Source organism: Macrotis lagotis, chromosome 5, assembly GCF_037893015.1.
Source record: "Macrotis lagotis isolate mMagLag1 chromosome 5, bilby.v1.9.chrom.fasta, whole genome shotgun sequence".
Taxonomy (NCBI): Eukaryota; Metazoa; Chordata; class Mammalia; order Peramelemorphia; family Peramelidae; genus Macrotis; species Macrotis lagotis.
Window position 1 is genome coordinate 7705107 of NC_133662.1, and position 69123 is coordinate 7774229.

At 37.5% G+C, this 69123-nt stretch overlaps 1 long non-coding RNA gene across 1 annotated transcript; it reads left to right on the plus strand.

Moving 5' to 3' along the window:
* Window positions 1-21703: 21703 nt before the first annotated feature.
* Window positions 21704-27324, plus strand: LOC141523441 (uncharacterized). Its single transcript, XR_012478488.1, has 3 exons — window positions 21704-21931; window positions 25330-25457; window positions 26128-27324. It is a non-coding gene; the product is annotated as an uncharacterized LOC141523441 (long non-coding RNA).
* Window positions 27325-69123: the final 41799 nt, after the last annotated feature.

Sequence of the window (69123 nt, forward strand, 5' to 3'; positions counted from 1 at the left end):
GGTATGAATTATTCTCATATGGATGTACCCTAACTACACAAATTCCCACAATTGCACTGCTGTCACATGTTCTCCATGTTCACAATTTCCCCTCCACATGTGTTCTCAATTTGTATGCTTTCTTTGCATTAGTTCTACTTATCTTGTGGGAAAGTGAGCAAAATTTATGAGGTAAATATCCTTTTGTCGCTTTTCTTATGATACCATCTGATTAAATACCTGTCCTTTGGTCTTCTTGAGTTGTCTGCTTTCTATTAGATCAACCACTCACTCAGATACTAACTTAAGGGATATAGCTCCAAAGAACATATAAAATTTAGAGGAATCATCCATTAGGGAGACTAATAATATAAGTTGTTACTTGTCTCCAAGTACAAATCTCTTTAATGAATAAACTGTTTTTCCAACATCAAGAAACTTGCTAGGCTACTGAGGAATGAGCAATTGTTTGCCCTTCTTTTTAATTAAGAGTCAGGATATTGCATAAATGCAAGTTACAGATTTTCAATTTTTCTACATCAAGCAAAGAGAGCTAAATACTCAAAACTTTAAACCACAAGTATTTTCTGCTGTGCCAGTTTTTTTTTATTGTTTTTATTCTTCCCCATTTGTTTCCTCTAGGATGGATAACCTTCCTTCCAATCATACCACAAAATCATTTCCCCTTTCATGGGTCCCTTGTTCTCCACTATGTATTTCCCCCTCCATTTTTTTTAATTTTTTTTCACATTAAATATAACATTTTGGTCAACAATGCAACATATTGAATCATAACTGTTCATTTTAAGTTTGGACTTCTACAGTCATAGTACAATGATGTCATGTTCTACCTGTTAAACACAAATGTATATGTACAACTTTTACTAGACTATTTGGGGTGCGAAGGGAGGGTGGTAGAAAACCGTTTAACTTATAAATATACAACTAGATGAATGTTGAAAAACTTTCATGACATGCAATTAAGGGGAAAAAAGACAGCCCTCTGATTGTCCTCATGCCAGTCTTTCCTTCATTCAGCTACCAAAGTGATCATTTTAGTTGGAACTTTTAATCACATGATTTTTGTTATTATTTAATCATTTCCCAGTCATGGTGACTTTCTATGACTCCATTTGAGATTTTCTTGGTAGAGATACTGGAGTGGTTTAACCACTTCCTTCTCTAACTCATTTCATAGATGAAGAACTGAGGCAGAGTTAAGAGACTTTCCTGGGATCACATATGTGAGTCTCCATGATTCAAAGTCTGTAATACCTAGCTGCCCATATCATAAGCATATTCTTATCTCCACCTCTTTGACATGTTTATCTTCCTTCAAGACTCAACTCAAATGTTTCCTTCAACAGGAAGATTTCTTGAGACATGCCAGATGTTTTAAACTATCCTTTCTAGGTTATCTTCACTCTGCTGTGCAGGTATCTTCTATGTATCTATTTATTTTTATGGTTTTTCATCCCTTGTATTAAAAAGTTGTTTGAAAATAATGAATGAAGGGGATGGAGCCAAGATGGCAGCATGAGTACAGGGATTCCCAGAAACTCTTCCCCAAAAAGCTCCAAAAGCCTTATGTCTCTCTAACCAAAATTTAGAGAGACAGAAATCACAGAAAAAACTGAGTGACACAATTTCCCATTCCAAGGCAACTTAAAAGATTTGTAGGAAAGATCTGTTTCATTGGGGCTGGAGGGTTTTACCAGCCTGCAAGCCAGGCTGCACCAGAGCAAACTAGTCCCATACTTGCAGGAATAGTCCATGGAGTGCCTGGGTCCCTAATAGAGGGGACAGTTTCCAGACCTCTTGCTCCAGGAATATCTTGAAGCATCAATGAAAGAACTCTGCCACACCAGAGTGAACAAAACCTGGACCAGTGCTGACCTCAGAGCAACCCTGAAGTAGGAACCTGCAGAACCACCTAGCAGCTGCTTTCAGAGCACTCAGTCCATAGACAGTAAGTGGGTTGGGGAAAGATTTCAAACTGACTGCTCTCCCTGGGGTAAGACCCTGCTGCTTTACCCACACTTAGATCCAGGTCACAGTCCCATACTACCATAGCCATGAAGGGACCTTCCTCACAGCTCCAGGGAAGAAGGGAGGGCTTGCCATCATCCACAGACCACAGCAGAGGCCAGGAGAACAGACAGGGCCTCTCATAAGACACTGAAGGAATTGGGGTCCCAAAGGGGTGTCCCTAAAACTCTCAAAATCTTTGTAAGTGTGGTAAATCAGTCATAGGCTGAGTAAATATGCAAACAACAGAAAAAGAAGAACCTGATCATAGAAAACTACTTTGGTCCCATAGAGGAACAAAATAAACACTCAAAATGACAAAGCTGAAGTTTCTGAATCCAAAGCCTCTAAGAAAAATAAGAATTTATCTCAAGCTATGGAAGAGCTCAAAAAAGACTTTGAAAAGCAAAGGGAGTTAGAGGGAAAATTGGGAAGAGAAATGAGAGCACTGCAGGTAAGAAATAGCATGTTATCACTAAAAACAAACTAGATGATTTTGATTACATTAAATTGAAAAGCATTTGCATGGACAAAACCATTGTAACCAAGATCAAAAGAAATGTAGTAAACTGAGAAACAATCTTTATAACTAATGTTTCTAGCAAAGGACTCATTTCTAAAATATACAGAGAACTGAGTGAATTTAAAAAAAAAGTCATTCCCCAATTGACAAATGGTCAAAGGATATGCAACGGCAATTTGCAGATGAGGAGATCAAAGCAATCCATAGTCATATGAAAAATTGCTCTAAATCATTACTCATTAGAGAAATGAAAATTAAAGGTTCTCTGAGGTACCACCTCACACCTCTCAGACTGGCCAACATGACCAGTCATCATTGTTTGAAGGGTTGTGGGAAATCTGGGACACTATTACCTTGGTGGAACTGTGAACTCATCCAACCTTTCTGGAGAGAAATTTGGAACTATGCCCAAAGGGCAACAAAAATGTGCATACCCTTTGATCCAATAATAACAACACTACAGGGTCTATACCCTGAAGAGATGATGGAAAAAGGTAAAAGCATCACTTGTACAAAAATATTCATAGCAGCCCTGTTTGTGGTAAAAAAGAATTGGAAATTAAGTAAATGTCCCTCAATTGGGGTATGGCTATAGTACATGTATGTCATGGAACACTATTATTCTATTAGAAACCAGGAGGGATGGGAATTCAGGGAAGCCTGGAGGGATTTGTATGAACTGATGCTGAGTGAGACAAGCAGAACCAGAAAAACACTGTATACCCTAACAGCAAAATGGGGGCGATGATCAACCTTGATGGACTAGTTCATTCCATCAATGCAAAAATCAGGGACAATTTGGGGCTGTCTGCAATGGAGAATACCATCTGTATCCAGAGAAAGAACTATGGAGTTTGAACAAAGACCAAGGACTATTAACTTTAATTTAGGAAAAAAATTGGTATCTTATTGTCTGATCTTGCTATCTCTTATGCTTTATGTGTCTTCCTTAAGGATATGATTTCTCTCTCATCACATTCAATTTGGATCAATGTATACCATGGAAACAATGTAAAGACTCGCAAATTGCTTTCTGTGGGGTTTGGAGGGAAGGGAAGTAAGATTAGGGGGAAAAACTGAAAAACTCAAAATAAATAAAATCTTTAAGTACAAAAAAAGAAAGAAATAGCATGTTATAAACCAGTTTAAGTCAAATGGGAAAACAATTGAAAAGGCAAATGAGAAGAATGCCTTAAAAAGGAGAACTGGTCAATTTGGAAAAGGAGATAAGAAAGCCCTCTGAAGAAAATAACTCCTTCAAATGTAGAATGGAGCTAAAGGAAGCTGATGACTTCACAAGAAATAAAGAAACAATAAAACAAACTCAAAAGAATGAAAAACTAGAAGAAAATGTGAAATATCTCATTGTAAAAACAACTGACCTGGAAAACAATCCAAAAAATCTAATTTAAAAATTGTTGGGCTACCTGAAAATCATGATCAGAAAAAGAGTCTAGACTATATATTTCAAGAAATAATCCAGCAAAATTCCCCAAGATCCTAGAAACAGATGGTAAAATAGAAATTGAGAGAATCCACCAATTACCTCCTGAAAGAGATACCAAAAAAATCTCCCAGGAATATTATAGTCAAATTCCAAAACTCCCAAGTCAAGGAGAAAATATTACAAGCCTCCAGAAAGAAACAATTCTACCATGGATCTATAGTCACGATTACACAGGATTTAGCAGCTTCTACATTAAGGGTTCATAGGTCCTGGAATATGATATTCTGGAAGGCAAAAGAGCTTGGATTGCAACCAAGAGTCAACTACCTAGAAACACTGAACATCCTCTTTCAGGGGAAAAGATGGACTTTAGATGAAACAGGGCACTTTTAAACATTTCTTTTTTAAATGACCAGAGCTAAACAGAAATTTTGATCTCTAAGTACAGGACTCAGGTGAAGCACAGAGAGAGTGGACAGAAAGGACTAATTATGAGGAATTTAATGGTGTTGAACTATGTGTATTCCTACATGGGAAGAAGATACTGATAACTCATATGAACCTTCTCATTTATAAGAGCAGTTAGAAGGAGCATACATAGACAAGGCACAGAAGGGAGTGGAATATAATGGTATAATATAGTATAAAGATGGAGTCAATGGGTGATAAAGGAAAGTACTGGGAGAAAGGGAAAGGAGAGGTAGAATACGCTAAGGTGTTTAAAAGAGCCAAATTAAAGCTTTTGCATTTGAGTGGAGGGGGGAATGCAAGGAAGAATGAATGAAACTTCATTCTCATCAGAAATGGCTCTGAGAAAAAATAACATAAACACTCAGCAGGTTATAGAAATTTATCCTACCCTAGAGAAAAGTGAGAGGATAGAGATGGGATAAGGACAGGAAGGGAAGGGGGAAGTAGGTGATAAAAGAGAGGGAAGATCGTGGGAGAGGATAGTCAGGTACAACACACTTCTGAGGAAGAACATGGTGAAAGGAGAAAGAATAGAATGAATGGGCGTGGGGAGGAATAGAATAGAGGGAAATACAGCAAGTAATATCAACTGTGGGAAAAGATATTGAAGTAACTTCTCTGATAGACTTATGATAAAGAAGACAACTCATGGAATTTGAATACAGACTGAAGTATTCTTTTTGTCCTCTCACTTACTTTCTCTTGATGTTTCTATTTTGGGGAGGGGGGAGTTTATGTTTACTTTTACAACAAGATTGTTGTAATAATATGAAAATAAATAAACCATTTAAAAAAAGAAAGTTTAGAGTGGTTTCCTTTCTTTCTATCACCAGGACTTAATAGAGTGCCTAAGTCATAGGAAACATTTATTAGTATATTTTTACTGATTGATTGGTTGCCAGCTTCCCTGATACGGGCTGGAGTGAAGGAGAAGTTTGGCTGAACATCGTACCTTTTTTTGATAGCAAAGGGAGGGCAAGGTGATTCAATGGGTAGAATACTGGGTCTAAAAGATTAGGAAAATCTGAATTCAAGTTAAGACAGTCACTAGCTGTGTGTACCTGGGTAAGTCACTTAATCCTTATTTGCCTCAGTTCCTCATCTCATTTCTTCCAATGAGAACACATTGGAAAAGAAAATGGCAAAGTACAACAAGATCTTCCCCAAGAAAACCCCACGGACCCATTCCATGGTGTCATGAAGAGATGGACACAACTGAACAAATGAGCAAACAATACTATCCTATACTTTTCACTAGAAGAATAAAAAACAATTATGAGTATGAACACGAGCAGAGGCCAAGCTTGCTCATGTAGCAGAGGATAGATTTGTGGAAACATGATTTATATTGAAACTCTAGCGCCATGTGCTCTAACTCAAAATCTGTTCCTGGAGCCCTCAGCCCCATCCTATGTCCTTCACACTTTTCTGAGCACAACACACCAGCATCTTCCTTATGCTTACAATCACCCTGCCCCTAGGGACTTGGCAGACAATCCCACAGAGAGGACTCTTTCCCTCCACAGTAAACATCACGCAACAAGGTGGTCCCATTTCAGGGCCAAATTTAGGGGTGGGGAATATACATTACTTACATATATACATACATACACACATATACACATGAAAATACCCACATTATATACATATATATGTATAGATACACACACATACGTGCACTTACATATTTTTGAAGGAATATTTATGTTGAAATCTGCTATGAGGATAGGAATTCTAGAAGAGAGAGACTAACTCACAACTTGTTCATATGAAGATTTTAGTCAATTTAAATAAAAATCTGAGGTTTTGTCACATAACTCTTATCAACCTAGGTCTCTTCTGCTATTTATTTGGATACATTAAAATAAATTTGGGACTAAGTTCTGTCCACAGATTAAATCCACTTGCACTAAGACATAATCTCATTAAAAAGGAGTTTAAAAAAAGGCAACTGTAATATGTGATATAGGTGTCTTCTTCCTGGAGACAAGAATTCTGATCCCAAGATTGAGAAGAACAATGCCAGAGGGAGGATTCTTGACCTTGCCAGTTGATTTTTGTCTATCCACTGGGCCTACAAGCTTTCTTGAGTCCTATGCAATGTATCAATATACCCAATGACACCACAACTCGGGTGTCTGCAAATCACTGATACAGTTTTTATCATCCATGGAGTTAGAGCAAACACTGCCCCATGTTCCATTATAAGAAACCTCTAGCCACCCAGTGCATTCATTGTCAGCACTCACCAGCCTGAGATCCAGGGTTTCCGGAAACGAAAAGAAAAGTATGGCATAATCAAGGGGACATTTGTTTCCATATTCTCTTCCCTCTAGAAATTGTATTATGTTCTCTTGCTCTGCTGGAGAATCTCCACTAGAGAGCATAGACCTCAGACCTTTTTCTAGAATTTTTTCTCCCTATTTTTGAGGATTTCTCTAAATTTTGTTCCCCTCATAGATAAAGATACTTTACTGTGATTTCACTACTTGGTTTCACAGGTACTCAGTGTGTATCTATGAATCATCAATAGTAAAGCAAATCAGCAAAAATATATTTTACCCCTGTTACATAAAGATCTTTCTACTAGGAAATGAAGATATAAGGTGCATATGTATGCATATATATGCATGTAACTCCTATAAATTATTAAACATATTTATTTTATATGTGTGTAGCTAGGAATATGTACATATATACATAAATACATACACATTTTTATAAGCATGTATATATCTTTATGCATATATATGTACACACATACATATCTTCATAAAGGAGGATGCCCACCTAAACAATTATAGTAGATTAATTAAATCAACTCTCCCTCAGTTCAGAGGGCTTGCTATGAAACTAAACTCTAGGGACTGGTCCCTAATACTTTCACACTCCCTCAATGTTAGTGGGATATGTGTGGCACAGACCTGAGCAGAGGACTCCTGCATCCTCTTTATAGACCCAATGGAGGGAAGGGCATTCCTCTAGATGGGATTCATTTCCAGAGCAGTTAAGTGCATTCAGCCAGATGGGCCCCCAATCCTTCTCCAAAGTGAGCTGAGGTCATGACTTTGAGGGCCACTCTGCAGCCCAGCTGCCTGCACACCACATGGCATCACTCATTTCCCAAGAATCATCATAGATGGTCCCCCAGGTTCCATCATAATAGACTTCAGCTCTTCCAGAGAAGGGATCTCCTCCATTCAACAAAGCTGTCCATTCTCTATAGGGAGAAATTCAACTTAATCATCCATTTTACCAAGGAAAGAAAAGGGTTTCATCAAGATTGTCCAACTTTCTTTCTTACCTAGAAATGAAACAGATACCTTTTACTGGTCAGACTGTGTAGTACAGAATGTGATAGATGGGGCTTGGTTTCCTGCAAAAAGTACAAAGCTCAAATCCATGGAGTTGTAAGTTTTAAGCTAGTGTTGGACAGTATTTGTCTTTCATTTTCACTGTAACAACTATTTCCTCCATATACAGAGTGCTCTAAAAAGTCCATGACCTATAAGGAAGACTTTCTGAAAGAGTAGAGATGGAGCTAGAGATATACTTTTATTTATAATGTATTAACATATATGTGTGTGTATGTATATATATATATATAAATACTATAAAATTTGTGTGTGTGTATATATGTATATATGTATATATGTATATATATATGTATATATATATGTATATATATAGATATAGATATAGATATAGATATAGATATATACAAACACATAATGTAGGTAAGTGATATCACAGTACAAAAGTCCTAGTCCTGGAGTCAATAATACTCATGTTCTTGAGGACAAATCTGGCCACAGACAGTGACTAGTTGCATTACCCTGAGCAAGTCACTTAACCCTGTTTACCTCTGTTCCTTCATCTGTAAAATGAGCTGGAGAAGAAAATGGCTACTCAATTGAATGTCTTTGCCAAGAAAATCCCAAATGGAGTCATGGAGAATTGTACCACTGAAAAGAGCCTGAACAACATGCATGTGTGTGTGAGAGTACATGTGTGTATATCATGCCCAGTAAAGAATAGTGGACTGTGTGCTCCATGAGCCCAGGATCTTGTCTTATATATAAACTGGGTGTCATTTCTGATATCTACCACAGGATTCTGCCCAAAGAAGTTGTGTAATTGAATGAGAGAATGAATGAAATCTATACATACTAGATTTAGATCTTAGATCATCTGAGTTAGAATTCAGGTTTTGATACTTTATATTCCCCCTTTGTAATGAATTTCAAAGGGCCCCCCCTCCACACTCTGTGAAGACCAACACCCTTCATTCCTCACAACTCCCCCCTTTTCTTTTAAATAATTACTTGGTCTTCACACTTCACCTGGATGTTTTCCTCAAATTAATTCATAATCCTCATCTTCAATAGCACTACTGACTTTTTCTATCAATATTTTTACCTCTTCATTATTAGAGCTATACACCAGTTAGGACTGATTTGCTGATAGAATTTTATACTATTTGAGTTATTAGCTGGATCATACATGGGAGACACACATGGCTCAGCATTCTTCACACTTAGGGCCAATAGTAAGATACCCAGTAACTGTATTCACCATGAACCAGTAAACCCATTCATCCAAAGAGGGGTTGTCCAGGTTTGGACTGGCACATGTGCCAACTTTATGATATCCCTGGTTGTCTCCTTTAACACCTTCCCACTGTCATCTTTAGACATTTGATAAATTTGATAAATTCAGTTTACCACAGACTCCTCCTTCTTCAAACAAAGTAGTCTAATACCAATATATGTTGAATAATCGCCTCTTTTGTTAGCAAGACTTAATCAGTCAGTAAATCCAAGGCCTTAGGTAATTTTTCCACTACAGCTTGGAGTCTTATTAGTCTATTCAGGATATAAACTGGAGTTCCATAGCCCCATCTCCCATCCTGTGCCCAGGTAGTAGGCCCTTAAGTCTAGAAAACTCCCTGACCAGCTCTTTGGACAACTGGGTCTAGGCAGTAGTCCTACAAATCCAATAATGTCTCTAGTGCTAGTTAGTCTTCCAGGAATAGTTTCCAACAAATAGATAATACTGTTCCTCCTCTTTACTTCCAAGGGGCCCTCTTAAATAGACCATATAATCATGGTGACAATAGGTACATTTCCAAAGTCGCTGTACCTCCTTCCACTTCCATTTTATACCAATGTCTTTAGAAAGGTCTTCCTGGCTCCAAAATCCAAACTAAATTCCTGATGTTGTGCCATTGGATCAATCCCAAGAATAGCTAATATACCTAGTGATGTTACTTAAATTATTTTTCTTGCAAATGGCCATTTCAGCACTTTCCTTGCAAGTCCACACTAACTCATAATTAGTTTCCCTCAACAAATGCCCCCAGTTTACAAGGGATCCAGGTACCATCATTAATCTCACAAGAGTCTGAGGCCACCTATCTCTTAAGTTGTACAGTCCAGAATATATGTACCCTACTTCTGGACATGTCCAGACATTTGCTACTCCCCAGGAAAATGTCCTGGTCAGTCAGTTATAAACAAGTGTCACCCTGAACTGTCATATGCCACCAATGTCTCTCTCCTCTGGATCAGAATCCTGTGCCACAGTGCACCTCTGACCAGGGACTGAGAATCTAGGCCAGACCCAGGGGTACTGTTATCCAAGGTCAATTCTCAAGCTGCTGTGCATTACTGCAAGTCCAACAGCTAGCCACACCAAAAGACTAGGCATTGACTTCTGCCGGCTAGACTCTCCTCCCACCTTTACTAACACCCCATTGTCTAAATCAGAGATAGGAGTCACTCCCTAGATAGGATATACAGACTCATGTAGATATAATAATGCCACCCAATATTCTCCCTCTTTCTCTCTCAATGGAGAACATTTTCACCCTGCCTCCCCTACTCCTTTCTATAAGCAGAAGGGCATAAGTAGGGTGTCACACAGAGTCAAGGGGAAGTTGCAGATAAACAATGTACACATAGGCAAGAGATGGTGAGGATGAACTAGTCCAGTGTCTCTCCTCTCTTCTTCTCTTCTCTTCTCCCTTGGAGGCATCCAATGTCCTTCAGCATCTTCCGAATCTCTTCCAAAAATTCCTGTCCAGCTCTGGTGACTAGTTGAGACCTTGTCTTCTGGTAGAGAAACTGCTTAACATCTTATTCAGATCAAACCACATGTTTCTATCACAAAACAATGAGATTCTGGAGCTTATACAATTAACATTTTTGCTTTATTGTCAATTGACACACATACTTCACTCTTCTTTTAACACAAACCTCTATTAGTATTTTACTGCGTTAGCAAACCCCCTGATGAGAATGATCACATTGACTCAAGCTTGTGACACAAACATTCAGTGGTCATCTTTGTTCTAAGACCAGCCAGCATCTGGTTTAAAATGAAACAATTTTAACCTTTGCTTAATCCTTAACCAAAATGAATTTTTTCCCAAATAATCCCATATTTTCCTTTTCCTGATGTACTTAGCTAACTCACACTCCTTTTTTAAACTAGAACTTGAAACTGTAATTATCCTAAGAATTTCCCATTCTTCTTACCTAAACATTCCCTCTAACACAAAAACTAAGTAAACTTAATTCCTGTCTTAGCATGTAGCTGATAGCAGGTGTCAGAGCCAGACACCTAACACACCTAACCTTTCTCTGGCTATTAGATCTAACTCACCTAAAACTTCTTTTTCTGGTTTGCTTTGTAACGAACTATAAAGATACAAGACATTAAAGGAAAATTCCTTTATAGATATAAGTACTGAATATCAGTGTCCAGACAAAGGTCACATGGGTAAGTCAAATATCTTAGGCTAGATTTATTCTTCCAGGTAAGATATTATCCAAATGTCATTTTGGGTAAATAATGTCAAAGGGGTCCAACCTCAGCCATAATGAGAAGCCACCCCTTCGGCTGCCCATCCCTGTCACCTTGACTTCCTTGGCCCATTGGCTTCCTTGGCTCCAAGAACATAACATTTACCCAATAGCATTTCTTTTTTTTGTTCACTATCCTGGTATCTGACATAAGAGAAAATTGATTAAAAGTCCTATGATCTAAAATGGTTGCTTTACCTAGTTAGAACTCCAAGTGAATACAATTCACTAAATTCCAATTATAATCTTAATGGAGTCCCAATTAATGAAACACCTACCTAAAGCTAAGAATCCTTCCTGGTCTTTCTAACTATGACTGGACCTACAGGCCTCATCTCCTGCTTCTTATTAAAGATATCCCTTTGTCTGAAATAATATCTATTCCATCTCTATATAAAGATGGCATATCAGATTCCCCTGGCTAGAGAAACCTCCTTCTAGCTTGTTGTATCTTACAGCAAATGCCTCCTTTGTCTAAGAGATTGCACAAAGAAATTTCAAATTATCTTCTGTTTATCTTTCCCACATTACATAGTGCTTTTATTTCAAAGCAAACAACCACCACTTGGGAGAATACATATATAGATCCAAAATATTCTCAATTCATTTATATAGATGGAACCTTCTAAACATAAACTTGTTTACCTACTATCCATCCTCAACATAAAAATGGATATTTTTGGCAAGGCAATTGGGGTTAAGTGACTTGTCCAAGGTCACACAGCTAGGCAATCACCAAGTATCTGAGAGCCCATTTGAACTCAGGTCTCCAGACTCCAAAGCCTAGTGCTCTCTATCCTCTGCACCACCTAGCTGCCCCCTAACATACAAATTACTTTTCAGAATTCTTTAAAACCATTAAAACATCTTAGGTAGCTTTAAATTTCCAACATACGTTATTAATTTCATTATAACACAACAGCAATAAGAGTAACACACAAATTACTAGATTGTACAAAGCAATCCTTCCATTATTAAATTATTCATGAACCCACAGATCTATCCCAGAATGGGTCATATTTTTTCATATTTTCATATTTTCACATTAATCCCAGGCTTTAACAATACAGTATTTAAATAACATTCACAATAGATAACTAAATGTTGCAAATATAATCTCTTTGCAGTTACAAAAGAAAATCACATACCTGATTAAAAACATCTTATTCATCAATAAGTTACCTTACAATAGAGACCACAATTACAATTTGTTCAGAACCCCCCTCAGCTGTCTGCAGTTACCAAGAGAGAAGTCCAAATTATAGACTTCTTTTAAAATTAAACATACATTGTTAATATGCATTAATCATAAAATTCTTATTTAAACATCTCATTTCCCATAGAACAAGAGCAAAATGAATATCCTAGGTTCTTTAAACTTTTGTGTCTTTACCCAAATTCTCATAATCCAATCTCATACATATGACACATTTAAAACCCAAATGTAATTACAACTCAAGTTCCCAACAGTTTAGTTTGATAAAAAAAAAAAAAGCTTTAGAGTACCTTATACAGAGAATCCAGCACTCACGTTCCAAAAGCTCTATCCAAAATAAAAATACAATTGTTAACATTATTAGGCTTAACATTAAAACCATTTAGAAACTTTTCCCAAAAGAAATCAGTAAACATCCCTGATAGCACATGTATTTCTCTTCTTAGTAACACAATACCACTTTTCTTTAACCCAAAAGTGTTGCAGTAAAGTTTTAAAATCCCAAATTAATTTAACATTCTAGGTTATTTAATTCCTCCCATTCTGTACAAATTTCCTCAGAATGTTACAACACTAAAAACCCTCAGCATGCTTCCCAAAATTCTAGTTCAGAAACTTTATAAACAATGAAAGTCATCACCCAAGCCATGTGGCCAGTACATATTCATTAAACGTGATTTCCTTTCAATAAAGGAGACTCTTAACCATGGATATAGTTTTTTCTTTCCCAATCACATATCCACCTGTGGAGGGGTCTCTTTCCCTTTAAGGCTTAAGCAATTACGCTCTGTGGGTGAGGCACTTAGGCAGTCTCAGTATAGGGTTCAAGTCTTAACAAGATGGTGAATGGGATCAAGACCACCACGTGTCCAACCCACCACCCCCTTCCCCCACCCCAGGGAGAAATCATGGGATCTTTCCCAGGCACTCATAAGGATAAAAAAAAAAATCTTCCCTCCTATAACTTCTCAATCTTTCCCTTAAAGGTTCTTTTTTCTCTTAAACTCTTCTAAACTCTCCCCAAACCACAGCTTTTTCTCTTTAAGAATCCCCCTCCCTTCTTTATAACTCTACACACCTAGAACAGCCACCACTGGCTTAGTGAGGGAAGGGATGATTTTCACATGGGGGCCACTGCACAATATCCCCCCCCCCTTTCTGAAACTCCTGGGCTCAACTCCCAGCTATCCCTCTTTTAAAACTTAAGTTGGTGAACAGAAGGTTTGATCTTCAAATACAGGACTCAAGTGAAGCATAGAGAGTGGAGGAGAAGAGGAAAATATGAGGGACTTAATAATGATGAGCTACATGTTATCCTGCATAGAAAAATGATACTGATAATACTTAAATGAACCTTCTCATTTAATAGATCAGTTTATAGGTGAAGCACAGGAGAGAGCTGAATTCGAAGATATAATGTGGTGTAAAAATGGAGTCAATAAAAGGGAAATGTAATGGGAGAATGAAAAAGGAGAGGAGGAATAGGCTAAGATATTTCATATAATAAGATTTTTTTATTACAATGAGCTATTGAATTGATATGGAAGTGGGGAGGCAAGGGGGAATGAGGGAACCTTTGCTCTCATCAGAGGTGGCTAGGAGAGGAAGCAACATATATACTCAGTGGGGTATAGACTTCAGGAGTAAGAAGGAGAGAAGGCAGACAGGGGGACGGGAGGGATGTGAGTGATGGGGGAGCAGATGGACCATGGGAGGAGAGTGGTCAGATACAACACATTTTCTTTTTTACTTCTTGCAAGGGGCTGGAATTGGATGGCCTGTCCAGGACCATAGGGCCGGGTAGATTCTGGGCCTAAGGGGTGTTACATGGGCTCTGGGCCTTTTGGTCCCAGGGCCGGGAATCTGTCTGCTGAGCCACTCAGCTATACAGCAGAGACAGAGTGAAAGGAGAGAGAAAATATAGTATATGGCAGTGGAGAAATATGAAAGAAGGGATTTGCAATCAGCATTGGCAATGGTGGAAAAATATGGAAGTAACTTTTGTGATGGACTTTTCATAAAGAATGTGATCCATCCATGACAGAGCTGGTGGTGTTGGAACACAGACTGAAGCACATTTTATTATTTTTTTTGGGGGGGGTTGCAGGGCAAATGGGGCTGGGTGGTTTACCTGAGGCCACACAGCTGGGTGATTGTTGGGTGTCTGAGGCCAGATTTGGACCTGGGTGCTCTGTCCACCACCTGGCCACACCTATCATTATCATTATCATTATTATCATTATTATTATTATTGTTGTTGTTGTTGTTGTTTTAATTTTAATTTTTTTCTCTCTCCTTTACTTTATCTCTCATGTAGGTCTATGTTTTTTTTGGGGGAAGGGGGTATTATGTTTACTAAAACAAGAATATTTTAGTAATGTAAAAAGAGCATTATTTGTACAAAATAAGAATAAATAAGAAAGAAAAGAAAAAACTTAAGCTGTGTCCTAGGCCTAGAAATTCCTAAAACACTCACCTAGACAAGACAGGACATAGAACAAACACACATACATTCCCACAGGAACATTCAAACTCACTCACACAGCACTGAATCCAATAGGCTTCCTTCCTTCCAGCTTCCTTGGCTTCCAGCTAGCAGCCAATGTGGCTCCCTTGCCCCCCAAACCTGGAGGCAACCTTCCCCCTTTAAGATTTTGGGGAAATTCCTGGAGAGAGAATTCAAATTCCCCTCCTTGGGGCACCCTTACATCCTCTGGCCTCTCCTTTGTGATAGCTCTCCCACATGGAGGACTTCTCAGCCAGTCCTGGGTGGTTCTGGCCATCTATGCCACCCTGCAAATTGCTGCTTTACCATGGTTCTACTCCCAGACGTTTTAATCGCTCTTGGCCCCAAACCTGGGCCAATCTTCCCAAGAATCTCTGAGATATTTCCCCAGCAAAGAACATCAAGAAAGTGGGCTTAAAATCAAGTTATTTGTGCTCATTATTTTCTTGTGTTCTTCTTGGAAAATACTAGGAAAAGAGATTTACATTAGTATTTCGAGATGAGCTCCCAAATTGTTATAAATGACTCGAGAATACTTAGGCAAGAGTGATTAAAATGGTTTTTATTAAAATATCTTAACAAAATGGCACACCTCTCTCATGGTGGTAGGAAAATTCCAATATACAAGCTCTTTTATGCACTTTGAAAGACTTTGTTCCTGCCCCCTCATGCCATCCATAGGCTGGGGTCACAAATCTAATTGATACATTGGTTCCTATATATTTCCTCATCCTGCTCATTATACTAATGAGCAAGACCAGATAAATCTCTTTGCAAAGGAGAAGGTCAAGACTAGGACTAGGTTATTCTAATCTAGTTTGTCATGTTTGGAATGGGATTAAGAGAACTCTCCCAGTTTTGTGGTTGACTGGAGCCATTCCTTCTTTGTAATGAATTTCAAAGGGGTCCCCCTCCACCACCACAGACAAGTTATTTAATTTCTCTTCACCTGAATTTTCTCATTTGTAGGACTCAAGAAGTAATATTTCTACTTCCTGCCTCCTAGAGAAGCTGAAAGGTCAACACTTTGTATGACACTGAACCCACAACAACCCTATGAGTCTTGTTCATAATTTTACATGGTGAGGAGAAAAGCTCATAACAAACTCATGCCCTCCCTATATTAACAGACTCCCTCAAACTCCCTCATCAAGAGAATTCTCACTACATAGAATGGCAGGGCCAGGGAATGACAGCTGGTTCTCCATAGAGAAAACCTTGAGTCCCTGGCTCTAAAAAGAAAACCCTCCCTCTGAAACCACATAAAGAGAAATAAAAATAAAGAGCATATTGACTCCTGTTGCTGCCAGAGAAGATTCAAACCCTTGTTCTCCTTGGAGGCTTAACGACCCTTGAAAATCTTGGAACCATCCCCCAAGCCCAGTCCCAGCGAGGATAAACTTCAGTACAGGAGGGAGGCAATCTGACCTGGGAGAAAGGAGTGTGAGCAACTAGGAAGTCTATAAAGGAACTTTCTAAAGAGCAAGCCGTTATTTAAGAAGTCCATATCTCCTTTTATCTGGAAAGTTTCTCCTAAGTGAATTTCAGTCCCTGAATCTGAGCTATGCTTTACTGTTTCCTCTATTTCTCCTGACTCCAAAATCACAAACCACCTCCCAGAGATGACTTGGAGCCCTTTGCACATTTACACATACAAAGAAAGATGGGAAGATTAATGGAACTTGAGCCTGCCAGTACTGGTACAATCTAAGGGTGTGGGATTTGAAGTGGGAAAATATGATTTGAATAGGGTGAGGTCAGTATCTCTGAATCTCAGTTTTCTCATCTGTAAAATGAAGGGATTATTTAGATGTCTTTTAAAATCCCTTCCACTTCAAAAATTATGATCCTGTAACTTCCAAAATTTCTTTTAAAAATTTCTACAGAGGGGCAGGTAGATGGCATAATGGAGAGAACAGGTCCTGGATTCAGGTGGATCTGAGTTCAAATTTGATCACACTGGGAAAGTCACTTAATGTTTAAATGTCCTCAATAAATAAAGATTTATACCCATAGTTTTTGCTGTTGTATTACAATGATTTCTGAAATAAATTCTTTTCCCACTGTTTCTTTCCAGGGAATGATGTAATAAGATTTATTTTAAGGCAGAAAGAAACTTTCAACAAAATCCTTTGTCACTTGTGCTCTCCAGGATGGTCTCGATTTCCTCCTGAATTCTACATGTCCTTGTAGAAGAGCATGTGACAGACCCTTGGGTCCATTATTCTTTCTCTATCATCTTAGTAAATACCCCTTTCTAAAAGCTAATTAACTCTGGCTAACTGATAACAACTATCAATCATTGGGGAAGTGCAAGTACATTGCTATAATATTAAATAGTCAGGTAAAATTTATTTTATGTCTATTATGTGCCTGGTGACCGCTGTCCCCCCACCCCCACTGAGTCTTTCAGAGGCCCCTAAAATCCTGAGAACTCAAGTCAGTGTCTGCCCTTTAAAGCCTCCAGTGTGAGGAGCTAGAGAATGAGCTCCAAAGCTTGTGTTGCAAAATAAAATGTATAATTTTATTTACTATATACAAACTCAGAAATCATGAGATAAGCACAGCATTCCTCATTTAAACAAAACTTTCCAATTATATGAAGTCAACCAATGAGATCTCTGGGTGATGTTTTGACTTCTGAGGAATTTGTCTTTAAGTGAAAAAACCATCAAAGTCATTCACTGCATCCTGGGATATTTGTCCTTACCTTTGTCTTGCTACTTCAAAGACTGAAAAAGAAAGTGAGATTATTTTTGTAAAAATACTTCACTAGAATCCAGTTGGATTATATGTAAAGTCTAAGATCAAAGCATATCAGATTTTAAACATTTAGAGAGTTCAACAAAAGTTGTTGTTCTTACTGAAGGGAAACTAAATATGCATGAGTATCCTGACCCTCTTAAGTTTACAACTTAAAAATTTATTGTATCTTGATAGCAGAGGCAGTATACAAAGAACTAGATAACTGCTGAGATTCCTTTCATCTCTGAAATTCTGTAATTGATACTTATGTTCATATCAAGTAGTTTGTGCTCCTTTGAAAATAATTCTTTTTCATATATTTTAAACTTTCAAGAATTGTCAATGCTTATTTTTCTTAAGCATGTTTGAAATTAATTTAAAATTCATACTTATAAGCCAGTTGTTTTGTGCTTCAACACACACACACACACACACACACACACACACACACACACACAGAAAGAGAGAGAGAGAGAGAGAGAGAGAGAGAGAACTTGAGTCTCCTCTCCCACCCCTTCAGTGAATGATTCTTTCACTGAAATCTCTTTATTATAGACTTTCTGAAACTAGTTATAAGGACAACCACTAAATGGCAAAATTTGCAATAACATGACTATTCTAAAAAGTACAGTTGGTTGTGCGTAAAGAAAGTTTTCTATTTTCTATTTCTTTGAGTAGTTAATTTGTCTGTAATTCTGACTGTTTACTATTTGAGAAATGGTTTAGACATAGAGAACTGATAAGAGTAGCCTGGTCAGCTAGATTTGTTATAGCTATACTCATTGATCATACACTTCCATCAATAGCCATTTCATTCAAGGAAAGTAATTAAGTCTCAGAGATAATTTGATGGGCTCAGAATGGTGTGAAAACTGGCAGAACCCTTCATATTGAACTTGAAAAACTTATAAAAGCAGATCTTTCCTGGTCCTTTGGAGAAGATTCCAAAAGAATTGATCCAACCTACAGACCAGGCTTTGGTTCTTGGTCCAGTTAAAAGAAAACTATTATTTAAGAATGAGAGAAGAAATATGGTACCACACAATTCTTGAGGTATTCCCCAAAGACTTTCTGAGTCTTCATCAACTTTACTTACTATCAGGGAACCTGCTCATAGGTTAAAAGAAAAAAAGAAGCAAAACCACAAGTAAGAGTTGAAAAGGATGTACCTAAACAACAATTCATTTGAAAAAAAACTTGGATATTTTCAATTATGGTATTTAGAGTCAGGAGAATGATATGAGAGTCAAATTTATAAATCCAAAACTGAATTAAAAGAATTGTATCTTTTAGATATAAATGAGTCAAACTAATAATAGAAAAATTATTCACATTCACCACTTCACTGTCATTCTTAACTCCTCACTCACAATCATGCCCATATAGTCAATCTGTTGCCAAGTCTTACTTTCATCATCTCTTGCAGCATCTCTCAGACCCATAGTTTCTTCCCTTCCCCACTCCTTACCCCTCCCACTATTGTAACCAGGAACTAAACTGACTATGTTAAATGACAGGGATAAAGACAGTTTTGCCATCTAGGCTATAGAGGAAAAGGGGGAAGAGGGAAAAACCTCCAGATGCTGAAGGAAAAAAGAAAAGAAAACCAAACTGCACCCAAAGAGCTGTCATTGAATCTTTCTTCCCTCCCCCCACTCCACCCCCCTGAATATCTGCCTTAACCTTTATGTGATTCAGAAAATTGAACCACATAAAGGAGAAGGTAGATTGAGGATAACAGGGATGGCAACTCTTCCTGTTTCTATGAACTTTTTCAGTCCCATGCAGATACTCCCCAAGGAGAATGCAGAGATCTCCAATATGGCCTTGGGTTTTCCTTTCTAGCCTAGCAGGATCCATCTCAAGAAATTGTTTCTTCCCCCAAAGAGGGAATCTTGTGACCATACACGATGTTGACTTGAGTGCAATTACTCATTCCTTTACTAAGAACTGATGCCTTGATTGGTCAGTATTGGTTACCCAGAGAGGGGGAAACTTGGTCTGGATCAAAGTAGATAAAAAGAGACTCACTGTCTCTTCAAAGGCAGGGGTGGTGAGAAAGAAGAAAAAAGTAAAAGATGAGAATATGCACAGCAGAGGTATCTGTATGCAGATAGATGGAAGGTCCTAATCAAGACTATTCCTCAAGGAGTCAGAAGGACATGTGACATAACAGAAACAGAAAGGAGTCATTCTTCCACACACACACACACCATTCAACTCTCTTCTTTACTATGCTCATCCCAACCACCCCCACTTCTGCCCCAAGACAAATCCAAACACTAAATCAAGTTAGTGATGGCTAAATTCCATCTTTATTGGATAAACTCCTTCCTGTATTCTCATAAAGACCAGTGATTCCAGTTTCAGCCTGGGCCTAAGCTGAGGGGGGGGGGGGGGCTGTTCTTCATTCAAGCTTTCAATCTTTCCAGTTCATAAAACCACATAAGGAAGAATTAGTTTGAAGTTCTCTTTTCAGAATGTTGGTGACTTAAATACCCAAATACTTTCCAAATGGTTTCTTGGAGCCTTGCAACAGGCAAGGAGGCTGATGGACTGCAATTCTTGGAAATCTGTGGCCAACTCATTATCCTCATCCCTAAGGGATGTGCTGACATGAGAGACATAGGTGCTCATCCAGTGGAACAGCCTATATTCCTAGGGAATGAATTCAGGGTAGGATCAAAAGGAAGAAGAAGCAATGCCTAAATTCTGAGGAACATAAATTTCTCAACTAGGATGCTATGGAAGCTGCTTATTACAATCCCAGTGAAAGGAGAAGAGAACAATATAAATTCTGGCCTTCTCTCCTAGGAGGAACTCACACTCTGACAAGCTCAAGGAGGAGAAAGAAGCCAGGAAGATTCTGGCAGCATTGATTCTGAGGGATCTAGGCAGATGGAGTGGTCCTATTTGAACACACAGTCACCATTCTGATCCAGATAGCAATTGCACAGCAGGACGGCTTATCAGTTTTTCATAATTCAATATCACCTTTCCCAGCTCCCCTCCCCCTTCTTCCTGATCCTCTGGGGAGATCTGATGCTGTGTAGCTGCACTCATGGCAAATATTTTCAAAGTATGGATTTAGCAGCTAAGAGTAGCTGCTGCCATCAAGGTTGTTCATTTCACAATGTTGTAGATAATGTGTACATTGCTCTCTTGGTTCTACTCCCTTCACTCAACATCAGATCCCAAAAGTCATTCCATGCTTCTCTAGAGTTCAAGTTCTAGTAATCATGTACCATAACTTGTTTAGCCATTCCCCAATTGATGGGCATCCCCTCAATTTCCAATTCTTTGCTATACAAAAAGAGATGCTATGAATATTTTGGAACATGAAGGACTTCTCCCTTTTTTTGATAATTTCTTCTGGATACAGACCTAGAATTGGAATTGCTGAGTCAAAGGAACAATTTTATTGCCCTTTGGGCATAATTCCATATTGCTCTCCAGAAAGGTTAGATGCATTCACAACTCCACCAGCAATGAATGCATCAATGCCCCAATCCTCCCACAAACTCTCCAATATCGATCATTTCCCCTTTTTCTCATCTTGGCCAATCTGATAGGTGTGAAGTGATACCTCATTGTTTTAATTTGAATTTCTCTAATCAATAATGATTTGGAGCATTTTTTTCAAATGATTATATATAGCTTTAATTTCTTCATTTGAAAACTGTTCGTGTCCTTTGACCATTTATCAATTGGGGAATGACAAAGTATGTCTTTAAAAGGAAACATAAAGCCAGATGGAACTGGAACAGAGTTCACTCCCAGGACCATGACCATGACCCCATGTGAGGAATGAGGATTAGCTGCCAGGTAGGGCCTCAGGGCTTAGTGTATGCAGGGTAACTGCACAGTAGACAAATCATTATCAAACTCAGCTAGTGCCCTGAGCTTGCTTATATACCTCATTTGCTGCAGCTGCCACAAGAGTTGGGTAGTTGACAGAATCAGACAGAATAATGGTTAATTTGAGATCTTTCTGGTTGGCACTTCTATTCTAGGAAGATGTTAGTGAGTTATCCCTGATTGAGGATGTCAAACAAAGTCTATTGAGACTGTCCTGTCACTGGGTCAGTGTCAGTTCTTCAGCTATGATGGGAGGCCAACAGGGACCATACCAACCTCAGACAAACCTTAGGTAAGTCACTTAATCCCACTGCCCTGCAAAGACAAAAAAAGAAAAAAAATCTTATAATCTTCAGCAATGACTCTAGCCAGGTTTGCTTTTCAATTTGCTAATGGAATGGGTAATGATGCAGGTATATATAAATTCTTACGAGGCAAAATTTATTTAACACACATGTACATAATGGTAATACTGTGCCTTCATCACTTGCTTATGTTGCTGTCAAACATGAAAACAAGTTCAAAATAATTTATTTCTCAGTCTGCCAATTATACTGTTATTATATATAAAACTACTAATGAATATATTAGCATATTATAGATAGTATACTATTATAGTAATATATTACTCATATATGATTATTGCATATGTAATATATACTATTATAATCACATATAGCTAATTATATGATCATAGTAATACTCTATAGAAAACATTAAACAAAATCAATTCAGTTATGCTTAAAAGGAAAGCAGTTAAAATGAAGTACTATGAAAATAGCAAGTGTCTGATAAAGAAATCCTAAGATATATATAAAAATTGATTAAAATTTATAGAGGAGCCATTACCTAGTTCATATGAGGTCAAAGAAAAGGAATAACCAATTTTCACAGTGAGCATGTTTTCTTTTAATATGCTTGCTTCTCTTCTTCTGGATTATCCTTCACATCTGTGTACTTCCATCCTCAATCTATTAGTCTCTTGTTTCTTTGATGAGATTTGCCATTACAGATTTGAGTTTTCTCTCCTCACTTTTTTTTGCTGTAGACATAAATTCAGCTCCCATAATTTTTATTTCTCGTTTGAATCATTCAGGAACATAGTGCTTTGGTTCCATAGTCTCCTCAAATTTGATAGGGTCCTCTGTTTCATCCTGTTACATTATTTTCCTTTGTTTTGCAGTATTTATTCATAAATTCCTGAGTTCATTTTATAGATTCAGGGCTCACATTTCCTTCTGAATAAAGTTGAAGTGTGGATAACATTCTTGATGCATTGCAGAGTGGTTTCCTGGCTTTTTGTGGGTTGCATCAGATTCCCCCAAAGCCCTTGAAAATTCATATATTCTTATGCTGTATCCCCTACAAACTGATCATTTCCTTATTAAAAATTATGCTGACAAGGAGCCGACAAGGCCAAGTTATCTGAGATTAATTTATAAAATTTAGAACTAAGAGACCTCAGAGGTCACCAGTTTAATACTCTCACTTTACTGATGAATAAACTGAAGTCCAGAGAGATAAATCACCCAGAAAATAAGAACTGCCAGAATCTCTGATTTCACATCCAACACTCTGTCCTTTAGGGCAGACTCTTGGTACCTAATAATGAGTATACAGACCCAGCTATGAGGCTCTCCAAAGCATGCAACAAGAGTACAAAAGTTGGTGAAGTGTGCTTTCTGTTTTTTTTCTGTTTTGTTTTTTTTCCTGGAAGAACACAACTATTCCTCACCAAACCAATTTGTTATTTAATAAACATTTATTAAGTGTTTTCTCCATGTTAGGCTTTGTGTTGAATGTAGAAGATCCAAATAAAAGCAAAAAAAGGAGTCCTGATCCCCAAGGACTGTGTAGTTTTATGGTAAATAAAACATATAAATCAATATGTACATACAAGGTTGGTATTTGAACAATAATATAAAATTTACTACATACAAAGAAAAAAGAGGACAAGATGTAAATAAAAGTGAACACCTAGTACAAAATAGTTCCCTTCTTAAGAGGATACTTTACAGTATTTGTATCTTTTTTAAGAATTTACTTTCTTTGTCCAACCAAGTTTCCTATACCACATTTCTTCTTTGAATCTTTTTTCTGAACAAGAGGAAGAAATTTATATTTCATATCTTCTCCCTGAGTCTCTTAACTCTCATAATGATTATGTTTCATTGAAGAAAAGTAGTTCATGGTATTTTTGTCATTAATGATAAATCTATATGAAAAAAACATATGAAAAATCCCTCATTGGGGATCTAGATTTACATGGATCAGGTTCAATATGGTAGTTTTATCTTGAATGACTTTTTGGATCATGTCCTACCTCTGTGAGATTCAGTTCCTTATCTATGAACTAATAATAATGGTCATCCTTCTTGCTTATAGAGAATCAAAATGATATCACTGTGTTGGGATAGAGGTAAAGTATGTCTGACTAAGCCTGATTAGACCAATATGACCTTGGAAGGTTCTTTCAGAATTTGAGCACAAAAAATAACTCATCTACGAAATTAAAGAAGGACAAAATTTCTAAAGTCCTTTCTGAACTCTAACAACATCTGATTTGAGGTAAAGATATTGCTAAGCATTTTAAAATAAATTTAATTTTATCCTGCTGAGATCAGAAATACCATTATCTTACCAATCAGAATTAATATTGAAAGAGTTATCTACATTCAGCTAAATTCTTGATATATCCCCAGATAAGCATGACTCACTGTAAATTTACTGGCAGGTTGAAACCCACAAGGCGTTGAATTTCAGTTATAGTTAGCTATAATAAACAGGATGTTAAGCAGGATGTTAATGTGTGTTGAGTTTGCTTTCAGTGATATATAAATAATGTCTGATTGGCAGTTATATAACCTCTGAAATATCTTGGAAGGAAACTGGAAAAGAATTCAGTTACAATCTCTTGAACTGAGATCCACAATCCATATACAGATTCAAGATACCTATGAGCTTATCTGGAAAAAAAAGAATTACATCTTTATTTTCACTGACCTTTGATTTCCTTTGTAATTCTATGCATTTTATTTTATATAATTTAAAGACATTATTCTGAGAAGGGATACAATGGTTTCTACAGACTGCCCATGGGATCCATCTCTCTCTCTCCCTCACACACAATACACACACCATTTAAAAAAAACAAAACAACTGAGCTGATACAACTCCACTATTTAAAACATGAGGGGATTGAATCCCAAAACCCAAACAAATGGGTAGTCATAGTTACAAAGGCCATGAAACAGGCTTAAAATCCTATCCTCTGAGATTATTCTAATGGTTTCAAAAAATTCTGAAAGTAATAATTTGTATTGTGAAGATGGCTAGTAGTTTGGTTCATATATAGAAGTTTCTAGCTATATATGTAAACTGGGACTAAACTGTGGTTATTTGCTTTGAGGGAAAAACACCTATGTAACATGAAGAAGACAAAATAATGATGAAGATTTAAGATTTCTCTGTGGCGATCCCTAGCCAACTGTTATGTGAAAAACATGGAGATGATGGGCAGCCTAGCCAAGAAGGAGATGTTTAGTTATTTTAAACAGTTAATAACTAGATGGGTTCATTGCAAAAAGTTGATTTAATTATATATATATATATATATATATATATATATATATATATGAATTAGGATTATTGTTTTTACATCTCAAAATCTGTTTTGCATTTCATTCACAGCACTGTCCTTAGAGCTACATGAGCAACACCTGAATTATGACTTTTTTCCCCCTGGATCTCTTATACCAAATTACAGCCTGGCAGACTCTTTGTTCTGGTACTCAGACCACCTGAAGCTCTGGTTATAGGTAATTGCTATATTACAACATATGATCTGCCTGACATCAGGTATGATAAAAGAGAAAGATAATATTCTAATGAAGTCATTTAGCCCTATGGGATTTAGCCGCAACTAGAGTAGGATTCTTTTAAAAGTTCCCTCACCTGGCCCATTGAAAAATATTGTTTGTATAAGGTATCATGTCCTTGTGTATCTTTCTGCTCTGTAATAGCAATTTGCCATGATCATTCCAGGTGCATCATAGTTAAGTTTGAGAGTGAGCCAGTGGATCAGGATAATGCCTATTGGTAACTGCTTTGAGAAGAGATCCATTCTTCAGCTAGAATTTTTGTTCATTCTAAACATGGCCAAAGCCATAGAAAATTTTGTTGTACATTACATTTTGGACATGTGCAGTTTTTAAAATGCTTTTTCAGTACATTTGTTTATACTATTTTTGAACTTTTGTTTACAACTTATGTGGCATTCATCAATTATTCTGTGTTGTATTGGAACCCATGTTCTTATGGAAAAAAATTGATATTGGTTTAGGATAATAAAGTATAATTCTTGCCCCTTATAGACCTTCTAGATTTTCCTAAATTATTAGACCTCTGTTAAATAGCATTTTCTGTTACAATATCTCTGTTTGCTTGTTCAATTTTTTTCCTTGAGTTTTGTTTCTCTTAACTGTATAGCTCCAAGATCAGCCTCTGCAAGATGCCAACCAGCTGTGCTAGCCAAGCATTCCCTGGACCCTGCTTCAATGAAGGCCTGGCTGTAATACATTCATCTCCAAATGGACTCCGAAAGGCTCAAAAGAATCTGGTCCTAAAATAATTTGGGGGGGGGGTGATGCAGGGAAAGATGAAGAGAATTGTGAATAACAAAGAATTTGGGTGAAGATGTAAATTGACTCTTCAGATGTAAATTGACTTGAAGTTCAGAATTATGATTGTAACTGAAACAATTGTAATCTTAAAAGCTGCTTGGGGTGGAGACCTCCCCCCATTCTTAATGTATCATTGATTCATTGTTTAAAGTAAAATTTGTATGCTGATCTCCTTAGGCTTTACCCTCTACCTAATTTCTGGTCTAGTAAGAGAAAGGGAGTTCATCTTTTGCCTTCTGGATGAGAGGCAAGTCATAAAAACCGACAGAACTCAAGGCTGGCTCAATCTTCTCTGACCATGGTACAGCCAAAGCTGCTTGGTTGTTCTTTTATCTCTCTCTCTCTCTCCCCCTTGCCCTTCCTATGTGTAGTAACCTTTTTAACAAATTTTTGTATTTTTCCACCCATGCTTTTCTGAGCCTGAATAAATGATTTCTCATAGGCAGAATCAAACCCAGGGGATACAGTCTGACCAGGGTTGGGTTAATATTCCAATCTCCTCCCTAATCCTCAACCAACACCTCCATCTTGAGTGGGATAAAATTCTGAGATTTCTTCAGTAAAATATAGATTGAATCTGGTTAGCTATGTGCCCCTCCTTGACAAAGCAAACTCCTGGGGTATTGGAGTCAACTGACTTTATCTTATCTGTTAATATCTGGAGAATCATTCAATTCCTGGGATTAAAGAGATAATCTGGTTTCAGTTTGAATTTTATGATTAGTCTGCTTAGTTTGAATTTTGTGCTCCTCTCCCTAGATTAGTTTGCTTAATTTGAATTTTATGAATTCTATGCCCCTTTCCCTAAGGTAGTTCTCGAGTTTAGAGTGTAAAACCACATTCCTCACTAATGGGGGGGGGGGTTCTCATTAGGATAAATGTGATTCTTGAACCTTTCACTTTCCCCTCAATCTCTCTGATTGTGGCCTGTTCCGGGAGAAACGAATAAAGCCTTTTCTTTCATACCTTTAGAGATCTCTGAAATTTATTTAAGTGGCAATTGTCCCACACAATCTCTACTTCCAAGTCTTGCTTTTATCCATCAGACTCCAGCATCTACTTCCACATTTTTATTTTCACTCTCTGCCCTTTAACTCTAACTTCCATCTCCGGCCTCCTCCTTCTTCACCCTGTCATCAAAATATCTGTAAATGCATGTAAGCTATTGGCAAATGTCTGTATGTCTGAAAATATCAGCCTTCAAAGATGAGTAGTATTATCTGTTATTTGACATCTCATTTTCCTCTATTGCTTTCCCAATAGTGAACATTTCATTCCTCCCATGGTCTCTTAAATGTCTACCCCTCCAGCAATCATTAAGGCAGGCAAGAAGGATTTTTTTTTCCCAAAGGAATCTTACTTCAATTATTCTAACCAGTTTTTAATCCTAGCTCAGTGATTTTTCAATGACTTCATCCAACATCAGAGGCACACTGATTTCCATCACAGATCAGATAGACTCTCTCATCCCCATCTCAGTTTACAGACTATCAATGACCCCCACATCATAAATTCTTACATTTCTATCACTCTCTAATGGGCCACTTCCTCCGTCTTTCTCCACCACAACAGCTCTCAGCTTCTCTTGGCCTCTAGGATGCTTTGCTACCCAAGGGATCTTGGTTCTGAGTCCAGAAATCAATGGATCAATGCATATGTAAATATATACAGAGAGAAACAGACATCACTGTCCATGTTCCAAGTGACTTTGTAGCAAATTATCAATTATAATTATAATTGTCTTAGTTATCAGAAATAATTCCACTAAATGATACCCTTAACTGACATCAGCAGGTGGTATAAAGCAGGGGTAGGGCACATTCGGCCCCTGCCCTGACTTATAAGCCCATGAAATCATTTGGTCTGATACTATCCTGGCAACTGCAGGCTGGACTCAAAATTCAATGAATCTGTTGGGGGGTAAACTCATTATCTGTTTGACTAAATATAGCAGGTGAATGATGTCATAAGCATCCAAGTGGCCCTCTGCAGGGAGAGAGGTTCCCCACTCCTGGTGTGGAGAATCAAAGCAATCCCACTTCTCTTTAGGCTCCTCACAACAGCGCCCGGGGATGATCCTGGAGGGGTCCACAGTAGAGGCCAAGGGGCAACAGAGGTTGGGTCAACTCAGCCTTTCGGCCGGGCCCTCCCCTGGGGGCGCTCATTGGAACTTCATGGGCAGGATTTCCTCTCCTTTTCTCTGCACTCTGGACTTGGCAGCACCGCTGCTCTGCGCTTGTAGAAGCTGTGGGAGGTGGCCCCTGGCAAACAGAAGGCCCGCCCGTCCCAGGAGTCTCGGGGGGGCGGCAGGGCTGGGGGCACAGCTGGAGACCCCCGGGGACGCGTCAGGGGGAGGGCGGGAAGGGCTGGCAAGTCCGCAGAGGGGGAGCCGGGCCGCGGGGGCTCCGGCGGCTGTGGGCATTTCCCCCAATTCTGACTGCGATTGCGGGAGAAGGAAGGCCGTGTTGTCTGTCTGCGGTGCCTGGCGGGCGGGTGGAGCTGGGAGCGCTCGCAGCAGGGCCCCGGGGAAGGGGCAGGGGCACACGGGGCAGAGGCCGGGAGCCCCAGGCCACCGGCAGGCGTAGCCGGGCCGGGGGGTCCCGGGGGCCCCGCCCTCGCCGCCCCTGAGCCGGCCCCGGGCCCGGGCCCCCAAGGCGGAGCCACTGCCCCATCCCCCGGACCTAGGGACCACACAGTGAGGCTCGCGGATGTTCCAGGTGGAGACAATGCCACCAACAGGGAGGTCCCCGAAACTCCACTTGGGGTCCTTGTCCCACGCGAGAATCGCTGGATTGAGAGAATCAGGCCTGGATCATTCACTTTACGTGGAGGTTTGTCTGTGTGGAGAAAGGGAACTGCCACCCCCGATCAGAGACTTTTAAGGCGACACTTCTGTCCTGGGTTTTCTGTCTGGAAAGCAATTGAATGTGAAAAACAAAGCAAAAAAAAGGGTATCAAGGGGGTCACCCCTCTGAAAACCCAGGAAGCAGAGAAAGAAGCTGAGAAACGTGGTCATAAGATAGACAGTGAGCTAGACTCCCTCCTGCGATCATCATGGCTTGCGGCTGTGTTTAATCTGCAATAAAACAGCTTTTCCAACATTTTCTTAAGTCTTTCTTAAAAATAAATCAAAGCCTGTAATTTGCCGATTTCTAAGGCAAGTGCTCACAATGAAAACATGAACAATTAAAGCTTTTTAGAGGTGGCTCTGGCACACGTCCTATATGGTAGAGGAGGGGACATTAAGGATCTGTCAGTGGTTAATCAGATGGGTAAGAGCATAGAGACAGAAACAGAAAAAGAAGCTGAGAAGCTTTATGATGAGATAGGCGAGCTAGACTCCCTTCTACGATAACTATGGCTACAGTAAATAAGTCAGTACCTCACTGCAAAATGGGAGATAAAAATAAAAAATAATAATCATATGGAGGACTGTGAAGTTAAGGGACCAAGTCAGTATATGACAGAGGCAGAGCACAAACTCATCTCTGGCTCTGGGGCCAGTTTTCTCTCCATTACATTGCACTGCTCCTCAAAGGATAAACTTAAGACTCTTAATGAAAACTTTAAATGTAGTGATACCAGAAGCTGGAAAAAACCCAAGTTCTAACAATCTTTAAACTTAAGACATAAGATCCCAGTTTTAGGACTTCTGCTTGCAGAATAGTCACATCCAGTAATACATAAAGGAATAGAGATTTTTAATGCTGTATTGAACCTCAACCAAAAAAGGGAAAATACTTAAGTGCCAAGGTATGTGAGAGTTTGCAATATTCTCTATTGGAAGGTGGAAATAGTTTTCTAATTGGTCTCCAGTAATCCAGCTTCTCTTCCTCTCTAATTCATCCTTCACAGAGCTACCAAATTGATCTTAAAATTAGCACATTTGACTACACAACTCTCCTCTTCAAAAAGCTTCAGGAGCTCCCTATTACCATGAAGGTAAATTATGAATTCTTTTGTCTGGTATTTAAAGCCCTTTACAGGTTGGCTCCAACATTTCTTTGAAGGCTGATTACACATTACCATCCCCCTACAGACCAGTCAAATGGACCTACTTGTTTTTCCCAATGTTCAGTATCCTATCTGCTCTTTCTGTAACTTCAACCCAATCCTGAAATGTCTTTCCTTCTTGCAACTACTAGAACCTTAGAAGTCTCAGGCCAAGTCTACTCAATTTTTAGTGCTTACCACTATTCAAAAGCAGTGTATTGATCTTGTATATATCTTCTATTTACTTATTTGTATTCATAATATGTAATGAAGGAGAGGCAGGAGATTGAGAGGAGCAGATAAAACCATCACCACTATTCTCCACCCCACTCCTAACCCAGAAAAACTTGTAGTCAGGACTCTTCACCCAAGAGCTACTAGCTGGGCCACTCAAGTCAGTAGTTTTGCCTTCAGCTGGATCCTGCAGTGAGTAGGGGAGGAAAGAAATATAATTTTTATCCTTTGAAATGATATTTAAAAAGATATGTTTGCCAATCAGCCTTAGTCTTCCTCTCCCATTCCCTCATAGTACAGTCAAACTAGATTTCTTGCTGTTCAGACCACTAGGACTTGCTTTTTTCTATGTCACTACATCTCAAGCTCCCCTGCATCTTTCTATCCATCCTACAACTGAACTTTATTATATGTGTTGTCATCCCAATTGGAATGCGTCTCTTGTGGACAATCAATTTTGCTATTTCATTTGTAGTCCCTCAGTTCATCTGATTCTTTGAACACAATAAGTACTTTGTTCACTGTTTCACTGATTCACAGATTCATCCATTCATTCACTTATTTATGTCTGTCCTGGTTTTTTTCTGCCAGAAAAAAAGAAGAGTTCTTTATTGGCAAGAACCATTTTCTTTCCGTTTTTTTTAATTCCAGAATTTAGCACATTGCTAAAGTAGGTAATACTTTTCCTCATAAATGTCTGTTGAATATCTGTTTCATGAAAAAAACATAAAATAGATAAACCTTTGGTTAATTTGTTTAAAAAAAAAGAAAGAAGAAAACCAAATTACCAGTATCAAAAAGGAAAAATACCACTAAATTAACTAAAGGTTTATCAATTTTATGTTTTTTTCATAAAACCAACTCTTACTTTTATTTATTAATTCAGTAGTTCCTTACTTTTGCTTTTAGATTTTCAGAATTTCTAATTTGATATTTAATTAGGCTTATTTAATTTGTTCTTTTTCTAGCTTTTTTCAGTTACAAGCCCAATTCATTGATCTCTTCTTTTTCTATTTGGTTCATGTATGCATTTAGAGATATAGTATTTCCCCTAATAACAGCTTTGGCTAAATTCCACATGTTTTAGTATGTTGTCTCCTTATTGTCACTGTATTGGTTGAAATTATTTCTATGACTTGTTTGAACCACTCATTCTTTAAAATTAGTATATTTATTTTCCAATTAATTTTAGGTTTATCTCTCCATGGCCCTTTATTGCACATGATTTTATTGTATCATGATCTGATAAAAATGCATTTAACATTTTTGCCTTTCTGCATTTGATTGTGAGGTTTTAATGCCCTAATATAGTCAATATTTGTGTAGATGCCACATATTGCAGAAAGAGGGGTATATTCCCTTCTATCCCTGTTTAATTTTATATCTAGGTTTTTTTTAACATTTTATTCAACCCCCCCCAACTTCCTTCTTGTTTATTTTATGGTTAGATGATCTAATTCCAAGAGAGGGAGATTGGGGTTCCCCACCAGTAGAGTTTGGCTATTTATATGTTTTTGTAACTTATTTAGCATCTCTTCTGGGAATTTTGATGCTATACCACTTGGTGCATACATGTTTAGTATTGAAACTGCTTCATTGTGTTTGATATTTTTTTGGAGAATGTAGTTTCCTTCCTTATCCCTTTTAATGAGCTCTATTTTTGCATTTGCTTTGTCTGAGATAAGGATGAAGCATAATATATTCTGCTCCAGCTTTTACCTTTACTCTGCTTCAAATGTGTTTCTTGTAAGCAGCGTATTGTAGGGCTCTGGTTTTTGATCCACTCACCTATTAACTTCTTTCTTATGGGAGAGTTCATTCCATTATCATGCATAGTTATAACTCTATTACACTCTATGTTATTTCCCCTCCTTTATACCTTTTTTCCTTCCTTCACCCTATCCTTCCCCATCAGTGTTTTGCCTCTGAATACTGCTTCCCTCAATCAATCCCCCCCTTATATCAGTGATCCTCCCTTTGCTTCCCTCTTTCCCTTTTCCCCTTCTTTCTTTCAGTGGTCCCTTTTCCTTTTCTCTTTCCCCTCCTAATACTTGAAGGGAAGATAAATTTCTAAACCAAACTGAGTGTATGTGTTACATTCACTCTTTAAGTCAAATCCATTGAGAGTAAGATTCAAGCCATCTCATCTTCTCCCCTTTTCCCCTCTGTGGCAACAGGTCCTCTTTACCTCTTCAAGTGATGCAATTTACCCCATGCTGCTTCCCCCTTCCTCCAGTCTCATTACAATTACCCCCCCCTTTTTAATGTCTTAATTTTTTAAAATCATTCCCTCAAAATCAATTTATGTCCTTATTCAGCCTAAGTAAACTCCTTGTAACAGATATGATTCTCAAGAGTTTTGAGAATTTTCTTCCCAGGTGGGGATGTAGCAAGTTTAATCTTACTGAAGTCTTATTTTTCCCCGTTTACTTTTTCATGTATCTCTTGAGTCTCCTCTGTTTTTTTCAACAGGAAAGTTTGAAAGTCACCCATTTCATTAAATGTCTATCTTTTCACCTAAAAGAGTGTGATCAATTTTCCTGAGTAGCTGATTCTTGGTTATAATTCAAGTTCCCTTGATGTTCAGAATATTGTATTACAGACCCTTGAATCCTTTAACCTTGATGCAGCCAGGTCCTGTGTAAATCTTGACTGTGGCTCTTCAGTGTTTGAATTGCTTCTTTCTGGATTCTTTTTTTATTTTAATTTTTTAAAATTAATTAATTTACTTTTTCCTAGATTTGTTTTATATTATTACAACAATTTTGTTATAAGAGTGAATGTAACCCCCCCAAGAAGATGAGAAACTTCAAAAACAGTCAGAGAGAAAAAAATGTACTTCAGTCTGTGTTCAGATTCCAGTGGCTCTATCTTCTCTGGGGTAAGTTGCTTTCTTTTTCATAAGTCCACCAGAGAAGTTGCTTCAATATTTTTCCCACAGTTGCTATTACAAGTTGTATTTCCCTCCACTCTATTTCTCCCCACTCTCATTTATTCTATTCTCTCTCTCTCCTTTCATCCTGGCCCTGTCCAAAAGTGTGTTGTATCTGAGTTCTCTCTCCCTCAATCTTCCCTCTCTTCTATTACCTATTCCCCCCTTCCCCCCCCATTCCCCCCCTTATCCCATCACTTTCTTCTTATTTTTCTCTAGGGTAAAGATAGATTTCTATACCCTATTAAATGTGCATGTTATTTCTTCTCTGAGCCATTTCTGATGAGAATGAAGGCTCACTCATTCCCCCTTGCCTTCCCCCATTCCATTCCATTGAAAAAACTTTTTCTTGACTCTTATGTGAAATTTCTTAGCTTCTTCTTCATCTCCTTTCCCTTCCTCCCAGGACTTTCCTTTATCACCTATTAACTCCATCTTTTTACTATATTATACCATTATATTCCACTCCTTCCTGTGCCCTGTCTATATATGCTCCTTCTAACAGCTCTTATAAATTAGAAAGTTCATGAGTTATAAATATCTTCTTCCCGTGCAGAAATACAAACAGTTCAATATCATTAAGCTCCTCATAGGTAGTCCTTCTCATCCACCCCCTCTGTGGTTCACCAGAGTCCTGTACTTTGAGATCAAACTTTCTGTTCAGCTCTGGTTGTTTCAATAAGAAAGTCTGAAAGTCCCCTGTTTCATTGAAAGACCATCTTTTCCCCTGAAAGAGGATGTTCAGTTTTGCTGGGTAGTTGATTCTTGGTTGTAAACCAAGGTATTTTGCCTTCTGGAATATCATATTCCAATCCCTACAAGCCCTTAAGGTAGATGCTGCTAGATCCTGTGTCATCCTGACTATGGAGCCTCAGTAGTTGAATTGTTTGTTTCTGGAAGCTTTTAGAATTTTCTCTTTGATTTGTAAGTTTTGGAATTTGGCTATAATATTCCTGGAAGTTTTTTTTTTCTTTTGGGATCTCTTTCAGGAGGTGATCAGTGAATTCCCTCAATTTCTATTTTACCCTCTGCTTCTAGGATCACAGGGAAATTTTATTGTATTATTTCTTGAAAAATGAAGTCTGGGCTCTTTTCCTAGTCGTGACTTTCGGGTAGCCCAATAATTTTTAAATTATTTCTTCTGGATTTGTTTTCAAGGTCAGATGTTTTTCCAATGAAATATTTCATGTTTTCTTCTAATTTTTGGCCTTTTTGGAAGAGTTTTATTTCTTTATGATTTCTTGCAGTCATCAGCTTCCTTTAGTTCCATTCTGCATTTGAAGGAGTTATTTTCTTCAGAGAACTTTTAATCTCCTTTTCCAGCTGGCCAATTCTGCTTTTTAAGGCATTCTTCTCATTTACTTTTTGTTTTTCTTTTTCCATTTGCCCTAAACTAGTTATTGACATATTATTTTCTTCATTATTTTTTTTTGCATTTCTTTCACCAAGCTGTTTATTTGGTTTTCCTGAGTTTTCTGCATTGCTCTCATTTCTCTTCCCAATTTTTCCTCCACCTCCCTTAATTGCTTTTCAAAGTCTTTTTTTTAGCTCATCCATAGTTTGAGCCCATTTTCTATTTCTCTTAGAAGTTTTGGATCTGGAAGCTTCAATATTGTCATTATTTGAGTATGTGTTTTTATCTTCCATGGGACTAAAGTAATTCTCTGTGGTCAGATTCTTCTTTTTTGTTGTTGTTCACTCATTTCCTCAGTCCAAGACTAATTTACAGCACTTCCAAGGCTTTGAGATTTTTTTTGGGGGGTACCCCACTGGGACCAGTATTCCTCCAAGGTTTTATGCTTTCTTGCCTGTGGTTTGATATGTAGATGACCACAGCACTACCCTCTGCCCTGGAGCTGTAAAGGAGGGGTCCTGCTGAGCTATCTTAGTATGGAAGCCCAAACTGCAACCTGGATCTGAGTGTTAGCAAACAGCAGAGTCCTGCCCCCAGGGAAAGCACAGAAATTTTTGCAGTCTCCCCTGACCCCCTTACTATCTGTGGGCTGTGCTTTGGAGGTGCAGGCTGGTTTCTCCCGATTCTCGCTTCAGGTTCTGTGCCAGTTCTCTTCACTCCACATTCATTCTGGTCGAACAAACAGAATTCTTTCCCTGCTCCTTCAAGCTGTTCCCCAGCTGTGCTAGGACTGGGGCTTTTTCCAACTCCCGGGACTGGTAAAGCATACCTTTCCCATGGAACTTCTAAGTTATCTTGGACTGGGAAAATATATCAATCACTCAGTCTTTCTGTGGGTTCTGCCCCTCTAAATTTTGGCTAGAGTCATAATTTGACAGCTTTTGGAGTTCCCTAGAGAAGGAGTTCCTGGGAAATGCTGCCTTCACACCACCATCTTGGCTCTGCCCCCTCTTTCTGGACTCTTGCAGGATTTTCTCCTTGATCTGATAATTCTGAAGTTTGACTAGGACCATTGGATCCTTCACCACAATGTTCCTTTCATTTTGGGATTTCTTTCAGGAGGTGCTTGATAGATTCTTTCATTGACTATTTTGTCCTCTTGTTCCTGGATGTCAGGGCAGTTCTCCTGGATGATTTCCTAAAGAATAGAATCCAGGCTCTTTTTCTGATCATGCCTTTCAGGGTAGTCTAATTATTAGTAGGTAGTCTGATAATTGGTAGTCTAATTGTTGATTCTTAAATTTTCTCTCCTGGATCTATTTTCTAGGTCAGTTGTTTAATCAATGATGTATTTTACATTTCTATTTTTTTTCATGTTTTTCATTTTGTTATTTGCAGGCCATCAGTGTTGAGAGCCCTAGAGGCTTACTAACTGGACTGTTGATAATAAGAACTGCTAGTGGTTGCTCAGAACACTGACTGGTAAGGGAAGCCTGAGGCTCTTTTTCTCTGGTCTTTCTGTGCTAGGAATGTCAATCACTCCTCCCTACAATGGAAACACTTGGGGCACAGGCAGCTCAGTCACTGGGCTAGGTCAGCCAGGCTGGAAATGACAGAGGCTCTCTTAGTGTGGAAGTCAGCCTCCCACTTCCTTGTTGGGGAGGTAGGACCTTTGGGGGCTATGCCTGAGCTGTTTGTGTGGGAAGACCAGGGTCTCTCTTTGTATTGACCATCAATGCTGGGCAACTAAGCTGCCCTGGGCATTTTGGCAAGGTAGGAACACCTGGGGTGATCTCTGGATTCTTTACACCAGGATACCAGGCTCTTCTGCCAGGTAGGAATGCCAGTGGCTCATCTTCAGGGTCACACCATCTTGACCAGCTGGGCAGACTGAATGTGAGACATGGGCACCTGCTGGAGCTTTCCCAGCATGCAGGAACTGCCCACTGCTCAGCCAAGTCCTAACTTCAAAGCCTCCACCCCCACAAACTCAGATCTCAGATTGGTTCTCCTGCCTCCCCTGCTGCTCCTGCGCTGGGTCTCTAGGACTCTCAACACTGAAGGCCTACAAGCAAGAACAGTTTATTTTCCTAATTTCTATATTTCATCTAGTACACCACTGAGTAAAGGTTTTCTCCTCAAAAATACAACTACTCGGGCACCACAATTTGCTTCTTTGTTCCATGACCATTTTCTGTCCTAGTGAGTTCAAGGTCAGCTGTTTTAGGAATGCAAAAGAAGAGAAAGTTGGAGTCTTATTCATAGTCCTAATCCAGAATGGTGTCCAGACCTTCCAGTCTCATGATGCTGATTACTTGCCATTTAAACCATGTCATCTTGCAGAGCCCTGTCTCCATAGAGTGGTTTAAGAGCTGATTCTCTAAGGCTCTGGTCTCCCCAGTCTTTAAAAAGGAAAGATTCTGGGAACCCTTAGAATGAGTGTGATGTCCCTATTTCTGAAATATCTCATATTTAATCCCCTCCCTCTAATATAAACATGGAGCTCCTGGGAGATCTCTGTTCCAGGACAAAACACCTAAAGGATCCTGCTCCTTTCCTTTTCTTTTTTCATTTTTTTTTAGATTTTTCAAGGCAATGGGGTTAAGTGGCTTGCCCAAGGCCACACGGCTAGGTAATTATTAAGTGTCTGAGGTCAGATTTGAACCCAGGTACTTCTGACTCCAAGACCAGTGCTCTTTTCACTGCACTACCTAGCCGCCCATCCTTTCCTTTTCAAGAGATATAAAGGGTTCAGCTATTTTTCTGACTGATCTTCAGTGACAAGAACTGATCTTTTTCATGAGATCTGAATTCAACTTTTAGAGACTAGTGAAGAGAAACTAGTGTCTGAAATCAACAGGTTAAAAAACCTAATTCCTGATTTCAAAAATAGTCCTTTATTGTTCCCTTCTTCCCTCCCAGAGGTTCTTTCAATCCTTTCCAAATCCTGTACCATGGGGAAGTCTCCAACACCTCTAACAGTCACCATGAAGTAGAATAGATTAATATATAGAAACCTCAAAATCTCTTTTCTCCAGGAGCACAATCTGAATCTGCTCAAACTAAAATGCTGACTGGAATGGGGCTTGGTGCTGGACTGACCTTATTTGGCATGGTACTTGTCAGCTGCCCCAGAAGTTTGAAAGGTAAAGGAAGGTGCTGGAGCTAACCTTTTGGAATAAGTGGCTCTTGAATGAAGTTCTGGATTCTGGTCCTAATTATAGCTTTCTTCTGTGTTGATCCTGGGGAGGGAACTAAACCTATGAGATCAAGCTTCAGGACTAAGGAAGCTATTAAAATCTAATCCCTCAAAACTGAATTAGCCCTGGAGAAAACAAAATATATCATTCTCAACCCCTGAGGAAAAAAGAGGAAAGGAGCTGCCTACCTCTCCTCAAGCTTCTTGTATCCATCAGTGGCCTCCTTCCACAGAGTTCTGTGCAGGCACAGGATTCAGACTCCATGAAGCTCTCTGTGCTCTTAGTATTGAGAGGATTTGGAAGCATATCTAGATATTGAGAACATTATCCCCCTTTAAAGGGGATAATGGAATTACTCTAGTCTTTTATTCTGTGTCTCCTTATGTTTTTCTAATTGTTTCTCTGCCTTTCTCTTTGTCTGGATTTATGTCTGTCTTTTGCACTGCCTCTCTGACTAAGTCTCTGAGTCTTTCTTTGTGTGTGTGTGTCTCTCTCTTTCTGTTAAACTGTCTCTGTCTATCTGTCTCTCCCCTATAAAGACTCTTTGTTTTCTTTGCCTAGGATCAGCATGATTTTAAGCCTAAACCTGGAAAGATTTAAGGACTGACTTTCTCAGAATGGGCTTTTATGCTTTTTTTTTTTGCCCACAGATTCCTATTCTGGGACCAAAGAAAACTCATATTTGTAAGGAATTGTGAACATTAACCCATGACAACAAGATTTTCCCAGAGCTGTTACCCAGTTCTAGACCCTGACTCTGCCTTTGACTGAAGTCTCAAAGAAGGCTGAGGGTACTGGGGGAAAGAAGAGATGATGTTTGTTGGGGCAGGGACATTATTTCTCAAACTCCTACAGAGCTTCTGAGATGATCTGGGAAGTTACATGCTTCACAGAATGGATGTCTACTTCCTTCAGCTCCAACCTATCCTCTCTTGCCATTTAAGGAGTCACCTTGTCATTCCCTTTAAAAAGGTTAGAACTGTACTAGCAAGGTATCATCCTTCATTATTGGTGTTATTTTGCATATAGCACATTTCCCATTGCATCTGTTCATGTAGGTCTGTCTAGGTTTTTTGTTGGGGTTTTTTTGTAAGGCAAATGGGGTTAAGTGGTTTGCCCAAGTCCACACAACTAGGTAATTATTAAGTGTCTGAGACCAGATTTGAACCCAGGTACTCCTGACTCCAAGGCCGGTGCTTTATCCACTATGCCACCTAACCACCTAGCCACCCCCTGTATAGGTTTTATTAAAAGCATCCTCAACCTTGATGGACTTGTCACCTCTTCAGTGCAACAACCAGGGACAATTTTGGGCTGTCTACAATGGAGAATACCATCTGTATCGAGAAAAAGAATTATGAACTTTGAACAAAAACCAAAGACTATTACCATCAAATTAGAGAAAATGTTATATTATTATGTAATTTTACTATCACATACTTTATTTTTCTTCCTTAAGGATATGATTTCTCTGTCATCACATTCAACTGAGATCAATGTATAACATGGAACCAATGTAAATAGTAACAGAATGCCTTTTGTGCAGGGTAGGGAGAGAAAAGCAAGAATGGGGGGAAAATTTGTAAAACCGGAAAAAAAAATAAAATATTTCTCATTGGAAGCATCCTGTTCATTATTTCTTATAGCAGAATAGTATTCCATCATAATCACATGCCATAATTTGTTTAGTCATTCCCCAACTGATGGGTATACTCTCAATTTCCAGTCCCTTGCCACCAGAAAAGAACTGCTATAAAAATCCTTTATAAATACCAGTCCTTTTCCTTCCTGTTTTTATCTCTTCTGGAATCTAAATCTGGTAGTGGCATTGCTAGTTCAAAGGATAGGCATAAATTTTTATCATTTTTTGGGCATGGTTCCAAATTACTCAACATAATTGTTGAATCATTTCACAATTCCTCCAACAGTGCATTAATGTCTCATTTTCCCTACATCCCTCCAACATTTGTCATTTTCTATTTCTGACCGATAGCCAGTAAACTAGCTATGAGATAGTACCTCAGAATTGTTCTAATTTGTATTTGTCCAATAAATAGCAAGTTCATTTAAAAAATATGGCCTTACAATTTACAGATGAAATAAAAACAATCTATAGGCATATGAAAAATTGCTCTAAATCACTAATTATTAGAGAATTGCAAATTAAAACATCTCTGAGGTTCCACCTCACACCTTGCAGACTGGCCAAAATAAGCAGAAAGGACAATGATCAATGTTGGAAGAGATCTGGGAAATCTGGGACACTAAATACATTGTTGGTGAAGCTGTCAACTCATCCAACCTTTCTGGAGAACAATCTGGAATTATGCCCAAAAGGCAACAAAAATGTGCATATCCTTTGATGCAGCAATACCACTACTTGAAGAGCTTATGAAAAAGGGTAAAAATATCACCTGTACAAAAATATTCATAGCATCTCTGTTTGTGGTAGTAAAGAATTGGAAATTGAGTGAATGCCCATCAATTGGGGAATGGCTTAATAAACTGTAGTATATGTATGTCATGGAACACTATTGTTCTAGTAGAAACCAGGAAGGATGGTAATTCAGGGAAGCCTGGGAGGATTTGCGTGAACTGATGCAGAGTGAGATGAGCAGAATCAGAAGAACACTGTACACCCCAAGAGCAACATGGACATCAACCTTAATGGACTTGCTCATACCAACAGGGCAACAATCAGGCACAATTTGGGGGTATCTTCAATGGAGAATACCATCTCTATTCTGAGAAAGAATTGTGGAGTTCGAACAAAGACCAAAGACAATTACCTTAATTTTTAAAAAAGTTATCTTATTATGTAATTTGCTATATCTCATACTTTATGTTTCTTCCTTAAGAATATGATTTTTCTCTCATCACATTCAACTTAGATCAGTGCATACCATGGAAACAATGTAAAGACTAACAGACTACCTTCTGTGGGGGATGGGGGAGGGAAAAATTTTAAATTCAAAATAAATAAAATCTTTCAAAAACATATGACCTTACATAGTATTGATAATTTCATCTGAAAACTATTCATGTCTTTTGATCATTTATCAATTGGAGAATGGTTCTTTTCTTTTTATAAATTTGACTGTGTTTGAGAAATGAGGTCTTCATAAGACAGACTTTGTTTCAGTAATTTTTCTCTACAGTTACTATCACTTACTATATTTCTCTTCATTATATTCTCCCCACTTCCATTCATTTTATTCTTTTACTCCTTTCATCCTGTCCCTCCTCAAAAGTGTTTTGCATATGACTACCCCCTCCCACAACCTTCCCTCCTTCTAACTGCCCTAATAGATGAGAAATTTCATATGAGTTATCAGTTTCATCATCCTGTGCAGGAATAAAAGTATCATTAAGTCCCTTATGATTTACCTTTCCTGTTTACCATTTGATGCTTCAGAGTTTAATATTTGAAGATCCAATTTTCTGTCAGCTCTGGTCTTTTCATCAGAAAAATTAGAAAGTCCCCCTCTTTCACTGAATGCCCATCTTTTCTCCTTAAAGAGTTTGTTCATGATGCTGAGAAAAGTGAGCAGAACCAAGAAACACATTAACAACAACACTGTGAAATGATCAACTGTGATGGATCCAACTCCTCTCAACAGTTCAAAGATCAAGGATAATCCTAAGAGACTGCAGAATGTAGAGCAAAGCTTACTATGTTCACTTTAAAAATTTTTTTAATGTTTTTCCTTTCTTTCTCAAGTTTTTTCCCCTTTTCCCCTTAGTTCCATTTCCTGTTTCACAACATAACTAATATAGAAATATGCTAACCGTTTGTTCACCACCATAGGGAGGGGAAAAGGAAGGGAGGATGGTAGAAAAATATGGAACTCACAAATCTACAAATGGATGAATGTTGAAAATTTTAAAGAATTAATTTAAATTTTAAGAAGTACAAAGAAAATACATTTTTTTTAAAAAAAAAGAACCACCCAGTTTTATTGGGTAATTGATTCTTGGTTGTAGCTGAAACTCTTTTGCCTTCCAGAATATCATATTTCAAGCTCTATTGTTTGTTTCTGACCACTTCCAAAATTTTCTCCTTGACCTGTGAGCTCTGAAATTTGACTATAATGTTCCTGGAAGTTTTGATTTTAGTATCTCTTTCAGGAAGTGATTAGTAGATTTTTTAAATTTCTATTTTATTGCTTCTAAAATTTCAGGTCAGTTTTCCTTGATAATTCCCCGAAAAATGATGTCTAAACTCTAATTTTGTCATGGCTATCAGGTAGTCCAATATGTCATGGCTATTAAATAGTCCAATAATTTTTAAATTATCTCTCCTAAATCTATTGTACAGGTCAGTGCTTATCCAATGAGTTATATCACATTTTCTTTTAGTTTCCCAATCTTTTGGTTTTGTTTTATTGCTTCTTGATTTCTCCCCATGTCATCAGTTTCCCTTTGGTCCATTCTATATTTTAAGGAATCATTTTATATATCCTTTTCCATTGACCAATTCTGTTTTTAAAAGTAGTCTTTCCTCATTAGCCTTTTGAACCTCTTTTTTGATTTCACCCAGTCTGGTTTTTTAAGATGTTATTCTCTTCAACATTTTTTGTGTCTCCTTCACATAGCTGCTAACTCAATTTTCATGATTTTCCCACATCACTCTCATTTCTCTTCCCAATTTTTCCTCTACCTCCCTTATTTCATTTTCAAAATCTTTTTTTGTATTCTTCCTTGGCTTGAGAGCACAATTCTTATTTTTCTTGGAGGTTTTGGATATAGAATCTTTGATATTGGTTTGGTTTTTTTTGAGTATGTATTTTGATCTTTGACCATGGTAACTATTATCAGATTTTTTTTCTTCTGTTGTTTGCTCATTTCCCTAACATATAACTTGATGTAAACTCTTTGTGAAGGTGGGGCTCTGCTTCCAGGGCAAGTGTGCGCTGTCCCAAACTTTTCAGGTTTTTGGCAATTGTTTTCAGAGATACTTCTAGGAATTTGCAAGTTTTAAATTCTTCCAAGATCTTATGATCTAAGGAGAGGTTGTACCCTTCTGACCTGTGCTCTGGTCTGTGGGTGACCACAAGCTCTCCTTTCTGCCATGGGAGAGGCAGGAGAGGCCCCTCCTTCCTGAAGCAATTCTCTCTGTTGTGCTTCTGCTCCTTTTCCTGGGATGGGAACCCAAGACCCAGATATGAGTATGGGCAAAGCAACAGAGTTCTGCCTCAGTGGTAATAAAGACCCCTATTATCAGTATCATCATCCTGTACATCATCCTATACCATATTTCTCTTCACTGTATTCTCCCCATTTCTATTCATTTTATTCTTTTTCTCCTTTCATCCTGTCCCTCCTCAAAAATTACCATCTGTGGGTCTAGAGTTCTAAGGCAGCTGCCTCAGCTGATTCAGAGACTCCTGAGGCCTACTCCTGCTCTGCTGGGGTCTGGTCTGTGTAGTTGTGGGTCTGTGAGAGACTGTAATCCACTCTCTCCCTGGTGTGACAGATTTTTCCTGCTGACTTTCCAAGTTGTCCTTTGCAGTGTCTGGACTGAGATACCTAGAAGCTACCACCACTGCCACTTACCCAGACACCCAGCAGTTTGTTTCTGGATTACTTGGGTCAGTTGCTCAGCACTCTGGAGCTCCTGTAGCTGCTGCTGCTCTGTGCCCCTCTCTCACCCCAGTGTAACAGACCATTCCCATGGATCTTCCATGCAGTGTTGGGCTGGAAAATTATTTCACTCAGTCTTTTTGTGGGTTCTGTCACTCTAGAATTTAGTTAGAGTCATTGTTTGTGGATATTTGGAGCAGTTTGAGGGGGCATTTCTTTACTCTGACATCTTGGCTTCAAATAATAAATTTTTTAAAATTGCCTCAATCACTCATAAAAGATCTTTAAATAATTGTAGTTGGGAAAGGGTCAGGGTCGATTTTGAAGAAGGAACATTATCAGAGAGCAGACAGATCTGAGATCGTCATGGAAGCAGTTGTATCACAATTTTGTAAATTTTGTTTTTCACAATACCTAATCAAGGTAGAAATCAAAACTTTTATTCAGAGTGAAAAGAACAAAAAGAAGTCAAGATTTAATTGGCAGGAAAATGAGTGATAAGGAGTAAATACTCTTGAAAGGACTTCACACTTAAAAGTGGGATTATATTAAAGGCTAATGGCTCCACTATTTTAATATTTCTTTCTCCTTCAAGGGAAAAGGAAGGGAGTGAAGCATTTATTAAGAGCCTGCTATGTGACAGGTATAAAGATAAGTACTTTACAAATATTTCTTCATTTCATCCTCAAATCAAGTCTTGGAGGTCAGTGCTATTATTATCTCTGTTATACATTTGAGGAAACTGAGGCAGATAGTGACTTGTCCAGGGTTACACAGCCAGTGTTTGAAGGCCAAATTCAAACTCAAGTTTCTGACTCCAGTCCCAGTGTTCCACTCAACTTGCCAGAGGGCAAAAGAGAAGAGACAGGCATGAAAGGGAATATACAGATGCATTCTAGCTGATCAGGAATACTGTCATTTTCATTACATTTAAATAATAAATAAACTTTGTTAGAATGAAGAGGTAATTCTAGAATCACACTTAGCACAAATAAGATAGTCACACCATGAGAAACAGTTAGGAACTAAGTGACTGAGTGAAGAGTAGGTCTTTTATATCCTAGCTTGGTGATATAGACTTCTGTCAGACTCAGTGGTCAGATTTTTAAAGTCTCTCTGTCTATCTCTGTCTCTGTTTCTCTCTCTCTCTCTCTCTCTCTCTCTCTCTCTCTCTCTCTCTAACTCTTGCTATATCTCATATATTCTCCTTTCAGCATCATGTATGGATCTTCACCACCCCTTCCCTGTACAATTGCAATAGCCTTCAAGTTGGTTTCCTGGCCTTCTGAATCCCAGGAAAGGTCATCCATCTTCCCTTCCATTTAATAAACTCTAGCGGTTCCATATTGCCTCAAGATTCAAGTGTAAAATCTTCTCTTTGTCTTTTCAAGCTCTTCACAATGAACAACTTGCTACTTAGCAAGTTTTCTTATCCTTCAACTTATTTATCTAATCTGTGATCCAGCCACATTTGCCTTCCTGCTTTTCCTCAAATTCAAAACTCCACTTCCTGAATCCAGGTCTTTTCACTATTTGCTCTCAGTTTCTAGAATGCTCTTCCTCTCTCCTCCACCTACTGGCATCTCTGAGGCTTCTTCCAACACACATCTCTAATCCTACATTCTGTGCAGGGCTTTTCCTGGTCTCCTATTCCCACTTTTTCTCCTCCTATCCTATTACTATCTTTCTTTTGAGATACTAAATTACTTGCACATACACTTTTTTACGGGTTGTTCAAGGACTGGCACCATGCCTCAGCCTTTCTTTGTATACCTGTGTGCTACTCACAGTGTTTGACACAAAATAAGTACTTAAAACTATACTTATTGATAGACATGATGAAGATTATTAGAACAGACCTCATCAGACTCTAGAGAAGCATGGAACAAATTAAAGAAACTGAAGCTGAGTGAAGGGAGCAGAACTAAAAGAACATTTTACACTTTAACAACAACACTGTGAGTTGACTAACCTTGATGGATGCAGCTCCTCTTCAGAGAGCCAGGACAACCCTGGGAGACTTGTTAGAGACAATGCTATTCACATCCAGAGCAAAACAAAACAAAATAAACAAAAAAATACAGAATCTGAATGAATATTACGTTCACTTTTTAAAAATTTCTCTTATATTTTTCTTTCCTATTTCATAGTTTTTCTTTTCCCATAGTCCTAATTCTTCATACAGAAAATGACTAATCTATAAACATGCCAGATGCTAATGTATATGTACAATGTTTACCAGACTGTTCAGGGGAGGGGGATGGGAAGGGAGAGTGGAAGGAAATTATGTAACTTATAAATGCGTATATTCATGTGGATGAATGTTAAAAACTTTCATAACATGTAATTGGAAAAATAAAATAAAAATCAGTTGGGGGAAAAAAATTAGACCTCAGCTGGACACAATAGTCCAGGCCTTTATTGGGAAGAACAAGGATGATGCAATGCTTCAACTCAGAAGTCCTGAACTACAGTAGAGCTAAAGTTGACTGAGCATTTGCACAGAATCCAACACCAATATTATGAACCTTTGGGATGGGGTTGGACATGAGACTGCCTATAGGAGAATAAACCAGTCCAAGTTAAAAATGGAAGAGTTGGGGGCAACTAGGTGGCACAGTGGATAGAGCACCAGCCCTGGAGTCAGGAGGACCTGAAATCAAATCCAGCCCCAGACAATAATTACCTAGCTGTGTAACCTTCCCATTTGTCTTGCAAAAAAAAAAATCATAAAAAAATAGAAGAGATGAAAACCTATATCAGTATTGGGATCAGCTACACTTTCAGCTTGATCAAGATAGGGAAACAAATCTTTCCCCCCAGACTACCAAAAGAAAAAATCACCAGCCTGTACATAATTTAATCATTCAGTTTACTCCTAAAGTCAAATGAGAGTCAGGTTGGCAATGGACACTAACTGAGGAGGATGGATAGGGATGGGAAGAGAAGGATAGAGCTGTTGTTGTTCAGTCATGTCCCATCATGGAGACACTTCATGAACCCATCAGGGATTTTCTTGCCAGGATTGGTTTGCCATTTCCTTCTCCAGTTCATTGTACAAATGAGTGAAATGAGGCAAGAACTGTAAAGACTGAAATTTAACAGAGTCAATATATAATAATTGACAATATACAGATCCATATAAATCAGAACTCTCAATCTCCCTCAATTCTGGATTTCAGACCCCATTTCCTCTCAGTCTTTTGACTAATCCAAGAGTACTAAATCAATAAATCCAGGGTCATTTCTATGTGTCCATCCCAATGTACCGTCTGAACTAGTAGCTGATTGGATGAGGGTTAGGACTCATGAAACTCTGGGGTCAAATCCCAACTCTTCCTCTCACTCTCTGTATCAGAGATTCTAGAGATATCAGGTTATATCTGTATCATGCAAGTGGGAATGATCTGCTCCTTGGTTTTGGGGAATAGTTCAGAATGAGGATGACAAGATTTTCTGTTGGCATCAAACACTTGCAGAATATTTCAGTTTAACAAATCTTGTGACCCCAGTACCTCTATCTTCAGACTAGTAGAGATGGATTATGCACAAGACCCCGTACTAAGGCTCTGCAGAGGAGGAAAGTGTTACCTGGCAGCAGGATCTCTTATCTCTCAGTCATAAACATTACAGATTTTGACTCACTAAAAATAACTACCTAGCAGGCTAGCCCAGATCAGGAAAATTGGTGCTATTGCTTAACAGATTGGGTACATACTGAAGGACAACTCCCCATCTGCCTCTTAAATGAAACCATCCTCTCTTTATATAAATACAATGAGTCCCACATATCACAAAACTTTGAAATACCTGAAGTCATTGACAGGGAAAAGACACAGTAATGAGATGAATCACCAAACAGTGGAAAGACAGCCCGGACCTAGGACTGGATATGATTCATATCTGTTTGTTCCTATGGTTCCTTAAGCATCTGCCAGATTGGGAGCCCTACAAGGGAAAAGAGACTTCCTGAAAACAGAAGGGACATTGAAAACTGATTCTGGAGTCAAAATCCATCTCTTCCAAAGAAAAATTTGCCTCTGATTCTTTCTGGGGTGGCCCCAAAAGAGAATGGCTCAGAACTGAGTTTCTGTTCCCCCTTTATTTTTTCCAATTGATATTTTATCTTATTTTTCCAATTACATGTTATGAAAGTTTTTCCAACATGCATATGGTCATTTAAGTTGCAAAATTTCATTCCACCCTCCCTTCCCACTCCCTTCCCTTCAGTGGCTAACAGTTTGGTATATATTGTACATACACATTTGTATTTAACATATTTAATGGTTAGTCCTTTTATGTATGAGGAATTAGAATTAAAGGATAAGAAAGAAAACCACAAGATAGGAAATAAAAACATAACAGAAATCTTTAAAAGGTGAATGTAGAATTCATTCAGATTCTGTAGGGTTTTTTGTTTGTTTTGTTTTATTTTGCTTTTCTTCCTCTAGATGTGGATAGCATTGTCCATGGCAGGTCTCCTATGTTTGTCCTAGCTCTCTGAACTTCTGAGAGGAGTTGCACCCAGCAAGACTGATCAACTCACAATGGTATTGTTAATGTGTGCAATTCCTAAACCAGACTTAAACTCTCTCAGGGAAATTTCAACTCCAAACAAAACAACAATTCCAAAATAGAGCAACTGAATTGAAAAGTAGCAGACTCACTTTCAGACAAAACCACTATATTGTGCCAAGTTCAAAATCTGATCTGGTCTTCTAGGCACTCTTTCTTATGGTATTGTCAGTAGGAAAAGTTTGATTCCTTTCAAAGCATGTATCTAGATGAGAGTCTGGATACTCAATAAATTGAAAGACCTAAAATTGCAAAAATTTAAAAATAAAAGGTTAAAACAGAATTGACAGAAATTATAGATTAGACAAGAAGTTTTATTCTCTGGGGTTTACCATTTAAACCTTAAAATGGAGGACATTAGAAAAATGACTTCCACTTCCACTGGGGAAAAGAGTTTATCTTTTATGCAAAAACAGAGAATAGGGAAAATTACCAACCTCCTTTGTATGGACTGAAATAAAGTTTGCACAATATCTTTGTCCAAAACTGCTCATCAAAGTCTTTCATCCTTGTCCAATACTATGTGATCTCCTGTTGCTCTTCCTGGCAGGACAAGTCTTCTAGCATCCCGGTAATTGTCCTCCTGAGTTAGTAATTAACATAGGGAGAGTTACCTAGGAGTCTTAATTTCTTACTAACTGATATGTGAAGACTGAGTGCTCTAAAAAAATTAATCCTTTGCAAGGATTATAGTTTTGAGAAATTTCTATGCTTAACGCTATTCACTGTATTGGGTGTGTTTGTGTGTGTGTATGTGTATGTGTGTATGTATATACATATATACATCTATTTCTATATGCATATACATATATTCACACACACATATACATGCATTCATCCCACATTCACATTTTATTAGAGATATTCAAGGCAATATTTGGAAGGATATGGCTAATAAAATAAATCATACATTTGGGACTCAGGGACTATGAATAAAGCCAGGCTTGAACTGAGTCCTGAGAAGTGAAAATGTAGATTTTGTTTTTGAGGAAGCAGTCAAAATGACCCTGTACCATGTGAACATTTCATTCCAGGATGCTTTGCTGGGATTTCAATGAAACTATGATGAAATTCAGCAAACATTTATTAAATACCTTGTTCCCATAAAAGGCTATGTTAGCCTTGCTCCTTGTTTGGACACCACTGGATTTGAGATCTGGCCTTGCCAAATGCTATGTAATTATTACTCATATTAGCCCTCACCCTATAGTATAGAAGTTTATGTATGATCTCAGGAAGTCTGTTCAAGGGATTATAATATAATGATGACTTACACTAAGGCTCAGTTTCTTCTGTAATAGGAGTATAATAATGCCAGGGTAACGATGGGGATCAAAAGAGATAAGAGGTAGTATATTAAAGAAAAGTCTTTGGAAACATTTTTGATGTTGAAGAGTTTTCTCCTTCATTCTTGAAGAACTCAATGACATGCAAGAAAATTGGATTTGAGTGAGGGGATGATGTACTTAGTCACCAGTCTCACTTTCTCTTCTGGAGACATCTAGTTCCAGTTACAAGATATGAATCAAGTTGAGCAAAGATGGCACTAGATGTAAGGCAATAGGGGTTAAATGACTTCACTAAGTAACACAACTGGTAAAGTGTCAAGTGTTTGAGGCCATATTTGAATTCAGGTTCTCTTGACTCCAGGGCTGGTGTTTTATCCATTGTACCACCTAGCTGCCCCAAAGTACCATTTAAATTAATTAAAGTGATATATAAATGTAATCAACTATGTCTACAGTCACTCTATCTCCACCACTACTACTGAATCTAGTTCTGTTACCACTACTATTACCCCAAGCACCAGCACCACTACTACTATAGAACTATTATTAATGCCATTATTAGTACTACTATTACTGCAAATACCACCATCCCTATTACCATTACTATTATTGCAAACGTCATTATTATTACTCCTACCACTATTGTTCCTACTCCTACTACTCCTACCACCACCACCATCACCACCACTATTACTACCCTAATCATCACCAACACTACAACCACCATCACCACCACAACCACTATTACTCCTACCTTTACTCCTCCTCCTCCTCCTACCATCACCACCACACCATTACCACTATAATTCCTACTATTTTTACTCCTATTCCTACTACCATCATCACCATCACAGCCACTAATATAATTACTATACTGCTCTTACTCCTATTCTTGTTGCTATAACAATCACCAACACTGCCACTATCCTACTAAGACTATTACTGTTATTGCTGTGATTACAGTTACAACTATGGCATCGATTACAATTACTACTACTACTACTACTACCACTACCACTACTACTACTATTGCTATTACATTCTCTTAGCTTTTTGCTTATTTTGTTGTTTTAACTCTGCTTCTGAGGTATAGAAAGTATAGATCCAAGCTTTTTTTTTTCTGGAGTTGGGGTCTGATCCCTGGATTGTAGCTGGCCAAGATGTTGGCTATGCACTCCAGGCCTTGCCTTTGTTTCTTCCTTTATGTCCAGGTTCTGCCTTAGCAGTGGTTTGTTCCTAACCCACTCCTGTCTTTTACCCCAGTGTTCCCAGGGTTCAGACTTTGTTTGGGATTGGGAGCCTCTCTGCTGGCTTCCTATCTAGCTGTCAGGATCTTTACTGTTATCAAGCTGTCAAGACCTGGATTGCACTGTGGCTAAAAGCCTCCTGCTGGCTTTCTTACTTTCCCACCTCCTGGGTTTTACTTCCCCTTTTCCCCCAAGGAGAGAGACCCACGAAGATCCTCCATGATATCTACCATTAAAAACTTCTTCAAATCTTTTCTTTACATTGGTGGGATCTTTAGCTTGGAAGTCAGAGAGGAGGATTCATTTATCTTTGGTAGGGAAAAATTCCTGGCATGTTAGCATCATGCTGCCATCTTGGTTCTGCCCCAGAAATCTCTTCCATTGGATTATGATTTCTTTGAGGGCAGAAACTGTCTTTTGTCTGTTTTTCATATCCCCAGTGCTTAACCAAGCAATAAAAATCTACTTATAAATGTTTGTTGACTGACTAATATCAATAATTCTATGATTTTTCCTTTTAAAAATATAATAAATGGGGAAGATAGCAAAATAAGTCATATGTCTATTCAGAATATTTCTTTAAGTCCTAGATGGTATGCAGGTGATTATTGTATCTTCTCTTCATATGTGGAATTTCAGTCTATCTGGTCTGTTACTAATTCAAATAATATATACACATTCTCTACTTTCTGGAGGAGGACTAGAAAGACATTTCAATTCAAGAAAAATTTGTCAAGTCAAAGGCAATTGTTGTGCTTCCTCCCCCCAAAAAATTCTAAAACAAAAAAATCCAGTCTTTATTATTAAAGAATTTAAAATAGAAATGGAAGGGAAAGAAGGGAAGAATGGAGAGAATGATAAGCCATATGGGTTTTCAATTGAGTCTGGGAAATTTTGTTTGCTTCTATGTAGGTTGTATTAGTTGAAAGAGCTAGATATGAGGCTTCCAAAGCTACAAACAAATAGGATAAGTCAATTCTTTAACCTGTCCCTTATTTCTAAAGTCTTACTCTTTGTTTCCATGTATTTGGGGGTTATTCCAGAGAGATTTGCACACCATACATATCCTCCTGAGGAAAGAATCTCTCTCTTCTTTCTTGCAGGCACATAACCTTGCATCTAATCTTTCCACCAATCCAGAATCATGACTAAGCATCAGTATACAAAGTCTTCCAGACTTGTCTAGAAATTGAATTAGATAGTTAAAAAATGATAAAATATAATTATAATAATTCATATTTAAATGACTTATTAAAGTTTAAAAGTTTCTTTCTTCATAACAATCTTATGAGGTAAATGGGACAATTATTATCTCCATTTTATACATGAGGAAGTTCAAAATCAGAGAGGTGAAATGTCTTGCCCACAGCCAACTCTTTCATATTAGTGACCAGATTTAGAACTATGTTTATTTAGTCTAATGAATTTGCACCACCACCCCCCTTCTTAAACCACATCTCCCTGAATTCTATTCTTTGTCTGAAGGATTTGTTCTCCTCAGAGAGTTTTCTTATCTCTTTTTCCATTTGGCCAGTTTTGCTTTTTAAAGCATTCTTCCCCTCAATAACTTTTTAAACTGTTTTACCCATTTGACCTAAGCTGGTTTTTAGCATGCTATTTTCTTCAGGGAGATTGATGAATTTACCAGAAATCAGGAATCAATACTTCAAAACCAAAAAAAAATGAAAAATTAGAAGAAAATGTGAAATATCTCATTGAAAAAAACAACTGATATGTGGAAAACAGACTTAGGAAAGATAATTTAAAAATTATTGGAATACATGAAAGTCATGATCAGGAAAAGAGCCTTGACATCATTTTCAAAGAATTACTACAGGAAAATTACCCTGATATTCTAGAAGCAGAGGGCAAAATAGAAATGGAGAGAATCCACCGATTCCCCCCGAGAAAGTGATCCCAAAAAAACAACCCCTAGGAACAACCCCTAGCCAAATTCCAGAACTCCCAAGTCAAAGAGAAAATATTACAAGCAGCCAGGAGGACACAGTTCAAATATCATGGAGCTGCAGTCAGGATCACACAGGACTTAGCAGCAACTGCATTGGAAGCTCGTAGGGCTTGGAATATAATATACCAGAAGGCAAAAGAACTTAGAATACAACCAAAAATCTTGCTCAATTTCTTCCCTTGGGAAGATTAGGACAAATGAAAGTGAAATCATCCTTATTTAGCATCTACTATGAGTGGGGATTGACATTGCTGGGAATATAGAAGTATGAGAAATGCTTAATACTAACAGGAAACTTAGAATCAACTACTATGGGAATATAAAATTAGGGGTTAATTAGAGGAGTTTAGACATCCTGATTTCTTGGCCAAATTGCAGTCCATATCAGTGATTTGGAGGAGACATTGGGGTAACATTACTCATTCTCAGATGCATCATCTATAGGACAGAGGTGGGATTGACCAGTCCTTAGATGCTGGAAGGACTAATTCAACACAGAGGAGTAAAAACTTTCTCTGGAGAAAAATATTTACAAAATACATCAGTTAAAGAAAGTTTGTAACCCCTCGTACTTAAATTGAGTAATCTTAAAAGCTCAGACTTATTTAGCAGGTGTAGTTATTTCAATCTTGTAGTAACTGATACCAGTATATCTCTCCTCTAACAATCACAAAATCTATACAAAACATTCAGATCATTTGAAAAACTAATAATGATCTCCCAGCTAGTCAGCCTGTGGTCAATCAACCTAGTACCAATAAAGATTGGCTACTGAGTGAGGAACTAGATTGATGTATCTCTCTGCTTGATTCATCATATATGAAGTCTTCCAGACATATGCTCATAAGCTGAATTTGGCAAATGGCAATGATTTGAAATTTCCTTTAGTCCTTTAAAAGGATTTCATGACCTCAAGATTCACCCCAGAGCAGACCAAGAGCATCAGGCCAATGAGGCCAAAACAATGAAGAGACATGGTTCTTCTATTAGTTCCTTAGACATCTACCATATTAGAAGTCACATGAAAGCTCAGATCACCCCTGAGAGAGAAGAGAACCTTCCAATCTAATTCTGGTAGCATATACCATCTCTCCTGATGAATAATATCTCTCTAAACCTAATTGCAAATTGAAGAAAAGACATTTGGACTTTGTAATCTCCTTTCTTCTACCAAAACAGACAGTAAATATTGTATTTTGCCTTTCTGACCATTAATTTCCCCCCAAGTCCAGCTCAGTACAACTCCTAATAGATTCTGTGCCAGAAGCAAAATAAAATCTGACCAGAGTTGGTCAGTAGGAAACTAAGATAAGGAGAACCAGAATCTGGACAGTGGGAAATCTCTCTAAGGTCATGCTGAAACCCCAAAGTCCTGCTGTGTCTTGAAAGCATCAGCTACTCTTGAGTGACCCCCCACCCCCGTCCAGAGCACTGATTGAGAGATGTACAGCAAAAGGAGTGGAGTTTATAGATTCAGCTCCTGATCATGCCACTTGTGCTAGGAGCCAATAGAAATTTCCTTTACCATTTCAGCCATGATCAGAGACTTCAGTTGCCACTGTCTGAAATTTAAAAACCAATTAAATTCTTACCCCTACATATCACCCTTAAATGAAAGAAGAGGTCTTTGTGATGAAAATTCAGTCTGTGAGAATAGAATCAGTCTGTGAGAATAGAAATGAGACATGCATCTCAAAATGAGTGAGAAGACTATATCTGGGTGACTCAAACTCCTTTCTGGGGTCCATCTCATTTTCATGGTCCATGAGATATGAAACTAGTCACAATCAGTGATGTTGTGGTTAGTCATTCATTATAGTGTAAGAGTCAGATTCAGGAACATCTTTGATATAATTAGTCTTATTACAATGTTTATTAAGTGAGTCTCTTTTCATTAGATACAATCAAAAGGAAATACTTGAAAAGGTTAAAAATGTTAACTTCAATAAATAATTGAAAGCAACTAAAGGATGTAATTTTAGAATGAGAAAAAGATGATAACCTCAGTTAGGACTAGAAGTTCAGAATACAGACTTCTGAGGGATGCACACAAAAGGACCCTAAACAAATAGTATATTGGACTCCAGTATTTTATTATATGCATATTAGTGAAACTATGATTCAATGCCACAAACATGTGTTAAATATTAAATATGTGCAGGGTCCTATGCTGATCTTGCTTGGACATTACTGGCCTCTAGACTGGATCTTATTGAGCTCTATGAGATATATATACATATATATTTACATATATATCTTACATAAATCCTCACACCATATAGTTTTTGCTCTCAAGAAGTCAGACTTAAAAGTTCAACTAAGAAGATAACTTTCTATGAGAGTTTGGGGAACATTATCCAGAAGATGGTCAACTTAGGTCCTTGAGTAGTAGTGAAAAGGCAGAAATAAGCACACATAAGTCTAAGTTGAGTAAACATTGAGAGTTAATGATTATTCAATGAAATTAATCACTGGTAAATATATATGTGTGTGAAAGTGTGTGCTTGTGTGTGTGTGTGTGTGTTTGTGTGTTAGTATATGTGTAAAAAGGAAATTAGCTATTCACATCTAATTTTGTCTTTGAAATTTTTGTGGCACTTGCATAGGTTATTCTCTAGGTCTGTAACTGTTTCCCTCATATTTTTGTTCCTTAAATTCCTGTTCTTCCTTCCAGACCCAACTCAGGTATCCCTTTCATGAAACTTTCTCTCATTTCAACTTTTTTATATCACTTTGTCTAGACTCCTCTCTTGTACCAATTGTTGAAACTCTACTCACTATCTCAGTGATTTCTCACATCAAAACATCCCTCCTTGATCATCACTCCCATGCATCCTCTTTTCTTAGTAGAAGTGGAATTCTCCCCCCCACACAATAATATTTTTCATTTGTATCTCCTGTGACTATTAAATGTCTTATACATGCAAAATGATTAATAAATTACTACTCATTCTTTCTATAATATAATGTAGTGGAGAGAGCAGTGAGAAAACTATATTCAGTGCCTACAAGATGTGTGACCATGAGAAAATTTCTGGATATCAGTTTAGTTGTTTATATTCCACCCCTATCTCAAAGCCTCAGTGGTTTTACTTGTGGATGTGAAAGTCCTGCAAGGCCTTGAGGTAGGACTAAACTAGGGTGAATAGGAAAGTTCCAATCATCTTCAGTCTCTTTGGAACTCTTCAAATTTCAAGTCACTCTGGAAATTTTTGGTTTTCAGCTTCAAGAGACAAAATGGAAGACGTCAGTCACACCTCAGGTCACTGATATGAGAGGAGCTGGTAGTCTCCTACATGTCCCTGTTCTCAGCTTGCTACAGTAAAGTCTTCAAGGAGTTTCCCTTTGGGTGAGCTCTAGTTGAGCTGAGGTAACTTCTCCAATGAGAAAGCTCTTTTACTTTATATACACTATATTCTTTTATGTATGCTTCCTTTTGTTTCTATTTTATTAGTGATTTGGATAAATGTATTTCTTTGCTGTGTACTAGATGTGTATTAATTGTGGAAGAGGGATCTTAGCCTTGGATATATAATTTGGGATCTCCCCTCCAACAATAATGACATTTTGAATGGAAGTTAAATGGAATCTTATCATATCACCTAGACCAATAATATTTAAAGGAGCAGATACAGTTCTAGCTTAGTACTCCCTGTCTCTAAGAAGAACAGAGTAGTGCCCTCTGCTCTCACTTAGTGTTTCCTTTCTTGGAAGAAAGTAAGATATTCCTTAAGACTGGTGGAGGAAGAAGCGAGAGGTGTGTGTACTGCCTCCCTTTGAGTCACACAAAGACAATACCTGCTAGAGAAAAGGCTATAAACACTAGTAAGACATAGAGCTCTCTCTATATGTGGGGATTTATCACATATAACATGTGATATCACATATAACATGGGAACAGTCTTAACGTGGTCATGACCACAGGCAAACATTCTGTACCATGTGATACAACTCTCTCACTTTACAGACGATGCAACTAGAGCCTCCAAAGGTGAAGTATCATATACAAGGTCTCACTGAGTGAATAATCATGTCAAATGAAGTGAGGGCTTTTGATTTCTAGACCATGCTGCTATCATCCCAAACCTTCAGATTAACAAATAATTTTAAAAGCATTCAGTGTGTTCGCACCAACTTAATCTATACTATTTCAAAATTTCTAACAGTTTAGAAAAGAACAGGATGGAAGCTGAGTTTTGTACTCCCTATAGACAGATTAAAGAATATTCTAAGTAAAGGCAAATAAAGGGCACTCAGCATGAAGCTGATGATTTTGATTTTTTTCTAAAAAAAGAGGTAGTGGGTTTTTTTGTTAAATTATTATTACTAGGGGTGGCTAGGTGGCGTTGTGGATAAAGCACCGGCCCTGGAGTCAGGAGTACTTGGGTTCAAATCCGGTCTTAGACACTTAATAATTACCTAGCTGTGTGGCCTTGGGCAAGCCACTTAACCCCGTTTGCCTTGCAAAAACATAAAAAAAAATTATTATTGCTTATTTGTTTTTGTATTAAAATCATAAATTTAAAAACAAAAATTTTGAAGTCTAAATTCTCTTCCTCTTTTCACTCATTCTCTGATCCTTTCAGAAGACAAGCAATGAAAAATACATTTTCATTTTAGCAATGTAGACAAAAGCAAGAAAACCATGAAATCGAATAAAAAATTCAGATCTTTCAATTATCAAACCCTAAATGATTATGTTCACTTACTATTGTATATTGTGTATCTGATATATTACATTGATCCACTACTCTGTTTCTTAGAAAATTAGATTGCATGGTTGATTACTATCTTGTAATATATTTTGAAATCTGTTACTACTAGACTACCTTTCTTCACTTTTTTTTGATTTATTACCTTCACATACTTCATTACTTTTTTTCCTCCAGATGAACTTGATTATTTTTTCCAGGCCTATAAAAAGTCTTTTGGTAGCTTGATTGATATGGCACTGATTAAGTAAATTAATTTAGGTAGAATTATCATTTTTATTTTATTAGCTTAAGCTCTGCATGAGCAATTAATCTTTCTCCAATTGCTCAGATATGTCTTTGTGTGAAAGGTATTTTGTAATTGTGTTCATATAATACCCAGAAATGTCTTGGATGGTAGATTCCCAACTACTTTCTATTGTCTACAAGTATTTTCAATGAGATTTCTCTTTTTATCTCTCCTAGCTGGTCATATATAGAAATAATCATTTATATAGATATATTTTATATGTTGCAAATTTGTTAATTGTTTCAACTAGTTTTTTAGTTGATTCTCTAGTATTCTCTAGGTATGAAGTCATATCATCTACATCTATGAAGTCATATCATCTACATTTTGTCTATTTTTAATCCTTCAATTTGTTTATGTCATTGCTATAGCGAGCATTTCTAGTATTATATTGAATAACAGTGGTAAAATTACTTATTTAAGGGGATATGGGAAAACTGGACACTATTTCCCTGTTGGTGGAATTTTGAACCAATCAGAGCATTCTAGAGAACAATTGTCTTGATAACTTGTTTTTCCAATGAGATATTTCATATTTTCTTCTACTTTTCTATTCTTTCGGTTTTGTTTTATTGCTCCTTGATTTCTCATGGAGTCATCAGTCTTGCCTAACTATAATTTTAAGGAGTTATTTTCATTAATACATTTGATTAATCTTACTTTCTATATTTGGTTAATTTTGCTTTTTAAGAATTTTAAAATTTTCATCAGTGAAATTTCTTAACATTTGTAAATTTTGCTTTTTAAGGCATTCTTTTCTTCAGTGGAGTTTAATACTTCTTTTTTACCATTGGATTAATTCTGTTTTTCAGGTGTAATTTTCTTCAATATTTTTTACTCCTTTTATCAAGCTATTATTAGCAGTAGTAGCTATTTTTTCATAATTTTTTGTATTACTCAAATTTCTTTCTCCATTCTTTCCTCTACCATTCTTATTTGATTTAAAAAAAATTTTTCTCTTCATCTTTTTCCTTAACTCTTTTGGGAAGTCTTGTTAAATTTGTTACCAATGTGCATTTTCCTTTGATGCTTTGTTTATTGATGCTTTTACATCTTTGTTTTCTTCTGAGTTTGTATCTCTATTCCTTGTCACCATAGCAAATTTTTATAGTTAAATTGTTTCTTCATTCTTTGCTCATTTTTCTAGTTTATTTGTTGACTTGGAACTTTTTTCTTAAAATTGTATTCTGCTCCCTGAGGAGAAAAGAACTGTCCCAATTATTTTTGTGTTTCTGTTTTCACAGTGAGCTTGGTGGTGGAGGAGGAGAGGTAAGTATTTTGTGCTTCTAAAGGAGATCCAAGGAGAGGACATATGGTCATTGCTCTTCTGGTCTTTGTTCCTTTGTAATCATAAGACACCAGGGGTGGCTAGTGTAACACAGTGGATAGAACATTGGCCCAGGAGTCAGGAGTACCTGAGTTCGAATATGGCCTCAGACTCTAAATAATTACCTAGCTGTGTGGCCTTGGGCAAGCCACTAAACCCCATTTGCCTTGCAAAAACCTAAAAAAAGTCATGACACCAGAGGTCCCCTCTGTATTGAAATTACATCTCAGAAATGAGTAATGGGCAATGCATTTGCTACACAGAGTTCAGTTCAATTCCCAGTGCCAGCACAGAGGTCCTCTGAAGTCTCCTGATGACTTGTCCAATCCCTTTATCATCTCTTGTTGCTCTCAGAAGTGGAGGACTGCTGCAGTGTCACTCACAGCCTCCAAAGCCCACCACTGATGTGGCTATCATGTTGCACTCTGGGTCAGTAACACAACCTTCTCCTTCTCATTTCCTAAGTTGTCTTTAACAGAAAAAAATGTCTCAGCCTGACTTTTTGTTGATCATACTGCTCCAGAATATGATATATGCTATTTTAATGTTGCCTGGGGGGAACATTGGGAGAGTTTGACTTAAATCCCTCCTGTACTCTGTTGCTTCCTTCTGTTAATATTGTAGTTAACTTTGGAGGCCCATGACGTTTGAATGCTTCCAAAGTGGTATGATCTGGGGAGAGGTCTGCTCATTGCCTTCCTGGTTATACACAGCAAGTACATGACCCTTTAGGAATCAGTTGGCTTATATGTGATTGAGTTTCAGTAAATTATTGATGGACCTGGTAACTGTTAGCCTACTGAGAAGATCCCCCCCCTCCCCGACTGGTCTCCTGGACCAGGTTTATTTGATGTCAAGTTCATGTGAGGAACTACAAGGTGAAACTGAGTCCTCACTCTGTTCTGGGACTCAAGACCACCCAGGTATGTTTATGGAACTTGTTCCACATTTCTCACACAGGAAGAGTCTCTATTCCTCTGTTCCCTGAAACTAACCCAGAACTGGCACCATTCCTGCTCACAGTACTGGTGAAATGGTCCTCGGATATCTCTTTCTTCCCAGTTGTTCAGTCCTCTGGTATTGGGGTTTTTCCTGTTGTTGCTACTGCTATTGTCATTATAATCTGCTGCCACTTCCACCATGCTGCTCTCTGACACTTCTGGTTAGCCCCAATTCCAGTGTCCACTGATCAATCTGTCTTTCTTCCTGCACTGCAAATTATTTTTGGCTTTCCTAATCAGAATAAAAGTATGCTGTAATCATTCAAGTCTGACCAGACTCAATGGAGACTTAGTGGAGAAGATCCAGTCAAAATTGCTGCCACTTATTCTATCATCTTGATTTTATCACCAGAACACCTTCCAGAAAAAACTATACAATATTACTGCCTAGTTATCTTAACATAGTTGGAGAGTCCCAGGTAACAGAAAATTGTTGCCAAAACATTTGAGACAGGTTATGGTACATAGGAAAGAATACTGGGTTTGAACTCAGAGTAACTCCATTCATTCTAGGACAAATAATGAATAGTAATAAAAAGAATATTTCTTACATAAACCTGGGGTATGGTCTCTCAAAAATATCCAAATAATATGTGGGATATATGGTCATACACAAATATCACACAGAAAGGAATACATGTAGCTAAAGCCAATGTGCCTTAGAATCAATCTAGTTTTAAACTAAAATGGACCATAAGGTACCAAGATTCTTGGTTGCTACTATTAAAGGTACAATCTTTTTAGTCACCTAGGTTAGCCACTTTGATATCCTCCTCAACTCTTCTCATGTTCACTCCATGCCACATCTTGTGGACAAAAATAAAGAAAATTAAGTGTGATTAATTCTCAATAGTGAGGTAATAATCAATAGTGAGGTAATAAAATACTGGGTATATTTGTATATGATAAAAATTATAATTTCAATTAAATGAACAAACTTTCCAACCCCCCCAAAAATAATCCCAAGTTAACAAACTGCCTTATATAGAAATGCCCAAAGTTTTAACAACAATAAAGATGAATCAGAAATCATAATGTAATGAGGTCAATTTGACATCAGAGTTAGAATTAAGACATAATGGAATTGGGGTGTGTCTAATAAATGAAATATGGTTCAGAATTGGTTTACCTTATTGAAAAGTGAAAATAATAATAATAACAGTAATAGTATTTAAATGATAGCAATTATATGTAGTGTCATAAGATTTTCAAAATCCTTTACAAATAATCATCTCATGTTATCCTACTAATAACTCTGGGAAATTAATTCTAATTAACAGGGAACTAAAACAAAGAAATTAAGTGATTTGTCTATGGTCACATATAGAAAGTGTTTAAGATTTGTCTTTCTGACTTCAGACCTTACACTACTATCTACTTCATCATCTAGTTGCATTATATTAGTATATATATATAGATATAGATATATTGTTAGAAATATAAACACATATGTTTTATATGTGTTTATATATGTTCATATATGTATGTGTTTGTACATATACTTACACATATATATTTGTGTGTTACGTATGTATGAATGATGGGCATCATTTCTCTCTTAACCCTTTCTGTTCTGTCCTTTCTTTTGTGGTTCAGTCATTTCCAATTTGTCCTGACCCCATGGACCATACCACTCCAGGTTCTTCTCCCAAAGTCTGTCCAAGTTCATCTTCATTTCTTCCATGCCACTATTTGTCCATCTCATCCTCTGTCATCCCTTTTCCTTTTGCCTTCAATCTTTCCCAACATTTGGGTCTTTTACAATGAGTCCTTTCTGTCCTTTCCTGTACATGGATTATTCTCTTTGTCAGAGAAAAAAAAAAGCAGAACAAAACTCAAATAGCTCTCTATTATTATCAATAATAAAACAAAATAAATTCTTCTTTCCTCTTTTATGTTCTTCTTCCTCCCACCTTCACTCCACAGTTAGCCTTGTTTCCAAGATCCCTGACAAGATTTCAGATAAAGTAGAGCATTCTTGAGCATTCAGCTGATCTAGATATGCACAGATATCCAAATCATCTCATAACTGTCAAGCAGTTGTGACAAAGGCAGCAGGGTTTTGAGATCTTTATAATATGCTGTAATTAGAACCACATAGTAACAGTTATGTTAGTGTGTCAAGTGTATAAGCTTTGAAGAAGCATAGAATTTTGTACTTGGAAAAGACTTCAAAGATCACTCATTCACCTCTCATATTAGTAGACATGTAGTACCTGGAACACTTCCTCCTCACTCATATGGCCCTCAAATTATCTACCCAAGGATTAAGATATTCAAAATAGTAAATACTGAGCACTCATTACTTCCCCCCCCTCAATCAACAAAGGGATGTGACCAGTTAAAAATATTAGAGCATTTGGGGCAGCTAGGTGGCGTAGTGGATAAAGCACTGGCCTTGGAGTCAGGAGTACTTGGGTTCAAATCCAGTCTCAGACACTTAATAATTACCTAGCTGGGTGGCCTTGGGCAAGACACTTAATCCCATTTGCCTTGCAAAAAAACCTAAAAAAATATTAGAGCATTTAATAAATACTGAATGGTAATAAAAAGAATATTTCTTCCATAAACTTGGGGTATAGTCTCTCACAAATATCCAAATAATATGTGGGATATGTGGTTATGCAAAGATATCACACAGAAAGGAATACATATAGCCAAAGCAGATGTTTTTAAGGCCTTTTATCTAAAGGGCATCCTTAACAAGGGTACTAGCATGGAAAAAAATAGCTATTTTTCTTGTAACTGCAGGGCTTCCAGTGTCTTCTGATGATGTCATTTCTATGTCTTTTCTCCCTGCTGGGGGTTGCTCCATGGAGGGACTATACCTCCTTCAGACATTTTGTGAATTCATCCCTTCATTCCCCTCCCCCCAATTGTACTGCACATATTCACACATGGTATCCAGCCTGCATGTTATATAGTGGTGAGGGTTTTTTTTAATCTAAAAATGCATCTTTGTGCATATAGTTAACTATACTGAAACAGGAAAAATACTTAGATTTTAAAAACTGGAGAATCCTGAAGCTGAAAGGAATTTGTAAGATTTTGAGCTAGTAGTCATTGCCTTGTTTTTAATCTAGTTTTCAGAAATTGAAAATTGGAAGGATCTGAAATGATCACCATAACCAAAGTGATGCCTCTGTCACAAAGAAGCCCAAGTCATTATCTTGATAAGAGGAATGGGAAGATACTTCTCTTTATTCTAAAAAGCTTGGCATCTATGATACAGAAACTCCTGTACTAAGGAAAGGTCTCAGTGGTGTCTCAGACTCTGAGGGAATGTGATAAAGGGAATTGTAATTAAGTGCTAAACAAAGGTTTCCAGTCTTTTCCAAAAGAACTGCAGAAGAAGCATGCAGATGGATTCTAAGCCAAAAGGTCATGGCAGCCTCTGCACGTCAGACATCCAGATGTGCCATATATCTGGCAGAGCAGTGCTCCTGAGGAGGGTCTAAGCAGAACATAGTTGGTGGCATAACCTCCAACAAGGACCACAACAGAGTCTGATAAAAATTGTGTGTGATCCATAATAGCATTCAGGGGAGAAACTGAGACATCAAAAGGAAAGGGTCCCAGAAGAAGTACGTTGACATTACTGAACAATAGCAGAGGACTTTGAGCATGAGAGTCATTTACATAAATGTGCCTTGACTACATGTGTTTCTCATATATGCTCCCTTCCATGACTTGTGGTGAGGTCACATGTTCTACCTGGCTACACATCTTGACCTCCACATGTGTTTTCTACTTATATCTGTTTTTTAATACTAATACTACATATTTTGTGGGAAAATCCCTAAAATTTATGAGAGGCATCTCCTCTTGTTAGTTTTCTTATGATACCATTTGATTAAATACCTTTCCTTTGCACTATTTGAAGGAGTCCAAAACTCCTCAACTTTCTATTAGGTCTGATATTCACTCAGATACTAGATTAGGGAATATGGACACAAAGTATATATTAAATTAGGTAGAATAATACCACAAGTTGTTTCATGTCTCTGCATACAAGTCACCATAACATATAATTTGCTGTCCAATGTCAAGAAGCTTGGGGGCGGCTAGGTGGCACAGTGGATAAGATCACCGGCCCCTGGAGTCAGGAGTACCTGAGTTCAAATCCGGACTCAGACACTTAATAATTACCTAGCTGTGTGGCCTTGGGCAAGCCACTTAACCCCATTGCCTTGCAAAAAACTAAAAAATTTAAAAAAAAACAAAAAAAAAGAACGAAGCTTACCAGGTTACAGTGGAAGGATCATTGTTTTTGCTCTTCTTTGCATTTTGAGATCTTAGTTCTGGCACATAACAATTGCTGAATAAATGCAAGTTAGGTGACTGACATATACTGATTGACTAATTTACTGCTTGCAGTATTCTACCTTAAAGTTTAAAAGGAAAGCATCAATTCTTGTACAGAATCCTCACATTTTTGCTTTGTCGTTGTGTTGTTTCTCATCATTCAGAAGATTCCAGAATAATCATTGCTCTCCTCACTTCTACCTTTCCAAGAGTAAATTTATCATCAGAACAAGAAGCAGGCTGTTAGTTTTTCTACATTCAGCAAAAGGATCAAAAATACTTATCTGAATAACTAAAGCTTTTAATCATAAATATATCTTGCTGGTTTAATTTTCTTATGTTTTCTTTATTACTTCACCATTTCATTCCTCAGGTTGAATAATCTTCCTTATAATCACACCAAGAAATCATTCCTTCAACTACTAGTCTTCATTTTTTTCTACTAAGTTTTCCTCCAGTTTTTAATTTCTTCCTATTAAAAATAACTTATTGGTAAATAAAGCTACCTATTGCATCATAACTGTTCCTGTTGAGTAAAGTATCCACTTCCACAGTCATAGACCAATTTGCTCTCAGTGATGACAAGAAGGAATTTACTTTTCATTAAGATTTTCAATATATCTAGTTTGCAACCCAAATTCTCTGCTTTAGTGAGGCCTCAAATTTTGTAACTTCCCCCGAACCTTTCTGAATCCTACCCTTTATGAATCACTGTTCCTTTTCAGTGAAATTCTTCTGATGAAGATGGGTTGTTCTGTTTATGTGTAATTTGGGCCTGTGACCCTCTCTTTGGTGCTCAAGTTTCTTACCTCCAAAATGGTGATAGCAAGCTAGGTGATCTCTAAATTCTCTTCCAACACTACATCTGTCTCTTATCTATAATTGATATCTAAGTATATATAATATAGATGACCCAAGATCCCTCAGACTGAAAGAAAGCACCTCATGAGTCTTAGAATATTGAATAATGAGAGGGATGTTCTAATAATTCTACACTCTATTTTTGGTAATGTTATCTAGTTTTTTTCTTGTAGGAACATTCAAACTATCATTGAATAAGGCAGAAATCCTGTACATTTTCTATATTTGAAGGGATGGCAAGTCTAAATGGACCAAATACCACAGCTGCCTACCTTAGGAGATATTCAAAAGGAAATGGTACATTGAGTGGGAAGTGGAGAAAGGAGAGGCTAAGTTAAGTGTTAATGTCATAGAAGTATTAAAAATTTAGGGCACAGATTGAGAAATAACATTGAATCTAGGCAATTAAATAAATAACATTTTATTATTAAATGCTATATAATGCTGTAGTGATCTTTATTTGTATGTAAAATGAATATAAGAGGAGGGCATTAGCAGTTTCAAAGGGTCAAGAAAAGCATTAAATATCTATCAGATAAGAACTACTATTTAAGTTCATATTCTATACCAGACACTCTGCTAGGTGCTAGGTCTGCAAATACAAAGAAGGAAATTATTTCTAATCCTAATAGGAATATTTCATCCCAATACTCTGTTTATTTGCTCAGATATGTTCTAATCATATATGAGCTTGAAATGACATATATGGGACTTTATTGGATTCTGGAGGTAATTTATTGAGTAGGAGAAATGATGTGGTCAGAAGTAATCCTACAGGATTACTACCTTAGAGGAAGGGAAATGATATGAAAGAAAGTTAGTTTAGGAGGTAGAGGACAGGTCTCAGAGGGTTTCTTATGGTTAGTAATATGGACTGAATAAAAATGTTTTACATGATTAGACCTTAGTAAGATTATTTTGGGCAAAGGGTGGATTTGAGAGGAAAGACTTGAATTGATGTTTAATATCAATTTCATAATAAATCATTTTTAAAATTTAAAAATCATTTTTTCTTTTAAATTATGAAGATGATACTATTAAAGACATTAGCATCTGACTGAGTTGGAAAGAAGTAGGTAATGGAAACTGGGGAGGCTAATGACTCAGAAATTGGGATGTTTAAGGTGGCAGCAACATATACATTGAAGTTCTGAAGCATGAGAAAAGGGTTTTGGGAGGAAAAGACTGTGAGTCAAGTACTGAACTGGGAAAGAGGGTCAATCACCTGAAAACTAGTGAATTATATCATGCTTCTTAACTCATAATATAGGAGGAAGATGAAAGGTTAGAAGGGAACAAGCATTTATTAACTACCTACAATATGCCATTGGGTCCTGAAAGTCAGAATTACCTGAGTTCAAATCAGGCCTCAGACACTTACTAGTGGGCAACTTAACCCTGATTGCCCCGCACCCAGGGCCTTCTCCAGTCATCCTGATTCCTATCTGGCCACTGGACCCAGATAATTCTATTAGAGAAAGTGAGGCTGGTGACTTAGCATAGTATCTCCTCACTCAAATACAATACACGTGCTTGACATGGCGTCACCTCCCTGATATCATAGTCTTCCTCAAAACTGAATGACAACACCATGCTAAGTACTTTACCAATCTTATCTCAGTTTATCCACATAATAACCCTCTGATTCAGGCACCTTGAAGAGTCCCATTTTCAGTTGAGAAAATTGAATCAGACAGATTAAGTGATTTTCCCAGGGTCTCAAAGCTTGTAAGTTTCTGAGGTCACATTTGAACTCAGGTCTTCCTGACTATAAAATATAAACTATAACTATAAGCTCTATAAACATTCACAACATTCTTGTACCATCTATCTACTTCTCATTAATATTTATTGTTAATATTTATTAATCTCATATTAAACTGATTCAGAGAGGTTAAGTGACATGACCAAAGTCACAGAGCTTGTACATAATGGAGTCTTACTTTAAACTCAGGTACAAAGATTATCCAGCATCAAGGTGAACTAAATCTGAATACAGATTGTACTGAGAAGAGCAAGGGGTTGACATTTTAAATCCAAAAAACACAAGATTTCAGCCCCATCACCCCTAGTACTTAGGTTTGTCTCTCCAATCATCAAGTAGAGGAATCTTTAATATTTCCTCCAGCTTTTGATGCTTCTTCAGGTGTAGAGGACACAAACAGGTGAAAACCCACGAGACTTTGACTCTAACCCTGATCAGCCAGGACAGTGTCAGCAGGAGGAGATTTCTATGGTGATAATTGGTTTGGTGGTTTTTGTGATTAAACCCACACTTAACAACGATGTGTGTGACTTGTAGGTGTGTAACTGTTGAAGGACATCACAGACGCTCAACGACTGTGGAAGGGTGAGATTTTCTGCTATATTCCTTAGCAGCTGGGTCCCAGATCAGAAAAGGAAGGAGGAACTTACAAGATCTTCAATGTAACAGTTCTGGGCTTGTTATCTCTCTGTGCTAATTTGGAAAATCAGTAAATGAAAGCATCTTCATTCCCCCTCTCTAGACTTCAGGCAGAATGGTATGAATCTTTCCATTTACAGAAATCTGGTTTGTTTCCACTAAAATCTCTTATATTTGATGACATTACTCAACCTGTCTTGTCCTAACTCAGAAGGTCACTTAGTATTTGGCTAATGTAAACTCTGGAGCATCGTCCTTTAATATTTTTTCTAACATAGAACAGGGAAGAACAGTTGACCTGGGGCCAACCTCCAACTAAATTTGCCTAGTAATAAAAATTGCTTACATTGATTTAGGACTTTATGGCTGTAAAGTATTTCAAATATATTACCTCATTGATCCTTAATTTTATTATTTCCTTTAATTATCTTATTAATCTACATTATCAAAGAGAAAAATAAAAAGGAAAAGCAACTTGTTCTCTCTCTCTCTCTCTCTCTCCCTCTCCCTCTCATTTCTCTCTTCTTTTCTACCTTCCCTTCTCTTACACACACACACACACACACACACACACACACACACACACACACACAAACACAGTTCATCTTCTGATTTGTTATTGTCTAATGATTTAAATTTACTCATCTTTTTGTAGTTCATCATCATCAATATCACTATTCACTAGAGAAAAATTTGATCAGTCAGGGGTCTTTACTTATTCATTGGGTTTTCATGAGTGCAGAATTGTTCTTGGTACTGTCGAATTCAGAAACTGGATGAAGCCTATGTCCAGTGTTCAAAAGTCTTGATCATCCCATAAGAAAAATAGTTATGAATAGGATACTGTGCCAAATTGTGTTTTAGAAACCAAAAGTGAGCACTGGGATAATCACATATAGAAGGACAAACTGGCTGGCTCTCCCAGAATCAGGCCTAGTAGATCTGACCACTCACAGTTCTAAGATTTTTCAGGAGTTTTGAGATATCTCTTATCTGATGCCATAGCCTCAAGTCTGTACTTGTTGAGTCCTCTCCTCTATCCTCTCCCAAACAACTAGTACATTATTTACTTTAAATGAGAGTTATTTGTCTTATGAACTTTTAGCATATCAAGAATATGTTAAAAAAAAAAGAAAAGTTTCCATTGGCAGTCATTACAAAAAGAAAGACAATTAATTTCACTCCTGCCTTAATAAACAATAGTTTTAATGGCCCTAATGAGGACAGAAGCAGCTAAGAAAATGTCATATTCTAATCAACACAAAGATATCAACACAATTTTCTGACTTATTTATTATTAGAGTACATCAATTAGAGAAAAAATATTAGCAGGATACAATAACAACTTCATTATTTTGCCCATAGAAGGTTTTAGATGGAATCATAATTTATGTGGAATCATAAACAAATTATGTGTTTTCTTCACCATAATATCAACAATGCACACATTAGACAGGATGACCTATGTGAAAATTAGCATGTCCCTATAATAGCAGGGGCTGTAAAAAATAGAGAAAAGAAAGAGTA